This window comes from Eucalyptus grandis, chromosome 6 (assembly GCF_016545825.1).
Source record: "Eucalyptus grandis isolate ANBG69807.140 chromosome 6, ASM1654582v1, whole genome shotgun sequence".
NCBI lineage: Eukaryota > Viridiplantae > Streptophyta > Magnoliopsida > Myrtales > Myrtaceae > Eucalyptus > Eucalyptus grandis.
In genome coordinates this window covers 11,939,724-11,995,608 of record NC_052617.1, presented here as the reverse complement: position 1 = coordinate 11,995,608, position 55,885 = coordinate 11,939,724, and the positions used below count along the sequence as shown (strand labels likewise).

Sequence of the window (55,885 nt, the reverse complement as noted above, 5' to 3'; positions counted from 1 at the left end):
TTCTTGATCGAATATACTGAGATGGAGAAAGAATCCATTAATCGACTTGTGACGTGACAAGCACGGCCTGTTCTTGGTAGTCTCCAAAGAACAGTGATCGTAGAATTAGGTCACATGGTCTATTATTGGCTATCAAAAGTCAACTTTTTTTTTGTTTTTCAGAAAAGCGTGAAATATATATCCATCATAAGTAATCCCAAATCGGGCAGAGACAAAAACAGTGAAAGTTCAGGCTGCAAATGGGAATAAAGAACGTGGAAATGTGATTAAAGTCTAACGTAACTCTTCCTAAGGTCGCAGCTGATTGGACAGAGGAAGTGGGGGGAAAAATAATGGGGGCTAAATATAATTGGAAAAGAAGAAAAAGAAAAAAGAAGAAGACAAAAGCCGACGATTAAATCAGTGTCCGAAGTTGCGTGTACGTTTCGATCTCTTTTACGTTGCTAACGTTGACTCGTCTCGTGGAGCCCGACAATCCCCACTACGCTCGCCTGACCCGCTCGGCCCGTGCTCGGCCGACACGTGTCCAATCCCCGTTTTGACCATGGTTTTTGACTACGATTTTCTTGTCTTTTTCTTACGATTGAGAAAAAGCTTTTTTTTTTTTTTTTTCTTTCCCCGAGTTAAACCCTCCCTCGGTGCTTTCTAACCCATCCACGTCTTAAACAGGACTTTGTCGCTGCTTAGCTCTATGTTAACATAGCTACTAAGCTTTAACTATGTAATTAGTATAGTAGGTGAGGATAAAATTTCAACGTAAATAGGTAAACTAATGACTTACCATGCCTTAAAAGTTCATTTTACTAATAGAAATTCGGTGCCAACAATTTGTTGCTCACATGTCATAGTTAAATTTCGTTATAAAACTTGTGTATATTGAATTCATGTCAACGCAAGCCACCTTCATGTTTCATTAGTATCAGAAATTGTCAGCCCTCTTACAGCTCTATACTCATTCCACTTTTCTTATTGGTATTTAGTTTTATGATTCTTGATAAATGACTCGAAATTACAAATCGGGTGTGGAGTCATGTAAAGAACAAACCTTTGTATATGTTTTAGCGAAGGATTTTGTGTATCTAATGCGATGAGAGGAATGAAACAAGTTTCGTGCGATCTCCTGTTCCTGGCTTTCCACAAGTGATAGGATACTGCACGCCAGGAGATATTAGTGAGCAAGACAGGAAAGATTTTCCCTTAATAAGTTGTTTAACCCAATCGATTTCAGGAGTAAAGCACAAAACACTTTCGCCAGTCAACATGCACGCCCGTCTCTCGAATGGAATTCCAAGCACTGGCAACTGAGAACACACCAGATGAGCTAGGCAACCAAGTAAACTTGATAAGCAGCAGATGGATTAGGAACAAGCACACCAGAGATTGCAACTTGAATGTATAAGCAGCATCAGCTTGCGTTTCCCAGAATGAGTCTCATTTTCGTGATCTACAGAACCATAATCATGAGAAACTCTTGTAGGACTTGCTTGTTTAGAAAATAATATGTTATGATCTTTTATTATGATTTATGAAATTTGTTGATGCTACACCGAGCCATCAATTCCCATTCCAGTAATATTTCCCTTCACCCTTGTTAGGGGAAACTTCCTCCAACCATGTCCATGATTGGTGTACATGTTATGAATTTGATCGCATGCAAATTTAACTAAATGTAACTGGTGTCCTTGTTTGAAACTTACCAATTAGAAGACAGTTTGGAGGAAAGATCGAAAGAAGGAAACATAACCCTTTCCTTTCCACTTATGCCAGTCAATATATAATGAGAGGGGAACGGAAAAGATCAATCGAGTTATTTCATTGAACACCTGACACGCTTATTTTACCCAAGCCACTTGATCGAAATTGTCCATGAATACCACTATTTTGATCTCCCCGTAAGACCCCGAAATCAACGTAATGCCATCCCACTTGGATCACAACTTCATAAGCTCTCATTACCGAGTCAAAAATTACAAATACTTCTTCTTAAGCTTCTAGTTAATGTTCGGACAGTTGTTAGTGTGTGTAACATCGTTTCATATAGCTATCGGAACTTTTTACAGTTTCATTATAACATGTGAGGAAAATTTTCCCAATGTTTCAAAGAAAAATCATGTGCTAAGATGAGATTGTCGATAAGCATATAGTCTACTGTCCTTATCACTTGCATGTCAAGCGTCTTATATGTTTTATAATGAACTGTCTGTGGCTTTATAGAGAGGGATTAACACTTCAATGACAGGATAATTAGTGCATGTTGGAGGAGCATTTTCTAAAAATTCAACTTCTATCTTGCACCGGTCCAAATTCTTGCTGGATCCATGGGCCGAATGGCTTAAGGCCCACTATGGTTCATTACCCAAAAACAAACGTCGCTGATGCCAAAACTGTGTTACACGTAGGACTGGCCACTGGGCCCTGCCGGCCCATGTTCTGGGCCCTTTTTTGTTAATTGCATTTTAAGAATTAGGCAATTAAAATGCAAAAAAAAAAAAATTGAGTAATAAATTGCGAAAGAATAATAATTACACGAATATAAGTTTTTTTCCGAAATTAAAGAAAACACATAGTGAATCCAAAACATATAATAATTTTTTGAAATTTGATATTGCACAATGATACTTAGCTAGTCGGCTTGAATTTGGATTATGTACATGCTTTTGTTAATGGCAATTGTGATCATTCTACCATCACAAATGTCCTGGCTTGCTTCTTGTATTAGAGGGAGAGTTGTCTAATATCGTTAACACACTACATGACAGCTTAGCTCAGAGATTTTTTACATCGAACAAATTCCATATATCATAGCCTCTTCTTCCCAATCGATTACCCAACTTGACTGTATTGACATTCAAGCCAGCCATATATAGTCTCATTGGAGTGCACGATGCGAATGGTATGAGAGTTTCTCAACTTGCGAATGCGGCTTTAAAAGATTGTTGTGTTTTGTGAATAGATCCTTTAGGTATTCTATTCATTCAAGAATCATTACTATTGTCATTGCAATATTTAGAGTGCGATTATATTGAACAACAGCGGAAAAAATGAGTTTTTTTTTTTTTTTTTTTTAGCCCTCGGACTAACCAAGTAATTTCTTCAACTTCGGGAGAACTCATCCATTATAATTACTCAATTGCCAAAACGCTTTCATAGCTTTCCAAATCTCATCATTAATTTATTTTTAGTTGAAGCTTTATGAAGAACACTTGTCTTTCCTCTCATTTTGTTTCCAAACAAAGAAAAATAAAAATAATTTCCTCTAATTTCTTCAACTCTATTTTTCCACTCTTTTCAACGCAATAAAAACAAATTATTCTCTCTCCATGCTTATTCAATCACTCGATTCTCAATTTCTCCTTTCCTTATTTCCAAACATTTTATAAATTCAATTTATTTTTCTAACACGTCACATCAATCGCATAAATTTGAATAAAAACTATGATCAAAAGAACAAAAAATTATATATTTAAGGGAAAAGACTACCAAAAACTCAAAATTTTGTTCAAAATGACAAATTTACCTAAACTTTTTTTGTGATGTGAAAACCCCAAACTTTACCTCAAACCGTGACATATTTTTGTCCCATTATTTTTGTCTTATTTTTTCTTTTTTTCCTTTTTTTTTTTCTTTTTTCTTCTTCTTCCCTCTCCCCATGGCGAAAGGAAGTCGAGGCGTCCAAGGGTTGCCCTCACCGGCGTCGGGCGAGAGTCGCCCTCGCCCTGGTTGGCACAGGGCCGCCCTCATCGACGTCGGCGAGGGCGCCCTTGGGCGGGGGTGAGGGCCCCGGCAAGGGATGCCCTCATCGGACTCGGGCAAGGGAGGTTCTAGCGAGGGTGCGGGAGGCCCTCACCCGATGCTAGGTAGGGCAACCCTTGCCCGACCCGACTTTCCTCTCCGCTAGCTAGCAGGCGAAGGGAAGAGAGAAAGAAAAAAAAGAAAAAAAATTTAAAAATAAAAAACCAAAATGCTCTATAGTTTATGGTAAATATGTCACACGACGGAAGTTCAGATTTTTTTGTCATAAAAAAGTTTTTTTTGATAAATGTATCACGATTTAGTAAAATTTAATGTTTTTGTTACATAAAAAAAAAGTTTTGATGTAAATTTGTTATTTTAGACAAAATTTGAGATTTTTGTGATTCTTTCCTATATTTAATTATAATTTTCTCAATTTCAATCTCGAACTCTTGCAAATTCGCATCCATTGAATCAATCCATACTTACAAATTGTAAGTTACAATTCAACTAAATTCGGCTCGACTTTTTATCCATCCTATAGTACAATTCAGCTCGATTCGACTCGTTTTCAATTGGCCCGACCAGCGTACAGGTGTCACCTGCTGCTATCGCTACACCCCGACGCGGACGCAGAGCCCCACGATCCAAATTCGTAATTCCATTCTCGTGTCACCACCGCCAGCCACCAGCCGACGAGTTCCCACCACCGCCCACGTCCGCTCCCCTCCCGAAAATCGATCGATTCCAGCGGCGTTTACTCCGCCGTGATGATCCGCCGTGGCTCCGCCGATGGCTGCGGCGGAGGGCTGAGGCGCTCCCGCTGATGGTGCACGGAGCACCGCCGTCCTCGAGGAAAGATGCTGGCGATTGGTGCGGTGCAGCTGCTCATTTCGGACGGTATTGATCCCGGGTTTCTCCGTCGCCATGTCAAGGTGACCCTCTCTCTCTCTCTCTCTCTCTCTCTCTCTCTCTCTCTCTCTCTCTCTAGCTCGGTTGGTAGGCTCCATTGCTAAGGTTCAAATCACGAGGTCTGTTCCCGGTCGAGATGAATTGAAAAGGCAAAGGAAATCGGGATTGGGAATGCTGACTGAAATGGGTAATGTGAACTCGAAACGTAACTCGAGGGAAAAGGAACAATACACGTCAGGAGATAAACAAAAAGATTTCTTTTCTGTTGGGAACTACTGAATTTGGGTTCTTCCTCGATTATGAACGGTGTTTGAATATGCGTCCTCATCGTTAAGTGCCTGCGTCACTTTTTGTGCAATAATATTTCGGGGGAAATGGTGTTTCTGGATTATGTTCTGCACATTCTGGTCTGAATTCATTCTTGAGGTTCGTCATCCAATCGCGTGACTCATCTTGCACATCTAGTTACACCATCCTTTTTGTCGAGCAAATAAAGGGTAAAGGAATTATATCCAAATGGGAGTGGATTTTCGGTGTCTGTTTCGATCTTGGTGAGTTGTACCCGGTCTTTTCTGGTGAATGCAGAAAGTTAACTACGTAATTTTCGACCCGTGAATGCAGATATTTGTTTTTCCAGAATATAAAGAGGGTTTCTCGTCCCCTGCTTCCGTACCTGAAGACCAGTTATTCAGGACAGATTAAGCTTGCAACCTACTGTAAGGTTGGTCATCAACCTTACTCCCACCACTTTAACTGTCATTATAAACTCCCTTTGAGAGAATATTACCCTTATAGAGTCTATAAAGCAAAAGGAGTATTCTCTAGAAGTTGCAGCTTTACCATTTCAAACCATGCTCTAGTTGCTTGGAAGAGGCTCTCTCTGTTATATCGCAACAATGGGCCTGCTTTACCCTTGATCAGTAAAATTGCTGGTGCTGTGAGCCTCGCTTTGACACGATCAAATCTTATTTCTCCTGGAGTCATTGCCTTTATAATTGGGGAGCTTGTGTGGGCAGAGCGAGCATGGGCAGAAGCAGAGCGCATTCCACCGAGGAGTACTATGTATATGAATGCACAAGATGGGCGTGTTTATTTGACTTCATTTCTTTTTTCAATCCTAGAAGTTGTTATTATAATTGTCAGAGCGATCTATCTAGCCATGTTGTTCTGGCCTTGCATATCCATGGCTCCCTTGGTAGATACTCTAGGTGTGCAGTTCAGGAGAAGATGGATTCAGCTAGTCCATTCTACATTAGAGAAGGCCGGCCCTGCATTTATAAAATGGGGTCAGTGGGCTGCAACAAGACCAGATCTTTTTGCAAAAGATCTTTGCGATGAGCTGGCAGAACTCCATACAAAAGCACCATCTCACAGTTTCCCCTACACAAAGAAAACAATTGAAAAGGCATTCAGCCGCAAGCTGTATGAGATCTTTGAGTCGTTTGAGGAAGAACCTCTAGCATCTGGAAGTGTAGCACAAGTTCACAAAGCAGTTCTAAAGTATAGATACCCTGGCCAGCATATGAAGCCAATGGCGGTGGCTGTGAAGGTTCGGCATCCTGGTGTTGGTGAGGCAATAAGAAGGGACTTTGCGATAATTAATTTTGTCGCTAAAGTGTCAAAGTTCATTCCTGCTTTGAAATGGATGAGATTGGATGAGAGCCTACAGCAATTTGCTGCTTTCATGATGTCCCAAGTCGATCTTGCCAGGGAAGCAGCTCATTTGAGCCGGTTTATCTACAACTTCCGCAAATGGAAGGATGTCTCGTTCCCCAAGCCTCTTTATCCCCTTGTGCACCCTGCTGTTCTGGTGGAAACTTTTGAACCAGGTGAAAGTGTTCTTCACTATGTTGAGGAACTTAAAGGGCATGAAGCAATTAAAACTGCCCTTGCTCATATAGGAACACATGCTCTTCTAAAGATGCTCTTGGTAAATTTCCGTACATGTGTCATCTCTATTCAGAGCAGATTCCTTGACTTGGATATGATCTTATTACTCATGTGTGTTATGACCTTTTGACTAGTGTGGTTTTTCTAGATAAATTTGACACATGACCATTGAACTTTCAGATTATTTTCATCTAGGGAACTGAGCTTTAACCGCTGTTGTCAAATGCACTAAACTTTGATTTACTTGTAATGGATGCCACTTTGGTGCTTCTGCTGAAATTCTACATGATTGCTTAGGGACATGTAATCTGTAATCTTAGATGGTACATTTAGGCAGCCTTGTTGGATTTCTAATAGAAAATTGATCTACTGATAGCCAAAGTACAATTATAATTGAAATTCAGTGCATGAGGTAACAACAAACAAAGTTTAGTAATGCAAATGCGGGTTATCATAAGGTGTAGTGGACCACACCAGATATAAAATTAACCCAATTTTTTCTGTTCTGTTCCTATTCAATCATGTTTCTAGCATCATGGATCACGAGATTCATAATTCGTGTTGAGAACTAAGTTGAATTTCTAATTGCTGACTTGAATATTTGACATTACTGTTGCATATTGTCTGAATCATGCAGCATAACAGCATGATACTCTCTGTGTGCCCAGTGGCAAAATCAGACCACTTATATTGGTTTGAGTAGTTTGTGACAGTTAGGGGTGCATGGTTGTTTTAATATAACTGCTTTTGTGGTGAAAAAACTAACAAACTCATAATACTTAGGGCAACTAGCTGATGAGTGTCTGGTGAAAATGGGTGTTACCTTGCCACTTAGATATCCTTTTCCCAAGTTTGAGCTCATGTCTTTCTGACTTTTGATATACATTATTATTTCTCTTGTATATGATATTGGTAGACCTCTTGAATTATGGTAGAGAAGCTCTTTACCGGTTCACATTTTTTTTTCCGTTCTGTGGTTTAAGCTCCTGTCAAACCTCAACTTATTACCTGCTGCCACGTTCTCTAATTTGTTTCTGAGATTTTTTCTACCGTTTTCCAGGTTGACAATTTTGTCCATGCGGACATGCATCCTGGGAACATTCTAGTTCGAGTAACTGGTAATAAGTTGTCACAGAGGCAACCCTTTGGATCAAGGCCTCATGTCATCTTCCTTGATGTGGGAATGACTGCTGAACTATGCAAAAGAGACCGGATAAATTTGCTAGAATTTTTTAAGGCTGTAGCTCTCCGAGATGGTCGGACTGCAGCTGAATACACACTCAGATTGTCCAGAAAGCAAAGTTGCCCTGATCCAAGAGCTTTTATAAAGGTAACATATTCATTATGTAGCTTTTGCTTGCCAGTAAGTTTTGGTTCCTTAATGATTTTAATTTGCTCGGTTCCTCATAAAGCAAATGGCCCTTGAATTTATTGACTTTTTCGGTTTTATCATTTGAGGCTTAAACTATGGAGCATATGATCATGTGGCAATTACATATTAGTATGTTGAGGATTATCCAAATAACAGATTGATTGATGGTATTCTCATTCTCATTCATATTGACATCTTTGAGAACATGTGTTGTTGGTTTATCAGGATGTAGAAAAGTCTTTCACTTATTGGGGCTCCCAGGAAGCTAATGATGTTCATCCAGCCGATTGCATGCATCAACTACTTGAAAATGTCAGGCGTCATAGAGTCAATATTGATGGCAATGTTTGTACCGTGATGGTAACAACATTGGTTCTGGAGGTAAACTTTGGCATTTTCTTGAAATCATTAATATCTTTGTTACCGTGATGGTAACAACATTGTTTGTACTGTGATGGTAACAACATTGGTTCTGGAGGTAAACTTTGGCATTTTCTTGAAATCATTAATATCTTTTCTGAGAGAAAAGTGCATCTTTCTTATCAATGAAGCTTGAAAACAACTTCCCATGATGGTCTGTGCTAAATGATTCTGTAGTCTCTTTGAGCACATTAGAAGTTTGCTTCTCCCATTATATGGCCTTGTCAGTTGTAGCTTTACAACGGTGACATTTGTATTAATGCAGATGTGGTGGCTGTGCTCAGATCAGTTTTGTTTATTTCCCATGGAGATATGGTTTTCACTGAGTATGAATATTTAATATTATAGTGCCAAAAGAAATTCATCTCAAGTGTGAAATATTTTGGAGAGGTGATAGGTTGCATCATCAAAGGCTTTTTGCTAAAAGACTATCAAAAGTTCTCATAACAGTTGTTCAAGGTTTCATAAGAGCCCTTTGGGTGCTTGTACGGGAGATGTATATGAGATTCTTCATATTCTTGATATTTCTGACAAAATCCTAAAAGCGGCAATTGCTTTCCTTCACCGTTGTGACACTGCCAGCTATTTCTTTAGCTGATAGCATGATCACGGAACAAATATGAAAATGTCATGAGTATATTCTTGGTCAGTGACATGCTTGCTTGCCGAGATATTTTGCATAATCTTATAAGATATATGCCTCTATGCCTCAGAAGGGTCTTCTTTTTTTCCTCCTCCAGGGATGGCAGCGCAAATTGGATCCAGAATATGATGTTATGAACACTTTGCAAACATTGTTATTTAAAGTCGATTGGGCAGAGTCTCTCTTTTACACCATTGAAGGTCTCATGGCTCCATAGAAGGTCGCAATCTCCTCATACATTCTTCAGTGAATAAAAGTGAATGGCCGGTTCAATATTATCCTTAAAGGCGTTCCTTGTTTTCTTTCTTTTTTTCTATTTTCTCCTATTATTCTTCTTTTCTTTGCAGGATTTTCTATTTTTAATAGGCCTTTTTCATATATTTACAGGAAAGGCTGATACTTATTTTTTCATTGAATGAGCGCACTTCGCATTTCTTTTCTATCTCATCGGGACTTTTCCTGTTGTACTGCTAGAACACATGCCTATCGGTGTAATAGCATTTTTGAGGTTGCAACTGTTGAGAAGGTAATCTACCAAACATGCTCCAATTGATTACTTCACTGCCTTTCTAATCAAATCCTTGAACTGAAAATCTTCATTTACAGCGTGAACAATGGTCAAATGGTTTCCCGGCATCTCATCGCAATAATGAGTTACCAAGTTCCCAATGAAATTTCAGTGCCATCAAAATAGTCAATGGTCAATTGAATGTTGGTGATGTGAGAGCCTACTTTAGTTTCCCTAAAAAAAACTGTTCATTTCCAACGAAATGTTCGCATTTCTCTGATATGATTGACTGTTTGAGGGTTTTTGTATGGCTCGACTATTCTCCATCAGGTGTAACAGTCGTCTTATCAAACTCATCCGATGATTAGTGGAGCAAACAGATCTAAGTGCTGGAGGTGGCTCGAGAAAAAGCATAAGTGCGATGATTCAACATTCTTGGCCCGGCTTGAGTGAATAAGGCGCACATGAAGAAATCCACTTGTTGAAGATGGTCGATCATATAAATTGGCATCAGGACAGAAGATTAACGAATTTTGAGATGATAATTGCAGCCAAGAGAATCTCAGTTTGTGAAAACAATGGTGAATTTGTAGTTGAATAAAAAATAAAAAATGACTGCCTGCAAGTTTTGCTTTAGGCATGCATCAACAATTGGTTGAGCCAATGATCTTTCTTTGCTGAATGGAAGTGAAAGTGCCTGAAAGACGAAGGATAAACTGGAACTGCTATAGATGAAGTGGCCCTATGCCCACCATGGAGCTTCACCGGTTCTGAAGTCGGTCTCAACCCATGGGACAAAAACTACCTTTCCATCATCAATATCTGCATGAGCCAAGGCCAGCGACTGTTCCAAAACGAGATCAAAAACATCGATTTAGTCAATACAGTGATTAAGAGTGTGACAGAGGAGCTTAATGTTGGGATTAGGAATTTGAGTGGTTTTACCAGAGGAGCAGGTCCTCTAACAACCCTCCCTTGGTTGTTGTACTGAGAACCGTGGCAAGGACAGATGAACTTCTTCTCAGCGGCATTCCATGGCACGACACAACCGAGATGCGTGCACACCGCATTGATGCCGTATGTTGCCAGCGTTTTGTCACTTTCCACAACAAGGTAGGTCGGGTCTCCCTGTAATTGGAAGAGTGTCGAGTTTGGATGAAACAGGCAGCTTGTAGAAGGTGACGTATGGAAATAAAAACGAACTTGACTGCAACTTGAGACCAGGTATTGCCCAGGAGCAAAGCCCTAGTGACTAAACATTGTGATCGTATTTTCCAAAATATTCAAAGATTGGAAGGCACCTTCAATCCTTGAGTTAGTGTTCTGTCACCAGGACCATGGTTTTTGAGCCATTCAGCAGCAATAACATCATTTCCGACCGCGTCCTTTGCCACAGTACCACCACCAGCACCTTTCCTTCTGCTCGATTCACAGAAGAGACAATTGTCAGAATCAGAGAGTTAAGGAACCGTATTTGCCAGGTATAGAACAGCAACTAATCCAGAAGACAAACTGATGACTGTTTGACCCCACAAGTGTAATGGATCAAGATCAACTGCGTACATACATGATCACATCCCCTAGTGCGTGATAATTCTGCAGGCATTACTGTCGAGACAGCTACATGGTCCAGCAAGTCAATGACTGGACATATCTTATAGAGAAGTAAATTAACGCAAATAACTGACCCCTCCAAGAGACCATCATACCAGCCATCAAGCAAAAACTAGATCATTAATTAACTCGCCTAAATTTGCATCAATCCAACATGACAGAATCCATTGTGGAATCTATGTGCAAATTGTACTCGCTTGACTCGCTTAAATGTCAAAATAGTAGGAGCAATTACATGATGCATCCTATGTACAGAACAATTTCAAAAACTCGCCACAGAAACAGAGAATTTGGAGCGGCAAGAAGAGAGAATCTAACCCCCACTCTCCACACTGGTCAGAATACAATCCCAATTAAAGATCCTTGTTGCAGCGCAATTGCAAAATCTGTGGAAAGAGCATGGTAACAACTTACCCAGGTGGAGCAAGGAAGGTGGCATAGGGGACCAACATGCCAGCAGTGGGGAGAGAAATAGCACCCAACAACAGCAAATTCATGAGCTGCCTCTTTCCCATGTCCGGCACCCGGTCTGCCGGTATGCTCGCGGCTTGGCATGTAATCCTCACTCCCTTGTCCTTCCCCACCACGGATGTCCTTGTTGGCTTCACCATCAGTGCTTGTGATGATGATGCACAGAACATGCCATTCTCACTCGAACACAGCTGAAAAGGCAAACCCCAAAGCACACATATCCTTATTTCAGTTATCCGAAAGATCTCACAACTAAAGAAAATGTTCCTTCCTTTTTCATTTTGCCTGACATTTCACATCGAAGAGCTTTTCCCTTGACGTGCTTGGACAATCACAGGACAGTTGCCAGACAAATAACACGGTGCATTACCTGAGAAGGAGCTGGGGAAGAGAGTGTTGAAGCGGCCATGGCTAAGATTCTTGGAAAGAATCAGAGACGGTTGGCTGTGCTGGTGTTGGTTGGATTGGAGGAGCGTCCGCTAAGAGTTATGTTAAGAGAACAGGAACCAAAAAAGTTGATTGGAGAGATAAGGAGAGTGTATGGTTGACAATGTTGTAGAGCCACATATTGGAGATAACATCCACGTATCATGGTTCTTTTCTGCGTCCCATATGAAGTCCTTTGGTTCTTGCAAGAAAATAAAAATTATTAGGGGGAAAAACCCCAAATTGGAATGTGGTACTTGATGTTACGCTTTGGAATAAAGGTACACATGCACCATTCTTACAAGACTAAAGTCCACACCCATCTACTTTGATCATATCGAAAAACCAGGAAGGCCCTGTTTGGTTCGGCTTTTAGATAATGTATTTGCAAAAATACAAATACCATTTAGTGAAGAGGATTTTCCGAAATACAAATAACATTTGGTGAATTGTAATTCTAAAATGTATTAAAAAACAACTTTGGCCAAAATACCTTGTTTTATAAAATTTACATCTCAGAAATGACTTTTATTAAATTAAAAATATATTTATATATATTTTTTAAGTTTGGCTATCGAACCGCCGAATCGACTATTGGACCACTAGATAGCTAGCTAGATTTGGCTCTCGGAACCGTTGCCCAAGGTCACCCACCTCAAGCTTGAGGTCGCTCAACCCAGGCGATGACCAAAGCGATGATCGAACCCGAGTGGGCGACACTTGGGTTCGACCGTCGCTTGGGGTCACACAACCTTAGGTGGCGTCGCCTAAGATCGCGCAATTCAAGCCATCAATCACTTGGGGCATGACCCAGGCAATGCCTAAGGTCTGGCAATAATCGCCGAGGTCGGGCGACTGCAATAGTCGCCGAGGTCGGGCGACCCTTAGGCGGCGGTCACCGATGCACATGACCCCTTGGCCGATGGTCATCCATCTCCGATCGGCTTTTCCATACGGTGGTTTTGGAGAAGATGAATTTACGTTCCAAAAATGCAACTTCCCAAAATACTTTCGAACTAGTTTTGGCTAAAGGCCTTTGGAGTTATTTGGAGATGCAATTGCATCTTACCAAAGTCACCCAAAATATCGAACCAAGCGCATTTGCGTTTGGCCAAGGAAACTTCAGAGTCCAAAGCCTATTCCAAAAACTGAACCAAACAGGGCTTAAGTCTTTGTGCTCTATTTGGGGAGACCGCATTTTAAGTATATATATTACGCATACGTAAGCATGATACATCCAGTTCAACCGTTTGCTACCCATCAACATCTAGCACCATATCAAGTTACAAGATTGATGAACTCGCATGCTACTTAACATTCAAATGTCTTCGTCAGTCCACCATGTCATATCACACACCTCAGAGAGAGTGAGAGATTCCGAGTCTCTTGCATAGAAGATAAATACCCATTTTAAGACACATGATCCAAAAAATTCATCATGCCTCAAATTTGCCTCAACGATACATCCTAATTCATGTAACGAATATGACATTTTGTCCCCAAGAGAAGGGACCCCAAGCCCGTAAATGTTAAATATGTCCCCGCAGGTTCTTGCTGAAGTTAGTCCGTACGAATTACGAACCAAATGAGGATGCCGAGTTTACCCCTCAAACCCAGAAAGGACCTAGAGTTTTAAAGCCGCACCACATACTGCTTCGTTTCCAAATCCACATTAAGGCATCCTTAAACATCTTATCCCTGATGCTAAGTCACTGACATGTCTTCAGCTATTCAGTCTCTCGAAGAAGTACAAGTAACCCATATCCTTGGGCGGGTTCACAGACGCTCCGACCTTCTGATCATTGAAGATTACCCATCTACCATCTTTCAGTATGTGAGCAACGTAGTGACCACAATGTGTGGAGGTTCCAATGTGGCTCACCAATCCAATAAGCTTGTATCCTGCATATCAACGGCCCAATCAAATTGAAGTGATGTGCTAGAGAAATTATATCTAGACTGTCCAGTTTCATTTCAAAGGCAATTGAAGAGAGAAAAATATGAATGTCTCATCAGAGAGGGAAACAGGCAATAAACTCAAATTGAGAGGGGCAACTTACCCACTAAGATAGGAAGCATCGGTTAAAAAAAAAAAAAAAAAACATAAGTTAATATTCAATGTCACACAGCCATTGAATCTTTTTCATATGATGTGTGATCATCTCAGGAGAAAATAAACCCACCCAATTCTAAGCTCGACAGATGGGAGAGCAGGGCACTAAGAGCTATACAGTAACGAAGAATCATTTACAATGTCATCTAAAATCAGTAAAAATAACCACAAAGAAAAAAGCCAGAAAAGTTGACTCAAAAGCCTGCATAAGCTAGATGCGTGATTATGGCTTAGAACAAATGATCTGCAGCTAGTGATTGAACAAAACAGACACACAGCAAGCTAGACATCTTTTACCAGAATAAAGTATTTCAGCCATGTGAAACAAACTGAGAGATCTTAAAGCATAAGATTTAATCAAAGTGATGATGCACTTACTCCCTCCTCCATCAGGCAATCCTGCATCACTTGAACTCGATGTAGAGTTTGATGTGGTGGCATTAACATCAGATGAGGCAGAGGGATCTGGATTGCTGAAAATCCAATCTGTTGCTTTTTCAATATCACCACCCTAAAAAAGAAGAAGAAGAAGAAGTTACACCCAGTACAATCGATACAATTTAATCTTTAGATTATCTTCGGCAACATCCATGTAAAATATGCTGTTGTACATCTTCCAAAAAAAGATGAGGAAGCAGAATGAGAGAATGCAAACAACAAAGGGTAACAAAATCCATACTGATGCTTTGAGTGCCTTCCTCGCTAATTCTTCTGAGAAACCAAATGATACCAAGGTATCAACTTTTGATTGGTCAACTGTAGATGATGCAGTTGCAGGAGTCACATCTGCTTCAGATATAGGGATGTCTATATCTGAAACCATTTAAGTTACAACTTATTAGGATCATGGTCCATTTTCACTTTAACTGCAGAGAGTGGAGGCTCTAAAGCAACAAAATCCACCAAGGTAGCAGCTACATACCAGCATCATCCATGTGCGTTAATAACCAATTCATAGCCTCCTCTACTCCGGCATTTGAGGTACGTATTGCTGCTTTCTGACAGTGCAGATAGTTGAATCCCATTGATACAAGTTGAGCAACAATATCCTCATTGGCCACAAGCTTAGTTGATCCCACCTCATCCTCAGCAACTGTAATGCACAAAATAATAGACCGTCAATAAAATACACAAGAATTGGTCAAGTTATGGCCTATAACGGAGAAGGCAGCCACCGGAAATGGGCCAAAAGAAATGTAGGAACTCTATGGCCAGCTCATATATCTTTCTCATAATAATTTCTCAATAACATACAAGTTCCTAATTGGAATGAGAGGAGAAAATCGTGAATATGAAAATTCATAAGAAAACACTGGCACCCTACTAGTTTTGATAACAAAAGTGTAACACTTTTAATTATGTCACCAGTCACCTTCTGGTAGCAGCTCTTCACCAGGCTGAAGGCCATTGCTCCGCATGTGACTGATATCTATAACATCTGGGACATCTATATACACATCTGATCGAAAGACAGAAAGAAAAAACAGTCAACCAGATTCTCACACAGACAAAATTGTAAACACAAGTGAATGCAAAATACCAAGCTTTTTTGGTACCCATCCCTCCTCCATCACAAATTTCCGCATGTGAAGCACCAAGTAGTCAGGAAATGATGTTAGACCAGCTGTCCTGTAATTTTATAGTGGATTTATTGTTAGTAAAGCAGTGCTGTGAGCAATTCTGTATCTGGTGTTTCTGTAAAGGTAATTTTTTTCTTCTCAGAATCATTGAGCAATGATGGGTCCATCATAAGGAGAAGAGTGGATGAACTACGGACTTTATAACTTTAAAGGATCTTTGAAATATAAAATTCTATAGAATCAACAGTCTTCAGCAGCACAGTGGGAGAGTATACAGCTTCAAGCCTGCAACTTTCAATGTGAAACACCTTGTCGACTGGATAATAAAGATTTATCAAGAGGAAACTTGTGGCTTGGATATCACAAAGATCACAAGAAATGGCAAGCAAGAACAAATCCATGCCTACTTTCTACTATTCAGCCAAACATGTGCCCAACTAATTGTTTGATTGTTCATCATGGCTTACATTATTACATCAATGCCATACAAAGACATTGATATTACAGCTAATCAAACGACAGACCAAAATGATCCACAGTTTGAAAGGTCATGAAACTCACTTTATAGCAGTCGTCTTTGATTTCAAGGCAGAGCTGAAGAAATCCTGGACTTCCTCTGGAGCTGAAAAGTTTGCTAAGCATGCTTCTAGAGGAACCCTTGGGCGTACAATTTGATCACTAGATCTGCCAGCATATCATTCTCAGTAAACATGTTCTATCATGAATGAAAGATGAGCACCTGAAAAATAAGACTTATCGAACTTACACTTCCTTTCCCTCAGATACCTTCTGGGCTTTTAACTTGTAGAATGCTTCTAATTGCGCTGGATAAGCAAACAATAGGACCATCTTAACAACATAAACACTTACTAGAATTAAAAGTGAAAAAGAAAGAATATTTACCTTTATTCGTGGCTTCATGCAGTGGAATATTTAGAGAGAGAATGTTGTCAAGCCTTCTACTGTAAGTGACCTTCCCGGATGGGCACAATATCCGATCTTCAATACCAAACTTGAAACTTCGAGGGATCCTCAAGATTCCCCGCATGAGCTCGCTCAACTTGATCAAGAAAGTGTTGGAAAAATTCCAAAGCATCCTAAGGAATAGGTGTCAAAAGTAGAAATAAAATGAAAAAGCAGCAAAAAAACATTGACCAAAGTACATGAGGAGATATTGTTACACAGTTAGATCTCAAGAAAATTGATATCCAACCAAATGCAAACAGATTTTTTACTACGACATGACGTAAATCACCTACAGCTTCACATACAGCATGGTTTGTAGCTTAAAAAGCAGGCATACCTGCTGTCTCATTGATGAAAATTCAGGGTGGCTGGCAGCAATAACAGCCTTGAACATACGAGGCCTTATCCCTTCCTGCCTCTATAAATTTGCAAGCAAGAAAAACACAAATTAAATAATGATAAGGAAACTGTTCAAAATAAGAAATATAAGAAGAAAAAAAAAGAATCAAGAATAAAAGTGTAAGACACATAGGGACTTTGCAAGGATGTTCAGAAAAAAAACAAAATAAAATCCAGGTGTGCGAAAAAAGATGTGTGCTCAAAGGATCCATAATATAGAAAAGATATCACTGCAATTTTATGGCCAGTTGAAGTCAACTCCAGAAGTTTCAAATGCACATAACACCCTGATGCAAACTTAGGATTTCCACCAATAAATCGCTGAATGATCAAGAAATAAATCTTGGCAAGAAAGCTTACAGAGCCTTTTGAGACATTTGCATCATCATCCTTCTGGGAAAATGAACATAGGAAAATTTACTAATTAAGGGCAAGGAGATATGACATGTAGAAAAGGGGAAAAAAAATGTAAATATAGCTTTTACCTCAGGTACTGGAATAGAGTATTTGCCAGACAGCAAACCATGAGCAAGCTTTGTCCTGACACATACAACCAAACATCAGCATAATTTCACCAGGGCCAAATGTCCAATACATCTTGTCAATAACTTCTCTAAACTCAACTGCATGTGTCACCATTTCATTGAAAAGAGAGGAACACATTCATCCGTGTGCTTTCAAAAGAAAAGTAGCCAAGACTGGTACTCAGCATGACTGAAGGAGACTCACGAGTGTTTATTTCATAGTACAAAGGCATAGAGCACTAAGAAGAACAAATTGCAGAATGCCAAAGCAAGTCATACAACACCCTGTTATTTTTTGTTATTTTTATTGGGCAGCAAGAAAACAAACATACCATATTTCATGTGAAGAATTACAAAAGCATCACTATGCCATTAACCACTTACAACTGCATGTTCAAGTCAACAGTTGGATCGGCAGGAGCCCTTTCAAAAGCCAATTTCAGGCTTTGATTCATGTAGTACCTGATTACAATATCATCAAGCAATAAACTCAATAAGTACTGAAAACATAGGTTATGGAATCGATGTCATTTCAAAGATAAAGAGCCAACTGACCGTGCACAAAAGGAATGGGTTGAGAATACAACTTGCATGGTTGCAGCCATGTAGCAGCTGCACATAAACTCAATAAGGAAATGAGTATTTGGCCAAAAAAAAACGCAAACAAAGGAAAGCAGAAACTTAAATGCCCCATCCCAATAATCATTACCTGTTACCAAGATTGGCAAGTCCTGTGTAACCTGGACCAAATAATGGTTCAACCTCCTGTCCACTTTCTTGAATTCGGTTCCAATCAAAATTAGTGTTTTGGTCAAGTTCCCTTTCAGCCGTAGTCATTTCAGTCTACATAATGAGAGCACTCTTGTCATGTAGCAGAAAATCACAAAAGCAAGCAAGAAATCAATAGACTGAAAGCCCATACAACAAGTTCACAGGCATCATATTGATCGATAAGAAGAATAGAAAGCCTCTATGCTGCATACAGTTGATTCTCACAAGAGTATGAAATGTAAGCTTCATTAGCAAGAAAATGAAGACGACAACCTCATGACCATGCATCATGAAATGGATAAGCCAAATATTTATAAATTCAACTGAGAACTCAACTAAGTATGTTATATAAAATTTGAAACACGACTGTATTACCATTTTTAAGATAGGTAAACATAACCAAATGGTCAGCTAAGATATCAGTCAAAGTTGTTTGAAATTAGGACATACATGCAATTCCATAGCCATGGACCTTTCCACGAGATTAGATTGTTGAATAATTCACACTTTCGAGCTAACTCAAGCATCTTATTGCTGAAGCATTAAGTGGTTAAACACCTAGACTAATATTCATCCTTTAAAAAATGTTCAACACAGTATGAAGCAATGGCATAGATAGAAAACAAGGAATTATATGTAAAGAAGCAATTCACTTCTTTAATGTTCTCATGCTTGTTATGATTACCATATTTGAGAGCTTTCTTGATCAAATCTTAGAGTTGGGCTTCTTTATTTAAACATTTTTCGTGGTTTTAGGTATTCCAACAGTTCCCCGCACTTCCAAATACATTGTGAAATCAGAACAAGTAAACAAGTGACCATGCCATTATAAGTTCCATTAGAATAAGTGGGATTATGGAAAATATCGAATAACAAGGATAACCCACTTTTATACAACATTATAACGGCTTAAAATCCACAACTCTCTAAATATCTCAAATCGCATCCAACAAATTGACCAGAAAAGCCAAATCACTATCAACTCTAACGAAAACCGTACCTTTTGTAATGATGAAAAATCAATGCCAAAAAATGCCAGATGTTGCGCTAAATGTGGGTCCAAAACACCTTCATCCTCTGGATATGAGAAAACGTCTGAGCTGCCACAATGCAATAAATTAGATTTCATCGAACACGGAATTCTCTGCTGCCCAATAACCATGTCAAGCACTGTAGGTATGACCGACTCTGGAAGCACTTCACAAATCTTAAGAGCCAATGCTAGTATAACTCCAAAAATGCACCAAAACTGAGCTTTTTGTCATGAGTAAAAACCAAAACATACACAAAACTAAGATTTCTCTTAACTCTTGCAACCGGAATGATAAAAACTTCAACAGCCAACCAAAAACCAACAAATTGTCCATTTGCCACTCCAAAGAATACATCGTCGATCTCATGCAATCCCCATACCATTTCTACTCATGAGTCAAATCTATCCAACACTCATCTGAGCATTCTACCACCCAAAAGCCTACTTTTAAGTAATCTCTTTTGGTTTTAAACTTCATCTTATGCCATTTTAGACCTAAGGCGGGATTTAATGAGTCTATTACGCAAGAATTATAGGTATAGCAGGGTATCAAATCCCTTGTTGCAGATACTACAGGTCTCCGTAGTCTTTCTGTCTTTTGGTTGGTTTAGGAAGAGCAACACGAGAGCTTTTGAAGGTAACTAGGTTTCTTTTCAAATGCTTTCTAAAAAACTAAAAAAATCTCTATTGCTCAACTAACTCTCATTTTGGCGGTACTGAATGCCTCATCCACTTGTTTGTAAGCATGTTTATCACATGGCTGCATTACCTGCTCCTTCCAGATCAGCAGTTATAGTGCCAAGTTTCACAGCAAGAGGGTAGCCAGTTTCCTTGTAATGTTCAACGGCATGATTGTTGCCGCCAGTTCCATCCCAATTTCTCCGTCCACACAGAGTCATTCCATCAGTCAAATTGAGCCATAGATTCTCTGTCTTGTCACACTTGGAACATTTCCAACCAGAAGGAGGAACGACAACACCATTGTCAATCTGTTGTAAGTTTGTGGCATATTGACTAACTTGCTTCTTCTCTGCTACCCAAGCAGCGACTTGCTCTTTCCTCTCAGCACCTTCAGCCAACAAAATGGCATCGACAGCCAACCTTACCTACAAAAAAGTACGAATGAAGACTCATACTGCACCTGACATTTTACCAGAGAGACTTTCTTAAAAGCACACCAGTAAAATCAGTGCATGAAAACACACTGAAGGAGGATGAGTCAAGGAGCACCTTCTCTGGCAATTCCACTGAAGGAAATGGCAGTGATATATATCCAGGTAATATTACTATGCTATAGGCTTCTTCATATTCAGGTTCACCATTGTCAAAGCCCCCATCAATGCCTACAAGTAGGAAAAATAGATAAATATCCACGACACCGACAGCAGCATACACATTTCTCATCATATTGAGAAAAAAGGAGCAAATAAGGATAGGCACATTGCAAGCAGAGCTTCCAGCCTCAAACTACTATGTTAGTGAGTCTACTTTTAAAAGCATCACATAACAAACATAACTCAAACAAATAACAGGAAGTTTTTCCCGTTGCTTGGGGCCTACATCATGTCACAGGGGAGAGCATCAGCCTCTCTAAAACAAAATTTTCAGCATAATAGTGTCTCCTGCTTTAGTAGTGTCAGTTCCTCTCAGTTAAATGCTCTCATCCAGATGCTCTGAGGATCTGCAAGAAATGTGATGAAACTAGGGCATCTAGTGGCAGACTACTGCTGACTGTTACCGTTGCCGTTCACAGAGACAGGTTATGAATGAGAAACCTGCTTGAAAGAGAAACACAAAGTAGGAATGCAAAATGAACAACAGGAACCTGCTGACTAAGACCAGTTTAACTCATCCAAGGAAAAAACATTATATTTCAAAATTGTATTCTACAAGAATTTCTCCATATACCCTCTAGCACAAGGTTCTCTAAATTCAAAGCTTTAGAGCAGCTCCTTCAAAGCTCTAGCAAGCATTTAGGGATCAAGAAGGAGTGCCATGGGCAAAAAAAATCATTTATTCTGCACGGGTAAGGTTAATCACGATCCTTGGGACTTCCAATTGTTAACAAAATGATGATGGAAGTTGAACAATAACGAGTAATAAGCAAATGGCCAGCCAAACATAAACAAAAAGAAGGAAACGGCGAAGCATGCGGAACAATGTCCAAAGGCAAACGACAAACCAAATACACAGTGCAATCAAAGAGTACCTATCGCCAAAAGAGTCGGTTTCTTCAACGGCCGGTCTTCGGAAACCAACTTCCTCGTTTGCTTAATATGCAAGTATACAGGATTCCCCGTCTTTCCAAAGTTCCAGTCCACAAACTCCTTCCCGAAAGCGAGGAAGCTATTCATGTCGACGAACAACCCGCCTTCGGATTTCTGCGGCCGGCGAAACAAGAACCATTAACCGATCAACCCAAGTAAGAATCCACAATCACAGCTACTCTCGATAACTCCCGTATAAAACTAAAAGGGGCACAACGCCGCCATCCTCGGCCGCGACCGTACATTGATGTCGAAAACCGGGGCCCCCCAGAACGAAACTAAAACCCTAAGCACAGTCCGCGAGATAAACACAGGAGACACCGGCTAAAGCAGTACAGAACCGTCGAGGACGCCTAAACCTCGCGATCATCTGCAAAGCCAAGCGGAGGTTTTTGACAGAGGCGAGCGCGAATTCCGAGGCGAAGGGGGGGTACCGGGGTGTCGAAGGAGACGCAGCATTCCTGCTTGAAGATGCGGGTGGTGGGCTCGGGTATCCGGACCCGGGAGAGGTTGGATCGGAGGAGGTCCATCGGCGACGCCATCGCTGATCGGCCGGAAGACGGTGTCGGCGGGGTCTCTCTCTCTCTTTGAAGGAGACGACGGTGGCTAGAGAGAGAGTGATCTCCTTCAGTTTCTGTGTAGAGAGAGAGAGAGAAAGAGAGAGAGAGAGAGGGAGAAGGAGATTCTTTGCCCTAAGCTTTGTCCAAAGTTGGGGTTTTCTCCTCCAAGAAATGTAGCGGAGAGGACGCTTTTCGACTGCCACACGCTACTCCTCTCGTTTCTTGCTTCGCTCTCTCTGTATTTCTTGATTGAACCTGATTGCCATCTCCAAAATTTTAAATTTATTTAATATAATTTTTAAATTTAAAATACACATTTAATTAGTTTCTGAATTATATGAAAATGTATAATATTATTATTTCATTAATTAAACATTTCCATATAAATAAATGATTAGTTCGATATACATCGAAAGTTTAGGGACCATAATATTACACATTTGACAAAAAAATTATAGATTATTTGTGTACTTATCCTTTTAATTTTTTTTTCATTTGAATTTAAGTGTTGCTACTAAGGTTAATCAATTGTAGGATGGGATGTTCATACCTTGGGATCGAAACTATCTACTAAGGACTAGGTACAAAATATTAAAATCCAGAACCGTCTATTGATTCCATGGAATTGTTCGAAAAGTTACCACATCGAAAGAAACATGAGACTTAAGAGCAAGCAACAAGGTCAGAGGTAACCAAGAGTGAGAGTGAAAAATGGAGCAGTGAGGTCGGAGGTGATCTAGAACTAGAGTGAGAGAGGGATTAACGAGACTTAAGACCATCGAAAAAGACTAAGAAAGGTAGATAAGGCCACGAGATGAGTGAGGGAATATGGAGAAAGACAAGAGGGAAATTGTGGTTTTGATTTGAAAGTTATAACATAATAATTTATAAAAATTACAATTCGGATGGGTTGGGCAATCTCACACCTTAAATCAAGAGCTGAACTAATATTCACTAGTTCTAGCAAATTGCAATCATAATTGGACCAGTCTCCATGACAACCGTCGATTCTGGACCGGTCCAATCTGATTTTGGACCTTCTTTCCTCGATTCATATACTTAAGACCTTGAAAGGGCTTCCCCAGGTCCATTCCATTTGATCGAAGAGTCCATCTATGGAAATTCGTGGTATGCACCCCACCCCGTAAAGGGTCGAGCTCTCCGTTTGGAGACAGAACAACGTTCGAACTAGAAGTACTACCTGTTGGTAGAGTTGATCGATGGATGGGCTAAATCGAAACGGGCCCTTAGGTTGGGCTTACCAACCCAATTGAGTCTAAGATAGCTCGGCTGAGCCCGCCCAGAAGTGCGCTTCGAGTCTTTGTGATATCGCTGGGCACGTGAGCAGCATGGTCCGTGATCAAATCTAGACGGTGGGCGCTAATTGGCTCTTGATTAATTCCCAAGATACGCGTAACTATTTTTAGTCCACGTTAAGATCAATTAATCATTGAGTCGTACGGATCCATAATTCGGAAGCCTAATTGGCTACATAAAAAAAAAATACATAAACTTTAGGTCAGATCCAAATTATTTCCTCAACTTTTTTATCTTAAAAAAAAAATTCCCACTTTAGGTGCAGACCAAGTATACTTTTTTGACAGGAAAAATATTTAACCCGAACTTTTTTTCCAAAAAATTCAACTCTAGGTTGACTTATAGATTTGCCATGAACTTCTTTTTTATTTAAAAAAATCACAGACTTTCGACTAGTCTTAAATCAGCCCTTATTAGCACTACGTCCAAAAATTGTCATTATTGATCCTTGATTTCCGCATTTTTAAAATCAAAGAATGATTTTATTTTGGATACGTCCAAAATTGTCATTAGTGATCCTTGATTTCCGCATTTTTAAAATCAAAGAATGATTTTATTTTGGATATAATTTTTCACGTCACTTTACTAATGTGGATATGTTACCGACGTGAAAATGCCTACATCAGACAATTAACAACGATTTTTGGACAAACCGTTAACGAGGGAAAATTTAAGATTAGCTTGAAAGTTGGTGATTTTTTCAGACAAAAAATAAATTCAGGCCAAATTTAGATTTGTAATTAAAGTTTGTGGATATTTTTAGATAAAAAAAATAGTTCAGGGTTAGATTGGGACTACATTCAAAGTTGTGATTGTTTTCAGACAAAAAAAGTTAATGAGAGAATTAGAATTAGTTCTAATGTTATGACTTTTTTTACGATAAAAAAACAAAAAGAAAATATCTTTCGGTCAATTGAAAACGTCCTTATAAGACCATAATTCTTTATAGTGCGCCAAGAGAGCTGGCCAGCAGGCCAAGTACCTTGGGACTGTTCCAAACTCCTCAATTTCTAGCAAGCCTAAAAATATTCAAGTTGTGATTGGGGGAAGCAATCAACGGGTCGTCTCGTATTTTTTTTTGCCTAATCTGAACACGATCCATTTTAGAAAATGAAGTAACCGAGGAGACAGTGAACCCGCACTGGAAATTTTAAAGTAATAGAGATTTTTAATACTTCTTGGAAGTAAACGGAGAAATATATATATATATAATGAAATTAAATAACATTTCGCGTCCATCAACTTCCCAAATATATAGAAAGCCTGGCGCGTTTGGATGATTTCATTTTTTTGTTTTTAAACACTTTTCTGAGGTGTTTGACAACTTTTGTTCAAGGAGCTTTCAAATGAAAGTGGAGTCCTTGGAAATGCTTTGTGTTTTTTTTCTTCCTAAATTACCCTCATTGATTTTTCATATTTCCGTTATTACCCTTTTATTTTATTTATTTTTAAATGTAAAAGGAGCCGACCCTTCGCCATGGCCGCCGAAGGGCGACGGCCAGCGAGCCGAGATCTGGCGGGCGGCCGTCGGCCGGTCGCCAAGGTCGGGCGACCTCCGCCCGCCATGCCGAGGGAGCCATGGGTCGCTCGACCCGGGGGTTGCTCGACCCATGGGGCCGAGCGACCCGGGCGACCGCCGCACAGGTCTCGCGGCCTGGCCCTCGTTGTCGCGCGAGGTCGTGAGACCCAAGCGAGGCCGCCGCAACCGCGAGACCCAAGCGGCGGTCGCCGGTCGCGTGGCCCCGGGTCGAGCGACCCAGTCGCCCGAGGTCGGGGGACCTCCGGCGGCCCTCGGGCGGGTCGCGCGACCCTCGCCAGAGGTCGCCCAAGGTTGGGCGACTTGCGGCGGCCCTCGGTGGGTCGCGCGACCCTCGCCGGATCAAGGCGCAACCCTTCCCGGTCCGGCGAAAGGTTTAGTTGAAAATTCAAAAAAAAAAAAAAGAAAAAAATAGAAAAATAATACCCATCAAAGCCCCTCCAAAGTTTTTTACCAAACACACATCCAACTCAAAGTCCATTTGCAAATTTTTTTTACCAAACACAATCGCATTTTCCCAAAATAGCTTTGGGAACTTTTTCTTTTGCGTTGGAACAATTTTAATGCAAACGTTGAACAAACGCACCCCCTTGTGTGACTTTCGAGGTTGTTTCTTGCGTCCCTTCACGTGCCAAGTGTTTCCGAAAATTAAGGGGAAAAAAAAGAATGCGTCGTCGTACTGAAAGAGTTCATACGGCAGGATTTTTCAAGGGATACAACATGAAAACTCACGAAAATTATCCCGTGCAACACTTGACTACAAACTCCCGATCTGTTCTTTTAAGGAACAATGATATAGATAGTCCAAATTTTGATTTGTTGTGCAATGTAATCCTTAAGCTTCTAATAATATTCAATAAAATTTTTGAATTATATAAAAATATTTAATATTGTCATTTCATTAATTAAAGATAAAAAACAATACTATATTGAATATATATCAAAATTTTATGAACTATATCAAATAAATTAAAATTGTAAATATTATAATTACGATGGTTGGTGCTTGAAAAGTAACGTGATCGAATTGAAAGATGGCCTTTGCCAAAATTGGATCATCGATGAAATAACTTTCACATAAAATCTTTCTTCAATTTTTATTAAGAGGACACGAGTTTTGTAGTGATTTCGGACATGGGTTTTATTAATGGTACACAAGAAAAAAAAAATACACTTCAATGGAGTTTTAATCGAAGATGAAACTTGATAACATAAAGTGTTTTGTTGGAAAATTGATGACAAAGTGTGATCACAAAGATATAATGTCGAAATTTAATCGACAAAGAAGATCCGAGAAACTACAACTAAAGCATGGGAATTGAAAGATTTTTATATTGCAAAAAAGTAAATATAAAGATAACTTTGCAAGAAAATTGAGTTCTTTAGTTGATTGATATCGGCTTACAAAGAGTACAATGTAGCCCACAATTGATGATTACAATTATCGATTACAAATTTGGAATTCAAATAAGAAATAACTTCCTAATGATAGTTACAAGAAATTATGTTATCAACCAACTCCTATTATCAAGAAAAAAATCCACAATAAGTTAATAAAAAATCCTTGAATTAGCGACAATAAAACATAACTACTCAACAGTTACGTTTTCATGTCGATTGCCTACCGTCATTAGTGATTTTGCTGATCAATTTCTCAAGTCTTGATAAAAGGCTCTCGTCAATGACTTCTTTAGTGAGTTGTCAATTCCCTTCAAGTTATCGATCGTTCTTTTCATTGTCGACCAGACTTCTTTTTTGGTGTCCAACTCCAGCAATGGCAGCACTGGACATGGCAAAGATAAGAAGACAAGAAGAAGGCCACCGAGGTGCAGAAAGCTGTCCCGAGCACAACGAAGATTGAAAATTGAAGGGTTATTTCTTTCTTGCACTTTGGCACTCGGAGACCGGGATTCCCCCAAACGCGCGTTTGTGTCGGGATAAGCTGTGGAGCGTCCACGTCTGGGCATTGCACGGGAACGGTGCCTTCGGCAAGTATTCCATGCACATTGACCGCAATTCATTTTCATCAGCATCCTGCACGATTGATGCTCTCGCCCTGGCCCAATCCAGTCTTTCCAATGACCGAGTCAAAGTAAACCCGGTCAATGAAAAACCACCTTTCTTTATTAAACTCAACATTAAATATTTGAATGAACCCAAAAATAAAAGGAAAAAGGGGGACAAAAATAATGCGAGGTTCGTAAGATGGGAATTTCACAGTACCGATTGCGCATTTCCTTTTACCCCTTTCAGATTCGGAGAAATTAATTTCATATGCGCATCTTCCATTTCTTTTAACATGTCTTGAGTCATGTCGCATGCTTCAGATCTCAACCAGCACGCTCCTAATATTAGCTTTCTAAAAGGCATGCATCCGTGTCTTTGACACAAGTGCATAAAAGAAATATGGATTGCGTAATCATCTTATCATGAATTTTTTTTTTTTTTGTGACCCGAACCCCGTACTGCTAGCAATCGGCGAGTAAACTCCTGGGACACAAGGTAAGCGGGAGGACACACCACCATCGGCGTCCCATTTAAGACCCCAAGCGACTGTGAGGGGATTCGAACTCCTCCCCTTCGTGAGAAGGAGAGAGCCCAAACTATCGCGGCCACCAAAACGATGGTATCATCATATCATAATGTTGTCGATTTCATTAATTAATAATAGAAACAATGCCCATTTCAAGGAGATAAAATTGGATCTTGATCTTCCATCTTTTATGTCCTCTTAAATTCCAGGGGGATTATTACATAGATCTACGCGAATTTTTTTTTTAAGAAAAGACATGGATAAACTTCGACTCCTGCCCGAAATAGACGACCAAACAAGGTCGCTTACCGACTCAAAAGCCGACTCCAAAACTCCAATTCCAATAAAAAACCAAAGAGAAAAAAATAAGGTGACCGTGGCCCTCCACGATTTAACGCACGAACGAAGGAAGAAGAGGCGGCAGCAGAAGAAGGAGAAGAAGAACTCGCCGAAGGAGAAAACCGCTTCTTCGATGGACTCTCCTCCGAAGGCGAAGACGCGGCCGAGCCCCACGGCGAGTTGCAGCGGCGGCGGCAAGTTCTTCCAGTGCTTCAAGCCGGCTGTCCTTGACGACAACGAAGGAGGCAACGGGTGTAAGCGGGGTGTGGACGAGACGTTCTTTGCGTGCGTGGCGGAGGAGGAAAACGGGGTCGTGCTCTGCGTAAGGTTCCGTCGGGGGATAAAGGAGACGACGGCTCGGACGAGGAGGATCGCGGGAAGAAGAAGAAGAAGAAGGGGGAGGAGGAGGGTTTGAAATTGCTCGCGCGTGCTTCCAAGGCCGTGTTGTTCGAGACGTCTCTGGTTAGTCTTCTCTCCCCCGTGATGAAGATAATTTTTTTGTTCCTTATAGCAAACATCGAAACACGGCATGATCGTTTGTCCAAGTTTCAACGACGGAATCACGTTTTTCTCTATTTCGATCTCGCATGGATGTCGCGTCATCACGCGATTTTGTTGTCCCGACTCGATCATGTGCCGAGCATTGTTCGCTCGATCGTCTGTTTCACTGCATCAAGAGTTCCTCGTTTTAACTGCGTCGCCTTCTTACTCTTCCGGGCTCAGACGAAGTTGGATGATTGTTGTTGTCGAATTTGCCTTCTGGTTTTGCTTGACTGCTGACCAATATCTTTGTATTTGATAGTCGATTTCGATTCTACATCATCGCCGGATCTTAATTACCATCTATGACACAATGATTTGGTGGATCTTTTGGAGCAATTGGATTAGCACGGTTACAATCGATTCACTAGACTCACCTTTCCGGCTTCGAATTTTTTGTGATCGACAGGCGACGAAGTCACGGAAGAAGAAAAGCGCGAAGAACTCGCTCAAATCGATCAGCAATCTGTCCATGGAAGCTGATAGAATTCTGAAGTCAATGGATCAGAATTCCGGCAGCAGAGTTTCGGACAACGACAAGGCCCGAACGACCGAGTCCGGTGTCACTTCATCTTCGCATTCCTCTGCAGCTGGAACCGTTTTGCCTTCCCTGAGGTCTTTGCGATCTTCGAGCATGAATTCTTCGCTGAGAAGGAGGAGGCAGTCGTCGACCCGATCTAGTCCTTTCAACTCGAAGCAGATTCAATCGAGCGCTGTAGAGGACGGCAAAGAGCGGCCTCCTCCGCCTTCCGAGAACTCCACTATCTGCCTGCTTCTGCTGACCCTTTTGGTGCTGGTAATGTGGGGCAAGGTCTGCGCCATCGTTTGCACTTCGATCTGGCTGCTCGTCGTGTCGCGGTGAGGCATAATCAAGTGCGCAAAGTCCCCGTTGGACGTCGACGATGATCGGTCCAACGTGGATTCTGCGGAGTATAAGAAGAAGATCATCCCTCTCGCTTCTGGTTTGCTCTATTTCTTTCGCTCGTATTTCTTAGCTAAACCTGCAATACGGTTTCTAAACTTTTAATTTATTTAGTGTAATTTCTAAATTTTCGGTACATGTTTAATTTAGCTTATGAACTATATAAAATTGTTCAATATAATCCTTCCATTAATTGAACATTTTCCTATAATTAAGAGACTAGTTTGATATATATCTGAAGTTTAGGGACCACAACATTGCACATTTGAACAAAAATCAGGTATTATATGTGTATTTATCTCTTTAATTCTTTTCTCTCCTTTGAATTTAGGTGTTACTACTGGGGGTGATCAACCTTAGGGTGGGCAGTTCATACCCCAAAACCAAAAACTGTTTACTAAGGACTAATGACAAAAAATTAGAATTGAGGATCACGTTGTTGATTGAGATGTCATCACTTTGAAAGAGGCATGAGACCTAAGAGCAAGCGACAAGTTCGGAGGCCGGAGGTGATCGAGATTGAGAGTGACAAATGGAGCAATGAGGATGGAGATCATTTAGAGTGAGAGTGAGAGAGGGATCGACAAGACTAAAAGGTTGCCGAGAGATAGAGGATGAGAAAGGGAGGCAAGACCACAAGATGAGTGAGGGGAGAGATGGAGAAAGACAAAAAGGAAACTATGGTTCTGATTAAAATGTCAAAACAAAATAATTGGAAAAAAGCAGCCTGAGTAGTGTGGATAATTCTACACCTAGAATTGGGAACTGAATTGATAGTTACCAGTCTTAGTAAATTGCAACCAGTAATCGGATTGGTCTCCATGAGAATCATCTGTTTTGAGCCGATCTAATCCAGTATGGGACGTTTCTTTCCTTGTATGGATTCATGTACTTAAGACTTCTTCCTCGAGTCTACCCCATTTGATTGAAGATATATGGAAATACAAAGTATTCTTCCCACGCTGCAAGGGGTCGAGCTCTCCTCTGGAGATAGAACAACGTTAGAAGTTCTTTAGATGTATGAAAGCTAGTTGCTACTTGTCAATAGAGTTTCTTAAAGGGTGGGCTAAATCGAAACAGGTCCCTAGGTCAGGCTTACTAACCCAATTGAGTCCATGATAGCCGGGCTGAGTGTCCTCGAGTCCTTGCGATCTTGCTGGGTGCGTGAGTAGTATGTTTATGGTCGAATCCATATGGTAGGCGCTAATTGGCTTTTGATGGCGCGTTTGGTAACGATTTTGTTCTCGAGAACAGATTCCAATCAGAAATGATTAATTTTTATTATGTTCTGGGAACAATTTCTAAGTATTTTAAGTCATTTGGGGTGCGTTTGTTTGCGTTTCTATTTAAAAATTGTTAAGGAAACGAGAAATAGAAAAAAATGTTTTACGTTCACAGGAACAATTTCTTAACAAAAAAAAACGCGTTTGGTAAACTTGTTCCGGGAATAAAAAATAAACGAAACACGTTTGGTAAATTTGTATAATTTTTTTATTTCTTTTATTTTTAATATTTTTATTCTTTTTTAATATTTTTATTCTTTTTTTTTTTCCTCTTCTTTTGGCCGGTCGCCGGCCTCGGCCATGGCCGGCGGCCGACGGGGGGCCGGCGGCCTCGCCGGGATTTGGGCGAGATCGAGCTCGTCCAGCCCGGCGCGAGTCGGCCTCGCCGAGCCACCACCCAGTCGGCGTCGCCTAGCGGTGGCCCGGCGAGGCCGAGCCTCGCCCGGCGCCAGGCGAGCTCGGCCTCGCCGGATCTGGCGGGCCGCCGACCCTCGTCGGCCGGTCGTCGGCCCTCGTCGGCCCGGTCGTCGGCCCTCGTCGACGGTCGTCGGCCATGGCCGAGGCCGGCGAAAGAAAAAAAAAGAAAATAAGAAGAAAAAGAAGAAGAAATAAAAAAGTATTTCTAAGTTTTGTTTCAGAAATAAGAAACACAAAATTTGTGTTTCTTATTTCGTTTTTTGTTCCTAGGAACAAAAGAACAAAAAGGAATAGAAACGCACCCAAACGCGTTTCTGTTCCTTTTTTTGTTCCCAGAACAAAAAAGTGTTCAAAAAAAAAAAGAAACATAAACAAACAGACCCTTGGTAATGTCCAAAATTTACGATTCTAGAATAAAATTGCATTTGGTACCGTGCTCATTGATTCTGTTCTAAATTAATTTCTTTTTATTTTTAAATAATTTATTTTCTTTTTCCTTTTTTTTTCCTTTTTCTCCTATTCTTCTTCTTTTTCTTCTTGTGGCCGATCGCCGGACCGGACGAGGGCTAGCGACCTCACGGGAGTGTCGCGGGGCTAGGGGAGGCTCGCCTGGCCACCGGCGAGGCTGGGCGAGCCTCGCCGGGGCCAAGTGGGCCTCACCGGTGGTGGGCTTGCCTTCGGCGAGCTCGCCCGGACCTTACCCTAGCTGGCGAGCCTTCGGTGAGCTCACTAGACCGGTTGCCGACAACCGGCGGCGGCGGCGGCAACGGTGGTGGACGGCAACCGTGGGATGGTGGTCAATGAAGAAGATGGAGAGAAAAAGGGAAGAAGAAGAGTTGGTTTTTATTTTTAGAATTGTTCTGAAACAAGAATCAATATTTTTCTTTATTATTATTAATTATGTTCTAAATCTACTTCTGGAAATAAAAAAATAGAAATTTGTTTCTAGGAACAAAAATTTTACCAAACGCGATTCTATTTTAAAACTATTTCCGGAAACAAAAATTAAAATTGGGTCTTGTTTAGATGGTTACCAAACAACTCCCGATTAATTCCCAAACTACATGTAACTATTTTTTATTTTTTGGTGACCTAGAAATGTCTGTCACCACCGGCTGAGTAAACCCGGGGGGACATGTAAGCAGGATCCACCGCCCCTAGCGTCCCACTTAAGACCCCAAGCGATCGTGAGGGGATTCGAACTCCTCCCATTCGCGAGGGAGAGCCCAAACTATCACAGCCACATGTAACTATTTATAGTCCTTAGATCAATAATCATTGAGTCATACATATCCATAATTTTTAAAGCCTAATTCCCTAAATAAAAAAAGACTTACCTAAACTTTAGGTCCGATCCTAATTCTCTAACGAACTTTTTATTTGGAAAAAAAGTTTCTAGCTTCGGTGTAGGACGGATTGGCCTTTTTTGACTTAAAAATATTTACCCCAAACTTTTTTTCAAAAAAAAAAAATCAACTTTAGGTTTAGTTCTACATTTGCCATGAACTTTTTTTTATTATTTAAAAAAAATCACAAACTTTCAATCTAGTCTCGTATCAGCCCTCGTTAGCAATTCGTCCAAAAATTGTCATTGGTCATCCCTCATTTCCGCAATTTCCATATCAAAGAATGATTTTGTTTTGGAGATAATTTTCCACATCACTTTACTAATGTGGATATGTTACTTGATGTGGAAATGCCACCTCAAACAAGTTATAATTAAAAATCAATTTTTTAAAAATAATAAAATTAAATTTTTGAAAGGAGTGCATGGAGGAAAAAATTTTCCTTATCGAATAGCGAAAAATATTTTTATCGAACAGCAAAAATATTTTTCTCTTTATTTTCATATCTTAGCTGAACATCGGAAAAATATCGTCATTTTTTTCAAAAAAATGTTTAAATAACCTCCCAAAAAATATTTTCTGGAAATGTCATATTTTCTACGGAATAAATGGATCACGGAAAATATTTCAATATAATTTCCGGAGTGTTCAGGGGTGGAAAATAAGTGATTAAAGAAAATATATTCTATCCAATCAATCAAAAATGTCCTTCTAAAGCCATAATTCTTTATAGCGCGCCAAAAGAGCTGTAGGACCGTTTGAAACTCCTCAATTTCTGGCAAGCCTAATATTCAAGTCGTGAATGGGGTAAGCCACGAAAGTGTCGTGTCGTATTATTTTCTTTCGCCTAATCTGAACACGATCCATGTTAGAAAATGAAGTAAACGAGGAGGCAGTGAACCCGGACTGGAAATTTGAAAGTGATAAAGATTTTAATATTTCTTGCAAGTAAACGGAGACTGATATGTATATATAATGGAATTAGATAATATTTCGTATGCGAGTCAATCAACTTCCCAAAAAAGCCTCGTTAATTTCGAGGTTGTTTCTTGCGTCCCTCCGCGTGCCATGCGTTTCCAAAAAATAAAATAAAATTTAATATAAAAGACGCGTCATCCGATTGAAAAGTTTAAAGTGCTTAGGTCATAACTCCGCGTTCTCCGATGATGACCTGGATCAAGAGTTAAGACGGCAGGATTTTTCAAGAGATGGATACAACGTGAAAACTCACGAAAATTATCCCGTGCAATACTTGACTACAAACACCCGATACGTTCTTTTAAGGAATAATGATACATATAGTTTTTAAATTTTAGCTTGGTGCATAATATAGTCTCCAAACTTTTAATAATATTCGATACAATTTTTGAATTATATAAAAATATCAATATTGTCATTCCATTAATTCGAGATCAAGAATAATATTAAACAACTTCATATAAATTATGGACTATATTAAACATACACCAAGAGTTTAGGAATCATATCAAACAAATTAAAAATTTAAAAACTATATTGCACATTGAGTTAAAGTTTAAGACCATTCTTTTAACAAGTTACACTCATTTTAATAAATGGTGACACTTGGTGCTCTAAAAAGTAATGTGATCAAATCGAAAGATGGCCTTTGCCAAAATTGGATTGTCGACGAAATATTTTTCACCAAAAATCATTCTTCAATTTTTACTAAGAGCAAATATGTTTTGTGGCAATTTCGAACATGAATTTTTATTGATGGTTACAAGAAAAAAAATATACTTCAACGAGGAAACCTGATAACATAAAGAGTATTGTTGAAATAAAATTGACAACAAAGTGTGATCACAAAGATACAACGTTGAGAAGATTTGAAGGCTACAATTGGAATTGAAAGATATTTAAATTGTAAAAGGAAAATATAAAGATAATTTTGCAAGAATGTTGAGTTGTTTGATTGATAGATCCTAGCTTACAAAGAGTATAACGTGGCTATTTATTTATAACCCACCATTGACGGTCACATACAACGGTTTCAAATTGGGAATTTAAACGACAAAGAACTTGTGTTATCCACTAACTCTTATTATCTAAAACAACAAGAAGCTAAACATTTGTAAATTAGCGACAAAAAAACATAACTACCTAGCAACTACCTAGTAACTAGTTCTTCGTGCCAATTCACCATTGTTGATGATTCCGTTGATCAATTTCTTAGGTCTTGATAAAAGGCTCTCGTTGATGACTTTTTTAGCGAGTTGTCAATTCCTTCCAAGCTGTCGATCGTTCCGTTCACTGTCGACCGGAACCTACTCTCATCGATTTAGTCTGATACTCGTCGATAATAATGAAAAAAGTCTGATCATTTTTTGGCGTCAACAAAGGGGTGTCGAACTCCAGCAATTGGCAGCATTGGGCAAGGCAAAGATAAGGAGACAAGAAGAAGGCCACCGAGGTGCAGAAAGCTGTCCCGAGCATAACGAAGATCGAAAATTGGAAGGATTATTTCTTTCTTGGACTTTGGCACTGCCGACTGCCGAGTACTTGAAAAAGAGCGGAGACCGGGATTCCCCCAAAGCCGCGTTTGTGTCGAGATATGCCGTGGAGCGTCCGCGTCTGGGCATTGCACGGTGCCTTCGGTAGGTATTCCATGCACATTGACCGCAATTCGTTTTCATCAGCATCCCGCACGATTGATGCTCTCCCCCTGGCCCGATCCAGTCTTTCCGATGACCGAGTCAAAGTAAACCCGGTCAATGAAAAACCACCTTTCTTTATCAAACTTAACATTGAACATTTGAATAGACCTCCCAAAAAAAGAAAAGACACACAAATAGAGAGTGAAAAATAATGCGAGATCCTTGGGACGGTGATTTCGCCGTACTGATTGCGCGTTTCCTTTTACCCCTTTTCGAGTCGAGGAAATTAATTTCATACGCGCATCCTCCGTTCTTTTAACATGTCTCGATTCCTGTCGCGTGTTTCGAACATTGACAAGCGCGTTTCTAATTTTAGCTCTTCCAAAAGAGCATGCATACATGTCTTCGACATTGAAATGCGGATTACGCAACAATCGTGTCGTGTTGTGATTTGGCTGGTTAATAATAGAAAGGATGCCTATTTCTAGGAGATAAAACTGAAATCTCGATCTCCCATTTTTTATCTCCTCCTAAATCACGGGGTTCATGACATAAATCTACTCGGGGGAAAAAAAAACATGGATAAACTCCGACGCCCGCCCGAAATAGACGACCAACCGAGGTCGCTTCCCGACTCAAAAGCCGAGTCAAAATTCCAAATCCAATAAAAAAACGAAGATAAAAAATAAAAATAAAAGAATCCGAATCCGAATTCGATTAGAGTAATAATAATTATTAACGCATATATCGCAGTTTACAAACTCTTCGTTTTATCTTCGCCACATCGTTTTGAACGGGTAATCACCGCACCGCACCGCCAAAATCCGAAGCGGCAACGCCGGCATAAGGTGGCCGTCGCCCTCCACGATTCAACGCGCGACTGAACGAAGAAGAAACGGCAGCGGGAGGAAGAGAAGAACCCGCCAAAGGAGAACCGCTTCTTTGATCTCCGCGCGCGACGATGGACTCTCCTCCGAAGGCGAAGATGCGGCCGAGCCCCGCGGCGAGCCGCAGCAGCAGCCGCAAGTTCTTCCGGTGCTTCAGGCCCGCCGTCCTCGACGATGACTACAAAGGAGGCAACCACTGGTGCGAGCAGGGTGTGGACGAGACGTTCTTTGCGGTCGTGGCAGCGAAGGAAAACGAGGGTCATGCTCTGCGTAAGGTTCCGTCGGGGGGTAAAGGAGACGATGGCTCGGACGACGACGATCGCGGGAAGAAGAAGAAGAAGAAGGGTTTGAAATCGTTGGCGCGTGCTTCCAGGGCCGTGTTGTTCGAGACGTCTCTGGTTAGTCTTCTCTCCGCCGTGATGAAGATGATTCTTTTTTTCCTTATAATGGACATCGAAACACAGCATGATCGCTTGTCCGAGTTTCAACGACGAGGATCGTGTTTTTCTCTACTTCGATCTCGCGCATGGATGTCGCGTTATCGCGGGATTTCGTTGTCCCAACTCGATCATGTGCCAAGCATTGTTCGCTCGATCGTCTGTCTTGCCGCGTCGACGGTTCCTCGTTTAACTGCGTCGCCTTCTTACTTTTCCGGGCTCAGATGAAGTTGGATGATTCTTGTTGCTATATCTGCCATCTGGTTTTGCTCGACTGCTGGCCAATATGTTGTATTTGATGGTCGATTTCGATTCTACATCATCACCGGATCTTAATTACCATCTATGACAATGATTTGGTAGATCTTTAGGAGCAATTGGATTAGCACGGTTACAATTGATTCATTAGACTCACCTTTCCGGCTTTGAATTTTTTGTGATCGACAGGCGAAGAAGTTGCGGAAGAAGAAAAGCGCAGAGAATTCGCTCGATTCGATCAGCAATCTGTCCATGGAAGCAGATAGAATTCTGAAGCTCATGCATCAGAATTCCAGCAGCGGAGTTTCGGACAACGACAAGGCCCCAACGACTGAGTCCGATGGCTCTAATTCTTCAGGAGCTGTTTCGCCTTCCCTGAGCTCTTCGCGATCTTCAAGCATGAATTCTTCGATGAGAGGGAGGAGCCAGTCGTCGACCCGGTCTAGTTCCTTCAACTTGAAGCAGATTCAATCGAGCGCCTTAGAGGACGGCAAAGAGCGGCCGTCGCATTCCGAGAACTTCACTATCTGCCTGCTTCTGCTGACCCTTCCGGCGCTGATCCTGTGGGGCAAGGTCTGCGCCATCGTTTGCACTTCGACCTGGCTGCTCCTCATGCCGCGGTGGAGCACAATCAAGTGCGCAAAGTCCCCATTCGACATCGCCGACGAATCGTCATCGATCATGGATTCCCCGGAGTATAAGAAGAAGATCATCTTGAAAGGTCTGTTGCAGAGGAAACAGTGTTGCGGCGCACATCTGCGAGTCGCGACGCATTGAAACATGTTCGTCGTTGCTGCTCTTTTTGTCAAGCTTCATGAGATTTTCTGTTCGAGGTTCGGAAACTAATGCCTACAGGAAAGGAGATGTGATTTTTATTTTTTTTTCGCCGGCTTCTCATTTAATTGTGGAGAATATCGGGGAACTTCCAGGTACAGAAGCTTGGATCGTCGAAACCGGCGAGCTTAAGTTTTACATTTTCGATTCATGTCAATCGTTTTGGTGTCTGCTTTCAATCCGGGTCGGCTCAAACCGCACTCGGAAGCCATTGTTGTGTTCTGAGTATGTATACATTGGAATTCATTCAAGTCCTCCGATACTAGGTGAATGTAAATACGAGGACGAAAGGTACTTTTTTTCTTGCGATGATCGAATTAATTGGTATTGTTTTGTGGGGAAGATTTGCTGAAGTAGTCTTCCTCCGCGAGGTCTGTTCTTTTGCTCTGCAGTAGTCTTTCTCCTTCGGGATTCATCTGTATAATCCCCTTGTTTTTAATTATCAGAATTCTTAATTTATAGATTTAAGCACTTGGTTTGATTTGATTTGATCTGATCCTGTTGTCGAACTGGTGGCTCGGATCATGATCATGTGGGAAAGCAATTTGTCCCGGCAATTCTACTTGCCTTCTTATTCAGCGCGCAAAAGAAGAAAGTAAGAGTAAAAGATGGGACACGTAGAATTTAACGCGCTTCGAAATTTAGATAGAACGTCTTTTCCATTTACTACTCGATTTTTTTCAAAGAATGAGAAAAGCTATTTAGCTGTACTGCTTTCGAAAATGAAACTCGTGACCAAGAAAATTGCAATTACAATCTGCGATGTCTCCTTCAGCTTCTTTTATCTATCTATTTACTATTGGGATAATTGCCAAAAATCTCTTATATCGAAATCAATTCAGTTTCAAATCTTTAAATCTGGTCAATTATAACTCTAAGTTTTTTTTTTTTTTTTTTTTACAATTTGCCAATTTAGTTGGCTAGAAAACCACTTACTTGGACCTTAAACATTCTGTTGTAGTGAATAATTTTGCAAAAAGAAAATAAATTTTTTTATGTTTTATTTTATTTTTCCGTTACGGCGATTTGGGTTGTTGAGGCCTCGCCAATCATTGCGCAACCTTACAAACCCTCGTTAGCCGTTAGCAAAGGCCGCCTCCTAGTCGGCAAAGCTAGGCCTTGACTAGGTATAGGCGAGGGCAACATTTTCCGCAGTCAATGAGGGCTTAAAGGCCCTCATCCGGTGGCTGGTGCGACTTCGATGACTCTTGTCGACCTTGGTGGAAAAAATTAACAAGAAAATTAATATGTTTATTTCAAAAAAATTAAAAATTGTAAAAATTATCCACATAAGTGTTAATTATACCACGTATGACAATTGGCATTACATTAGCAATTTTCAACAAAAAATTGTTGGAAAGACTAACATTAAAAAATTATTAATATGTTTAGAATAAAATTGATCAAATTGAAATGTTTAGAACTTAATTGATATCCGTACAATAAATTTATGATTTTTTTGTACTTTTCCTTAAATTCAAGTAAATTTTACGAGTGCAGTCCTAAAAAGTAGTGCGTTTCTAGGATGCATTCTATTTTTCGTCCCTCTGCTTTTAGGTTTTCTTTGATCAATTTCTTATTCTTTTTATTGGTGTAATCGAGTTATTAAGTTTTATAATTAAGGTACTTTGAAACCCAATCCGGCGAAATCCGGCAGATATGACCTTCGGAATGTGAGGCCTTAAAAAAATTTCCTAGGTGAGCATCCACGTGGGCAACTACAATGGCGAGTTGTGTTTACAGCATGATGATCCGACGTCGTCCACATTGATAAACATTTTTCTTGATGCCGTCCCCAGAGATTTGATTAAAAAAAGCCCTAAAAACTATGGGGACGAGAAGTATAATTTTTCCCGATGAGAACGACCAGTTCTGGTAGGTTTCAATAAGGCTCGAAGCTGATGGAACTGCATTGATTTTCTGGGCTTGGGCCATGGCCATTCAAAAAGGTTGATGAGGCTCGACAATTGATGGACCTATCTTTTTCTATACCTGAGAAAAGAGTATTCATGCACACAACGTTGTCAAAATAATACTTGACCCTTTAGACTACATTTGATCGTCCGGATTTCTAATCAGGATATGATTGGATAGTACAAGATATGAAATTTTATGATTTTTCTATATTCTATCAACTGTTTTGTTAAAGTCGAATATATTCACATCATATCATGTATATTTTTTGGATATAAACGGCATATCATTGTAAATGAACCTTAAAGTTCATAAACAGATATGGTAAAAATCTCTCGTGATACTATTCATTAATTTATTTTTATTTATTTTTTCCTCTTTTTAAAATTATTTTCTTTATTATTTCTTTTTTCCCCTTTCATCATTATTTAATAAAATTTTATCAAATAATAAACGTACTAACATACCTAAAACACAAAAATACCTAAAATATATAATAAATATAAATATATAATTTATAGATTGAATTTTATTATAAGATATAATTAAAGTTGAATATATAAATTAAAATAAGATTAAATTTAAAAATAAATTCTTATTTTTAATTTTTAATTTCTTAAATTATAATTCAAATATTATTAATTTGAAATATAATTTTAATTTTGTTAATTTAATAAGTTTATTATTCGAGAATAATAACTTTTATATTATAGGATAATTTTATCTAGCTTATATCTCCCTATATCTAGGGTTGTGCAAGAGAACCGGGATCCGCTCGGGGAACTGGACCGAAACCGCCCGGAACTAGCGGCCCTTGAGGGAACTGGTCCGATTCCCTGTTCCAATTTATGAGAACCGGTGGGTACCGGTTCGGTTTCCGGTTCCATGGGCGGATCCGTCCACCGCCCACCCGGACCGGACCGATTAATTTTAATATTAAAAATTACTAATAACAAACCCTAATCATGCTATTGATTTGTCTATTTCGATGATCTTTGAACGTGGTATTTAGCTGGATTTTTTGCCAAGTTCTTCGTTTGAGTTTGGGAAGTTGTGTAAGTTTGTGAGTTAAGAAGATATCTTTCTACCATGTGAGATATGGTTGGGGATTTTTTATGCAACTAACCTATTTGATGGATAGAAGTTTTAGCTGGGTGTAATTTTATGAGTCAGTGTATGTGCCCGCAACGTTGACTTTATGTTTCCGATTTGTGGGTGCGGAATGCATTTTCTTTCCCTGCTAAATTCATGGGGTTCATTGCTTCTTAATGCTGAATTTGTTCCGCAAAGCAAGTGAAAGCGGTTTGTCGATACGAAGATGAACTAGTCTCATGGATCCACCCGGGAATCGGACCGCACCGGCGGTCCGGTTCTCGGGTGGATCCATCCAACAAACGGGTAGATTTCGGTTCCAATTTTTTGGAACCGGTCCTTAGCGGCCGGTTCCTGGTTCTAGGTCGGGAACCGCCCGCCCGAGGACCATGCACACCCTACCTATATTCGACTTTATCTTATCTTGAGTAAACGCTAAACGTAGGATCCTTTCCCGAATTATATCTTGACGCAAAACGCAGTCCTAAATAATAGCATATGTATAATCTAAGTCAACTTTTGAGAATAGATACCTAAAACTCTTTTTACTTTGTAAAAAATCAATGACTTAGAAAATATTTTTCCAAAGATGAATGTATGTATCGCTTAACAAGATGAATAAATGAAAAAAAAAATTCATCATCCATAAAAATATTTAAACATAAATTGTTGTCTATAACAAAAACCTTTTCATTAATAAATTATTTCGAGCAATATAAACGATCATTTTTAAGAAAACATTTTCTAAAACAATCATCTTCCATGAAACAAAATGAGCCGAAAAGTTAATTACTCCCAAGACATCTATTTCAGATCACACCTTCTACTCACAATCATCACATAAGATATTCGAAGTGTGGTCATGATACTTCAAAGAAGCATGGCTTACTCGATTCACTAAACACTTTTAATCCAAGCGAAAATGAGATATGAGGCTCAAACTCTTATAACAATCTAGTTTTAGGTTCATTTCAAATACCCTTTCAAAAGAGAAGCCGAATTTGGTGAGGAGAAGACCCGCTCTATCTATAAAATAGATAATGGCAAAAAAGCATGGACCATCCTCACGAAAAATTGAGCGGGCCTCCCATAAATCCCTATCTATACTCGAAAGCCCTAATCATTTTTCTCCATGTTCGGGGCATCGAGTTGCTTGGGTTCTGTCCTTATCTAGGAGAGGAGGAAGGGGCCTAAAAGAATCAGACATTTCACAGACAAACGTAGCTTTTTCCGTGTCCGCGAGTCCTCTCTGGGTCTTTCGTACGTCTCTGCAGTACCACCAACGCAACAACTAACGGACGATGGCGACGCCTATTTTACATGCAATCGATCTGGCTCCCGTAAACGCCATCCCCATCGAATAATACATTTCCCTCCCGCAGATCCGTCCTCTCTCGGACGGTCTAGATCGCAGCAGCTCCCAGCTGCTGTTGCTGTCCCCTCCGCAATAAAATCTTTTACTGCGAGCCCCATCGAAATGCCCAGTTCGCCCCTCCATCCATGGCGTCGATGGCGACGTCGGGAGGGGCAGATGTGGTCCGAAAGGTGGAGGGAGAAATGAAGGGTGTGGCAGAGGAACTGAGAAAGAGAGAGAGAGAGAGGAGCGAATCTCAGTTGGGGGGAAGGGGATTCAGGTAAGGGGAAATGATGTCTTTCGGTGGTCCAGGTGGGGGAGCCAAATCGGTTGCGGAAATGTAGAAGCCGAGTCTAGTTTTGCCTTCTTTATCCCGAAACGGCAATTCACTTTCGCAGGTCGCCTAAAGCCACGACTATCAGTTGCTCCCACCCTCATAGCAGCAAATCTTTCAGAAGAGAAAATGCCAAAGAGTTCATCTGTTTCCGATTTTCTCTTTTTCATTTTTAAACTCTTAGATCTTTTGAGGAAGTGGGTTCTCGTCTAATTAGCGTCAGGATGCATCAAAGTGCTTCAAACCATTCCCCATTCAAGAATATCAATGTTCTCACCTCGACTGTCTCCTTGCTTCATGGAAAAGCAAGCATTCGTCGACCAACTCGGTCGTGGCATGAATACCCTGTAACCGAGTTTACAATAAAGGCATGCGGCATTCAATTCGCGAGGTTTTAGCCAATCAAAGATATTTTACAAGATTTTCTTGATAGAGATGGCCAAGCAGTTAGTCAATAAAGAGAGAGAGGAAGCGAGAAATTGATTTGCGGAACTCAAAGGTTCATCGTCTATGTTTTTTTTTTTTCTGTTAACTTCAGTGCACTAGCTAAACTACTGTTTTCGGCTAATCCAAACCAACTGGCGACGGTGATAGTGTGCATCTTGGTTGTGATGGGGATTGAGTAGCTAATGCTTGGGGGTGGTCCTAGTCCTAGGGGAACAAATCACATCGGCGAACCTCCCTTCCTCGTCCTAGGGGATCTAACGTTGTAATGAGCATTATTTTGTCTTTAGGCATTTCCCATTTAATAAAAATAAAAAGAAAAAGGGGGAAGAACATCTCTAAGCTTTGATGATAGGACATACACAGATCCCAATGATTCCAGGCCGGAGTAGGGGGGTGCACAATCTCCGCCGCAGGCCCCAACGAATCCACCGTGTCTGCCTAACCCTGGCAACAACTACCCCCCCTCCACGTGTCGCCCTCTGGTTTTTTCTTCTTCTTCTTTTTTCGCGTCTGAGAAAAATGCACGACGGTCTACCATTCGTTCCATGATCAACACGAACTTACACGATCTTTTTCCCATTCGTTAAGATCGTAGCACGAACTTTCCAGCGTCTAAAAAATTAGACGACTTCTTACTATTGTTGAAGGCCAGTTACCATCTCAACTGCTACGGATAGTTCTATACACGTTCGTTGAGTTTGAACTACTAAAATTCATCATTATTCGATACAAAAGGTGATCCTAGCTCGCAATTGTTGTAATATAACATGCAGAAATTAATAGGATCTAGGAGTTGAATCAACGCGAAACCATCATGGAAATAAACAATGAATGATAAATGACACTAAAGATTTACAGGATTCGATCGTAGTGTCGATACAAACCCATCATGAAAGTTAACTGTAAATAATCCACTAACAAATTATTCGATACAAAAGGTGATCCTAGCTCACAATTGTTGTAATATAACATGCAGAAATTAATAGGATCTAGGAGTTGAATCAACGCGAAATCATCATGGAAATAAATAATGAATGATAAATGACACTAAAGATTTACAAGATTCGATCTTAGTGTCGATACAAACCCATCATGAAAGTTAATTGTAAATAATCCACTAACAATTGGAAAATTAAAGTTATAATCGCCTGCACACTATTTTATTTCTCACGCTTGAATTACAACCTTAGTCGAAAGTGTTTATGAATAAACAAATCATTTGCATGGTAAAGCTCAAGCACAAATCACTGTGTATTTTAAGCTCCTCCCACGACCAAGCAAAAGGTCCACACTCTTTGTATTTCCTTTTCCTTTTGTGCAGTTCTCCTGTGGAGTAGATATTGATACTCATATTGAACCATGTAAATCTCTATTATTCTTCATTTATTTCTATGGCTACTTCGCATTGATATAATTGCAAGATCCAATAGCATTTTCATTTTACATTACATTACAACAGCATAGCCCTAAATTCTCGGCAGCTTTCTAGTCATTACTAGCAATTATTTTATGTACTTACATCTTTTTAGTGCTTGTAACATCTTTATGTAACATGCCAAAGAAAAAGAAGATCATGCCTAGGCACGCATGGCAAGACCAGTGCCCCATGTCCGGCATCATTAATCCGCGCTGAGAAACAAGATTCCCTACACAATCACGGAGTGGATGCTTTACATAAAATGATGCAAAATTAGTTCGATCTTCTGTGCCAAATCTGAGAGAATCTGGACTACTATTGGCATGTATGAACTTTTGGGCATTCAAAGATCTCATTCCTTGCCACCGCCCTATGCCGAAATTGAAAAATGCGACACATGCTGATCTGGTCACGCGGTTTCAATTTCAGAACAAGGGTAACCTCAATATTTTTCTTTTCCCACCTCAAGGTTAATAAGCTAGATGGTCCCTTGATATAACAAGTTCTCCGTTCAGAATTCGACATTTGAAAGCAACAAGTCGAGCATCTATTTCTCTTTTTTTTTGGTCGGTTGATGTCCCGAGTCTTGTTAGCGTATAATCTAATAAATTTCCATTTTTTCGAACTCAATCGATGGCAGGCTCTCTGTTTTGAAATTAACCCTAAATGCGGGAGTTTCTTTCTTATAACCTAATCTTAAGAGATTAAATTGCGTAGTAGTGAAGTACTCCGCTTATCTTATCACATGTAGCGGCCATTGGATTAGTGGACACTTGACATGGCTTTGTGGTAAAGTTTAGACTTTGCATATACGCAATATTATTGATAAGATTGTATATTTTTCTTTTTTTATAATTATTTGCATAAGAGAAAATGTAATTTTGGATAAATGGGCATTCTTTAAATCAGCCATTTTTAGAAAGTACCCTCCATTGATCTTGTGGAGCTTAGTTAGACCCAGTTGAAACTCGAAAGTAATTCCTTGGAGAGCTGGAATTATTCTTGCGAAAGCAACCGTGGTTCTGAAAACATATAGTTGCTAGTCTCCTAACAAGATCTTCATGCTCACTAGCTATATAAAGTACTAACAGAAATGAGCCCTAATTACGCATTCTAACTGCTAAGGCTAAAAATGATATAAAAAAAAATGAAGCAATTCTAAGCACTAAGCATCATAATAGGCATTAATTAGTTCTGTGGAGATAGGGCTTAGCCTCAACGGCATGTGGAGGCATCATTAGGGCGCTATTCAAAGGCAAGATGCATTACATTCATGAACAAATCTTACTCTAAATGATTGCACGGTCACTGTCCAAATATTATTAAAACTTATAAATTACAGGATCTTTGGGTCAGAGGATCTTAACTGCATTTTGCATTTACATATATAAATGTATATAATTCATTTTATTTAAATTTATTTTAACTCAAGTGTCCTTAGGGGCCTTTTCTTTAGGAGGAGAGGAAATGATTACTTGCTGAAATTTGCCAAGGCCTAGCTGGGCGGCTGTGGTGCGTCCACCTTCTTGTTATAGTAACTTCCAAAGGAATAATGCGCCCCTCTCTCAGTCTATTCCCTCCATAGGCTCCTCGAGTAGGGTCATTTGAGTCAAAGCCATCACAAATTCATGAAACAATCCTAACAAATTAATCTCACGTACCCTTTTTCTTATCCAAGAATATTCGAATGTTTCGACTCGATTACTATGATTATCTTGTTGGCTTACATGCTTATCCAACTGAAAAAAATTTGAAATTGTAGGTACTAATGGAAATTGTAATGGGTTTACAAGCTTATCAGACTGAAAAAAAGTTGAAATCGCAGGTACTAATGGAAGAATACACTTATGGCTATGGAAAAAAAATCTTGAATGAGACGTACAGATGGTTGAGAGGGATAAGAAGAGAGTAACATAACATAGTACATGCTTAAGAGAGTAATTCTAGAGGGAAAAAAGGGTAACGGGCTTCTACTTCTATAGTAACTTTTAACTAAATTAAGATTGAGATTAGATTATTCATGATGGGTAGTGAATAGATGGAATTTATTCTGGATTTTGCAAATCAATGTAGAGAAAAGTTGAATGATTAATTTGGTCTTTGGTTGATTGGACCCATACTAGGGATTTCACTGAAATATAAAAGTCGACTCGTGGAGATAAAGGGATTTGTAGATCCGCTATGATTTTTTCTTGTGAAATTTTAAAAAATTTTCCTTTCATAGAGAATACTTGATGTCAACTTATAGGCTTGTAGGTCTCATATTAGAATTCTCAAAGGGACATGAAATCTCTTAGGGGCCACCTATTGATAGATGTACTCACCCTTAATTATTCACTACATGTAAAGTCTGAGTATTTAAATGATTCTTCATTCATAAAAGAATATAATATTTATGTTAACTTACACAAGACCACTCTTTCGACGTGGATTTTATTGGCATATCAATAGTCAAAGCAAGTCTGAGAAGCAAAAATTTACTCTCATTTATCGGAGAATGAAAAATTTGATACAATGATAACAAGTCGCAAGGGATGGTTTGCTTTCCCAAAGACAATTGGGTAATTCAAATCAAGAATTTTCTTTTTTGGGTCTGTAATTCAAATCAAGAATTAATGGGGAATTTTTTATATTGTTTTTTCTATTAAATTACACAGGTACAATATGTCTTGAAGAAGGAACGAGCATTATTATCACATATGAAAAGACAATCCAAAAAACCATTTCCATCTATTAACCTAGCATGCAAGCACATGTACATAACATTCATAGTGCACTAACTAAGGAAATGAAATCAACATAACGCTGGAGACAGATGGATGATTATATGGCAATGGGAAGATAGAGTTTATCACTTAATCTTCTGAATCAGCATCTTATCCCGGACATAACCATTTGCCAAAAAACTAGATGGCTTTCTCTATATGGAGTTTCCTTCTTATATTTATTTCCAAACAAAAGAAAAAAACCCACATTGGATTGGAGGGGCATTGGACCACAAGCAAACAAAAATACAGCACAGAGATTTTACCATAATATGGAAAACTTGAAATGGCATGAACATAGGAGGATAGAGTTTGGGACATGTATGGCCTTACTCACGATTAAGACATGCGAAATCTGAACATATTCATGGCATAATCCACATGTTGCCCCTAATATCTCTCCCCCTCTCTCTCTCTCTCTCTCTCTCTCTCTATCTCTCTCAACCTCAACCTGTACTCATCCAACAACAGCAACAGCAACAAGCACTGTTCTTGAAATCAGGCCCACTACAAAAACCCCCTACATGACCACAAAACCTCTCCATGTCTGAAATCTAGCTCTCCCTTCTGAGATCTTATTTCCCTCAAAAAAAGCTTTTCCTTTAGAGATTTTCCCTGCCTACTCTCTCTCTCTCTCTCTCTCTCCCCACAATGGCTACTTCTGCTGCAACTCATCCGCTCCTCATGGCCGCAACCGAGCCCCCGCGGCTCGAAGTGACCACCAACGCTACCAACAATGGCATCGTTACTTCGGGGGCCGATCAGAACCGGCGAGAGCCGTCCAAGCCGAGGTCGAGGAGGACGGGCAAGACCCACCCGCCGAAGAAGCAGCCGCAGAGGGGCATGGGGGTGGCTCAGCTGGAGCGCCTGCGGCTCCAAGACCAGGAGCGCTGGACCAAGATGTCCGAAATTCCCCCTCAACCCTACACTCCTCCCTATTTTCTCCCCCACAGCAATCCCCAACGCCCCGGGTTCCCGTTCCCGGGCTCGCTCGACGCGGTCGGCTGCGTCCCTGTGCAGTACCGCACGCCGCCGACACATCTGCCGCCGGTCAGCACGGGGCTGGGGCTGGGGCTGGGGCTGGGGATGGGGAAGGGGTTTTTGGTCGAGAGGAAAAACGATGGCGGGGTTGATCATGGGAGGAAGGCGGGGGTGTCGGTTCGGGCACGGGTCATGTTCGATGCGTTCGGAGCCGGGGCTCCAGTGGGTCAAGGCGGGAGTAGTAAGGCCGTGGAGACCTCGAGAGAGCTCTCTTCAATTCCAAATGTCCAGAAGTGCGTGTCTGACCGTTGCGACGTTTGTCTCAAGGTGCGATCCCCATTTTCCACTTCCCTAAAGCATTTCAATCTTCTTCTTCTTCTTCTTCTTCTTTTTTTTTGTTGAGAGTGTTCTTGTGAAGAACTGATGTTATGGTTCTGGAGGGGTTTTATTTTAGGGCGAGTGGAGAGAACATGAGAGTACTAGTTACTGTTCCATTAGCTGATGAGTGAGTGATGATGAAACCCCTTTTGTCTTGTTAATCAGTCTTTAGTCTTGTTTTCTTCTTGGAGGCTATGGACCTTTTTGTCCCATCTTAAATGATGAAACGAAAAGACTGCTGAAAGATGTTCTTTTATATGTTCCTCAGCCCCAAGGCCAAGGCCTCTAGGCTAGGAAATGCTGCAGTGCCTTTTCATTTGTTTATCCTTTTCTTGTCTGTTTTCTATTGGGCTATGGTTTCACAGATCCCTTCTCTTTTTGCCTGCAGAAAAAGCGCATGGATTCGCGAAGTGCTGGGTTGTTCATTAACAGAGCCAGGGAAAACTGCCCAGAGAAAATGGGGGTCAGTGACTGCGATTTCCTCGGACTGAATCTGGAGATTCCGCCATCAAAAGCAGCTAGGACTCCCATTTACACCACTCACAATCTTGGTGATGATGATCAGGTAAATCACGGTCGACCATCGTTCTTTTCTGCGACACCGACTAGGGATTGATTGCTCTTTTTCTCGTTCTTTCCGGGGAATTTGTTGCAGAATGTGGAGGTGACGGCGATAAGGAGGAGGGTGAACGTATGGGGCGGTGGGGTTTCCATGGAATACGAATTTTTTCCAGGAAAAAGTGGGAGGAGCACTTGGACCGAGGGCCGGAACTTTCCTGCAGGAGGAGAAGTCGCTGCTGATGCTGATGCTTCTGAAGATGGTGGTGGTGAAGCTTCTAATTCCATCGATTTATCACTCAAGCTTTCTTGCTAAGCAAAACCCAAGAAAGAAAAAACAAGAACAGAAGAGAGAGAATCTGCCCCTCTCTCTTTCTCTCTGTGTATAGTTTCTGTTGTCTCTCTCACTTACACAATTGTGTGTAGTTGCATGTGACCCAGAACACAAAGATCAGCCTTTTGGTTCCTATCTTGTTGTTGAACTAACGTCTCCCTCACCAAAATAGTGCAGCACAATCACTGATCATTGTTTGCTCTGCTGACCTCTCTCTCTCTCTCTCTCTCTTCGGGAGATTGCATCATTTTTTCATATTCGAGTGTTTAATGGCGTGTGTTTTGTCCTATGATATACCTAAACATGCCCCATGTACTTCCTATAACTCTACTGCTTGCTGCGCCGTATGTCCCAGTTTGATTAGAGGCTATCTAGTATCTAGTCCTATTTAATTCCTACATGATATATATCAAGATTTAGCCTGACGTTCAAGTTCATGAACCAACAGGGTGACAGACAAGTACTTCTGTTCTCTTTTTGTAAAAGAGAATTGTGGAAAAGGTTCCTTACGCTTTGAGATTTTGAAACATACACGGAGGATCCTGATTAAAACGACATTGGATAACTTTGGAGAAATGAGATTGTTTCAAATACAGAACATCACAAGACATGATGTTAGGTCTCTTGCATACTAGATTAAAATCATTGCCATCGAGATATTGTGACGAAAACAAAGTTGGTCGCCTTAGGCCAAGCGATAGTGACGGGAGCATGAATTTTGTCGCCCTTAAGGGACACCAATTGCAACGAAATGTAAATTTCTTGGCCATTACTGCACCTTATAGCCATGGAATATCAGCTTTGTTGTGTCAAAGCAGATTAGAAACAACCTCAGGCAACAAAAAGATCGATTTCATCTTGCTTGGATTGAGCAAAGGTGACGAAATCAAAATTTCATCATCTTGTTTCGTCACCATTGTTTAGTCCAAGCACGATGAAGTTTAAGCCTTGTTAGGTTAGAGTAGACCAGATCCGTCGAAGCGATTTGTCTCTATAGGTTATCTCTAATAATGACAAAAGCAGATTGCCATTGCAAATGTGGTCATGACTAAATGCTATGAAAGTAAATTTCGTCGCTGTTGCTTTGAGCAACAACGATGTTTCATTGCCTTTGATCTAAGCAAACTCAACGTAATGAATTCTTCGTCGCCTTTGATCAGATAAGGAAAAAAAACAAGCGTGAGGCAACGAATTCATCACTTCGTTGCGTCGGTATCCAAAATTGGGCCTTTTAGATTTCAACTCGGTTTCGATGTTAATGAAGCTTAGTATTTTCCAAGTATATGCGTAGATGATGATAAATTATGCAATTTGAAGATTTTTCTATGCCTATCTGAGTAATATATTTTGAAAATTTCGGACTATATAATGATAATATATCAAAAGTCATATTAAGGGTTCAAACATCGTAGAATATGATAAAGCGCTAACTCAATCATATAATTTAGATTTAAGGCAAAGTGAAATTACTCAATTCTAAAACCATGATGAAACCGTTTAAATTAAATGGTTAGTTTTTAAGTATTCTAAGTGTAGGGACGTGCACATGATTTGAGCTGACATTGAAGCTTGTGACTACTGGTCATGTTCCCAATCCATCTTCATTCATACTCTTTGGATGACTTACTTATTTTTCAATAGATTAAATTTGGAGTGGTCCATCACTCACTCAACACAACGCATATGAAAAATTAGAAATGTAAATCAAGGAAACACATTCAAAATCCGTAGGTTCTCGAATGATCAAAACATGCATTAGGAATCTAGCAACACAACTATATATAGTGTATTCCTAGTGTACAATTGATCCCCTCAAACACAGAAATGTACGGCGAATGTTATGGATAGTCTTTGTAATATGCGAGAGGTACCCATTCTCGAAAAATGTCTAACAATAGTCCATCCGCGTTTACTTAGAAACGTAGAATACTGAATCGGTTGCTTTTAATTATGAAGTCAATTTGTCGAGGGGACGATTCTAGCTACGCTATGAACAACAATCCTGAGCTATGTTATTGACAGATGATAAATATGATAATGAACATGCTGCTGCGTTCACACAAATGATGGATCTTAGAATAGAAAACTTTTGTCGAAAAAAGAACCCTAACATCCCTCTCTCTCTCTCTCTCTGTGCCTGCTGCAGTTGCAGGAGGCAAGCAAGAGAATTGCGAGGATTGCAGTTCTAGAGTATGTCTACATATTCTATGCGCTGAAACAAAGAAAACAGCATCTTGGCTTTTCCGTTTATGGGCATCCAGCAAGAAAACTTTCGCAGCGAGCGCTTTAAAGAGCGCGAGGGTGAAGAATTAATAACAGGAGGGAAGGACTGGGCTCGCATACCAGCTGAGACATAGATCAAGCGTACAAACACCACCCCCAGCACATTATATTGAATGAATAATGACTACAAAACGATCCTCTCTCTCTCTCTCTCTCTTTATAGCGACGCTGGTGCGTAGACAACGAGCAGTGAGGGTGGCAGAGGAGCAGGGAGATGTGTACGCAGAAGAGCACACACACAGAGCGCAGCAGAGAGAGGGAGAGGAGCAGTACACATCTGCGATGTGCAAAAGAACATAAATATGCAGGTGATCCACACTGAGAGTGTCCGTGTACTGTGAGCCAGAGGGCCATGTTTGGCCTTCCTCTTCTTTTCCTCCTTCTCATTGGGTGCTCATTGATCACTGCTGCCTCAGGGGGCTTTGCTGATGATGCAGCAGCTTTTGCTTTTGCTCTCTTCTTCTTTTAGGGTTGGGTATATACCTCGAACCTCGTTCTCGGAAAGATTAATAAGGAAGGCGTCTTAGCTTTTGCTTGCTTACCCCAAGTTTTAGCTCGGTTTTTTTTTCTTTATTGGCTGGCATTGAGTTGCTTTCTTTCGCAAAAGAAATTCGGTGTCATGTGTCGGTCGCCCATGAAAGGAAAGTCGCGTACATGAAGGCTGAGTGATTGCAGAATAGATTTGGCAAAAATAAAAATAAAATAAAACTTATGCGATTCGTCTTGCGAAAGATAGAAAGTTTGGCATAATAAACGTGAACGGCAGGATTCGAACCTGCGCGGGCAGAGCCCACATGATTTCTAGTCATGCCCGATAACCACTCCGGCACGTCCACCTGATTGTGCTCTTTCTGCCAAGTTTACATATATCTTCGATAAATTTACGTAATAACTTTCCCCGCTGCGCAAGTCACAATGAGGCATAGACAAGAGCTATGTAACACCAACACGAAATGACGTGACACGCGACACGACACGACACGCCGACACGTCATTTCTTAGAAATAGAGAATTTCGACACGTTCCGACACGTTATATATTAATATATAAAAATGAATAAATAAATAAAAATAGCCTAGAATTAATTTACACGAAAAATATTAAATAATATCATTCATTATTTTAATTTGTTACAATAATACACAAAACTTAGAGGAAAAAACGTTGTTTAAAGAAAAATGCTGAAATGATATTTTTAAATTTATTTATTTATCATATATAGCATTTTTTATTACTTCTTTCATAGTAAAAGACTTTTTTTTTTTAAAAATAAAACAATTCTAAAAAAAACTGAAAAAATGACCCCATGCGTGTATATTTATAGCAATTTTATTACTTCTTTTATTACTTCTTTGTGTATATTTATATTTTGACCCCTCAAGTATTATAAATTTTTAAAATTGACCCCGTGCGTGTCAAAATCGCGTGTCGGAGCGTGTCGGAAAGAGTTGACCACGTGTCGGATTTTTCGACACTCGTTGACCGCGTGTCGGGACATGTCGGAGCGTGTCGGACACGACATGAAGGCTTCCGGAGAGTGTCCGTGCTACATAGGACAAGAGTAGAAAGTAAGGATGGTTGGTTTCAAGGTAATCTGATTATGATCTCGAAACCTAAAATCAGATTGCGCAGGATCGATTCATGGTTTGTGAAATTAGGAATCGACCCACCTAGCTTAAGAATTGGCAGTGTTTTCTTTACCTTTTTTTTTTTGCCTATTCCTTATAAGGAAAGAGTAGAAATGATTCAAAAGGAGAATAAAACAACTATCTCTATAAGGTAATTATGAGTGTAACTGGGGGTTTGCCGAATAAATTATAATACTTAGGGGTTGGTTTGGTTCGGTCTTGCCATTGGAACAAGGAATTGGACTAATTTTCGCATAAACCGTTTAGGAATCGGTTAATTCGATTTGATTCCAAATTTAACTCGGAATTGAAGCTCAAGCCTATTAAAGGGTTTCGATGTGAAACTTGTGTTGTGCCAAGGGGACTAATAAAGCTTATCTTCACATCAAAAATTAATAATAGCTAAATGGACTCCGGCCCTTACATGAGACGAAGCAAATGGACTCAACCAATATATCACAAGGCATTTGGGAAAGTAACATTTGGAGAAAATGTAAGCAAAATTTATAAACTTACAACTTTGCAAAATTTCCAAACTTACAACTTCCTCTCTCTCTCTCATCTAGATAACTACAAGTCTCGTACAAGCGATGTGAACCGTCGCAAAACATTTACATAACGTGCATTCTGGTTAAAATACATTTAAATTCGAAAAAAAAAAGTTTTACTATGATCAATTTATCTTTCCACGACACATGCCTCACATCTGTCAGTGTCCGCTTCACGCCGTAGCCCCAAGCGAATATTATATATCCATCTACTAAAGTAAAAAGATTCAGGGCCTGTTTGGCAACTTACCAAACAGTGCTAGATTCTGATTTTTTGTTCCCAGAATCAGTTTGGAACGAGAATCGCGTTTGGTAAACTTTTTGTTCCCGGGAACGATTTTGGACAAGATTTGAGAATAATTTTTTTTTGATTCTACGTTCGAGAATCGAAAAAGAATCAAAATGGTAAAACCCTTGTTATTCTCTTTCAACATCTCGGTTCCGTTCACCATCGCCCGCCGCCGTCGATCGGCCGGTCCGCCGCCGTCGGTCGCCCGTCACCGGGGGGCGGGTCCGGCGAGAGCTCGCCGGAGGCAAGCCTAGCCACCGGCGAGGCCAACTCCGCCACCACCGCGGCCGGGCGAGCCTCGCCGGCGGTAGGGCGAGCCTCGCCAACTGCCGGTGAGGCTCGCCTGGCCATCCCGGCGAGGCTCGGCCCCACCGGATCCCGGTTGCCGGCGAGGCTCGGCCCCACCCATCCCGCCACCGGCGAGGCTCGGCCGACGAAGGCCGACCTCGCCGAGGGTCAAGGCGACGCTCCGGTGAGTGTCACCGAGCCTCGTCGGCCGGTTGCCGGTTCGGCGGCGACCGGCCAAATGAAGAAGAAGAATAATAGGAAAAAGGGGAAAAAAGAAAAAAAAAAAAAAAGGAAAAAGAAAAGAAAAAAGTAAAAAAGTAAAGAAATTATATAAAATTTATTTAAAAATCAAAAGAAATTAATACTGAACGCACTTATTCAAACGCATTACATTCCCCTAATAAAAAAATTTGAATAGTTTCTAATCGCAAACGCGCTTTTTTACTCGCCAAAGATAACTCGGTACTTACAAGCGATGTGAATATAATAAAAAATAATCATTTCAGTCGAATCGGTTCAGTGTCCACTTCAACAGAAGCGTTATCAAACGCGCCTCAGTGTCACTCTGCCAAAAACCTCGTGTAACCCCATGTAGGGGGTTGCTAAACCTCCCTTCGCCATGCCTTGATCCACAAGCATATCATCGTGGGCTTGGGCTGCCGCCGCTGCCGTCCGTTTGTCCAGACAAATCGTCAAAGCATATTCTCCGCAGCAACAACACACTCCTCTCCCTTCTTTTCTCGTAATAAAAAGGAAAGAAAGACAAAAGACGGGCGGTGACGGAAACACGTAATCGAAAAGCCGAAGGAAAAACTCAGCACTTCGAGAAGAAACCAAAAGCCTCCTTCCTCCGCCCGACTACAATGCAGCAGCCGCCGCCCCACCCCCACCCCCACCACCACCACCACCACCCCCAATCCGACCCCTCCGCCGCCGCCGCCGACCACCCCCAGCTCCCCACCATCAAGATCCACCACCCCTCCTCCCCCGCCACCACCACTCCTCCGCCACCCCCACCGCCGGCGCCAACCGCAAGATCGGCGTCGCCGTCGACCTCTCCGACGAGAGCGCCTACGCCGTCCGCTGGGCCGTCCACCACTACCTCCGCCCCGGCGACGCCGTCATACTGCTCCACGTCAGCCCCACCTCCGTCCTCTTCGGCGCCGACTGGGGCCCCCTCCCCCACCTCCCCTCCTCCGCCTCCTCCGCCTCCGCCTCCCCCGATCACCCCCTCAACCCAAACCCTAACCCTAATCCTAACAACCCGGCCCGCCCCGAGGAGGTCCAGAAGTCCCAGGACGACTTCGACGCCTTCACCAGCGCCAAGGTCGCCGATCTCGCCAAGCCCTTGAAGGACGCCCAGATACCCTACAAGATCCACATAGTCAAGGACCACGACATGAAGGAGAGGCTCTGCTTGGAGGTCGAGAGGTTGGGCTTGAGCGCCGTGATCATGGGCAGCCGCGGGTTCGGCGCCGCCCGGCGGGGGAGCGACGGCAGGCTTGGGAGTGTCAGTGATTACTGCGTGCATCACTGCGTCTGTCCTGTTGTGGTGGTCAGATACCCCGATGAGAAAGACGGCGGGAATGGCGGCGATCCCATCGTCGCCGTGAATGAGGTCGCCGAGGAGGAGGACGAGGTGGCCGTGAGTGTGGCCAGACACGAGCAGAAGCAGAAAGGTTAAATTGCGAAATTCCGCATTTCTCGTGTTAATCGATCACGATGATGATGATGCTGATGCTGATATTTCCTGTTGAGATGAATCGCGACGGGCGTGGGGTTGTGTGCTTGTGTTTTATGTATAGCTTG

General features: G+C 40.8%; 6 protein-coding genes and 1 non-coding gene across 7 annotated transcripts in view; 4 read left to right on the top strand and 3 right to left on the bottom strand.

The window, feature by feature from the left end:
• The first annotated feature begins 4,368 nt into the window (after positions 1–4,368).
• On the top strand, positions 4,369–9,494 carry LOC104448386 (probable serine/threonine-protein kinase abkC). Its single transcript, XM_039315520.1, has 6 exons — positions 4,369–4,667; positions 5,266–6,574; positions 7,595–7,864; positions 8,132–8,287; positions 9,067–9,225; positions 9,357–9,494. The coding sequence occupies exons 1-5, from the start codon at positions 4,660–4,662 to the stop codon at positions 9,184–9,186; spliced, it is 1,863 nt and encodes a 620-aa protein (XP_039171454.1). The 5' UTR covers positions 4,369–4,659; the 3' UTR covers positions 9,187–9,225; positions 9,357–9,494.
• A 506-nt stretch (positions 9,495–10,000) lies between these two features.
• LOC104448387 (cytochrome b6-f complex iron-sulfur subunit, chloroplastic) lies at positions 10,001–12,115 on the bottom strand. Its single transcript, XM_010062185.3, has 5 exons — positions 11,933–12,115; positions 11,506–11,753; positions 10,779–10,896; positions 10,423–10,605; positions 10,001–10,321 (listed from the first exon to the last, which is right to left on the bottom strand). Exons 1-5 carry the CDS (start codon positions 11,969–11,971, stop codon positions 10,220–10,222), a joined length of 690 nt encoding a protein of 229 aa, XP_010060487.2. The 5' UTR covers positions 11,972–12,115; the 3' UTR covers positions 10,001–10,219.
• Positions 12,116–13,349: 1,234 nt separating this feature from the next.
• LOC104448385 (ubiquitin carboxyl-terminal hydrolase 14) lies at positions 13,350–22,418 on the bottom strand. The gene is given in 21 exon segments (XM_010062182.2): positions 13,350–13,890; positions 14,480–14,612; positions 14,781–14,914; positions 15,024–15,194; positions 15,474–15,560; positions 15,642–15,730; positions 16,243–16,365; positions 16,448–16,505; positions 16,585–16,706; positions 16,708–16,778; positions 16,985–17,065; positions 17,407–17,439; positions 17,532–17,586; positions 17,955–18,032; positions 18,126–18,182; positions 18,280–18,413; positions 19,342–19,436; positions 20,144–20,480; positions 20,605–20,717; positions 21,584–21,755; positions 22,076–22,418. Coding segments are annotated over 21 exon segments (2,430 nt in total). The 5' UTR covers positions 22,184–22,418; the 3' UTR covers positions 13,350–13,711.
• A 5,772-nt stretch (positions 22,419–28,190) lies between these two features.
• On the top strand, positions 28,191–29,475 carry LOC104451504. The gene is made up of 2 exons (XM_010066142.3): positions 28,191–28,389; positions 28,877–29,475. Exon 2 carries the CDS (start codon positions 28,940–28,942, stop codon positions 29,327–29,329), a length of 390 nt encoding a protein of 129 aa, XP_010064444.2. The 5' UTR covers positions 28,191–28,389; positions 28,877–28,939; the 3' UTR covers positions 29,330–29,475.
• A 6,375-nt stretch (positions 29,476–35,850) lies between these two features.
• On the top strand, positions 35,851–37,770 carry LOC104451503. Its single transcript, XM_010066141.3, has 2 exons — positions 35,851–36,335; positions 36,822–37,770. The coding sequence occupies exons 1-2, from the start codon at positions 36,012–36,014 to the stop codon at positions 37,407–37,409; spliced, it is 912 nt and encodes a 303-aa protein (XP_010064443.2). The 5' UTR covers positions 35,851–36,011; the 3' UTR covers positions 37,410–37,770.
• A 14,307-nt stretch (positions 37,771–52,077) lies between these two features.
• On the bottom strand, positions 52,078–52,159 carry TRNAS-AGA. Its single transcript has one exon. It is a non-coding gene; the product is annotated as a tRNA-Ser (tRNA).
• A 2,780-nt stretch (positions 52,160–54,939) lies between these two features.
• LOC104448384 (universal stress protein PHOS32-like) overlaps positions 54,940–55,885 on the top strand; it is a 3,844-nt gene continuing 2,898 nt past the window's right edge. The window contains 2 exon segments of the mRNA XM_010062181.3: positions 54,940–55,078; positions 55,081–55,755. Of these exon segments, the coding sequence (XP_010060483.2) occupies positions 54,940–55,078; positions 55,081–55,755 (814 nt within the window).

Bases quoted from the DNA above. Each gene is read 5' to 3' on its own strand.
- LOC104451503 (XM_010066141.3), top strand. From the start codon at position 36,012: ATGGACTCTCCTCCGAAGGCGAAGATGCGGCCGAGCCCCGCGGCGAGC. The intron at 36,336-36,821 runs GTTAGTCTTCTC...TGTGATCGACAG, and splicing joins TGTTGTTCGAGACGTCTCTG to GCGAAGAAGTTGCGGAAGAA.
- LOC104448387 (XM_010062185.3), bottom strand. From the start codon at position 11,971: ATGGCCGCTTCAACACTCTCTTCCCCAGCTCCTTCTCAG. The intron at 11,754-11,932 runs GTAATGCACCGT...TTGCCTTTTCAG, and splicing joins CTTCCCCAGCTCCTTCTCAG to CTGTGTTCGAGTGAGAATGG. The intron at 10,897-11,505 runs GTAAGTTGTTAC...TGAATCGAGCAG, and splicing joins ACCTTCCTTGCTCCACCTGG to AAGGAAAGGTGCTGGTGGTG.
- LOC104451504 (XM_010066142.3), top strand. From the start codon at position 28,940: ATGGAAGCTGATAGAATTCTGAAGTCAATGGATCAGAATTCCGGCAGC.
- LOC104448386 (XM_039315520.1), top strand. The intron at 6,575-7,594 runs GTAAATTTCCGT...ACCGTTTTCCAG, and splicing joins CTCTTCTAAAGATGCTCTTG to GTTGACAATTTTGTCCATGC. The intron at 7,865-8,131 runs GTAACATATTCA...TTGGTTTATCAG, and splicing joins ATCCAAGAGCTTTTATAAAG to GATGTAGAAAAGTCTTTCAC.